The sequence below is a fragment of the Rousettus aegyptiacus genome, unplaced genomic scaffold, assembly GCF_014176215.1.
Source record: "Rousettus aegyptiacus isolate mRouAeg1 unplaced genomic scaffold, mRouAeg1.p scaffold_m13_p_11, whole genome shotgun sequence".
In the NCBI taxonomy this organism is placed as follows: Eukaryota; Metazoa; Chordata; class Mammalia; order Chiroptera; family Pteropodidae; genus Rousettus; species Rousettus aegyptiacus.
In genome coordinates, this window is record NW_023416286.1 from 92,205,811 (window position 1) to 92,277,899 (window position 72,089).

Sequence of the window (72,089 nt, forward strand, 5' to 3'; positions counted from 1 at the left end):
TATATAATACGCATTAGACATTATATGTGATACATAATAGGTATATATTTTATACATATATACATATATATCTGTGTATCTATATGTATATACATATATAGATACACACACACACACACACACACACACACACACACTCAACAGCCAATGTTCTCAAAGAAAAGGAAGACTTGAAATGCACTGACTAGGGATCATGCACCTTTAAAAACGTCTCTGTTAAGATTCTGAGTGTTGTATATGGAAGTTAATTGAGTTAGCAAAAAAGAAAACAAATGAAAAGAACACCCGTACGCTTTTACAGAGTAACCAATCTACCAACACAAAGTGGCCACCAGGCACTGGCCATATGTTCAGAACCAGCCACGTGCACCTGGCATAGGACAGGCTGTCTCCAGCTTGACACAGATGTGTGCCTAGGTTTGTTTGCAGATTTTGTTGTTGTTGCTGCCGTTGTTATACTCAGACAAATTTCTTACAGGCATAAATCTTCGTTTCCTAAAAGTTTAAAAGCCGTTGGTGGGTCAGCCTAGGGTGTAACCAGCATATGGTTGGTATGGGAAGTGTCACCCATGTTTCAGTCTATAGCTCAGTCACGGGGACTCACCATCGCGGCCCTTCCCCAGCCGCAGAGAGAGCCGAGGACTGCGGCGGGAGGGCAGGCTCAGCACCGTGGCTTCCAGGTCACCTTCCGTTACCTCCTCGTTCAGCTTCCCGCTCTTCCGCCACGTGACCCCTTCTTAGAAGAGAGCTGGCCACCTTTCGGTGTGGGCCCTCACGTGACCTCTGGCTTGGGACTCCCCCCTCCCGATTTAGACTGCGCTGGGGGCACTCCGCACGCCTGTCTAAGACTCTCGGACCCAAGTCCTCTCCACTGGCCCTTGAGGTGCAAGAGCTCCACGGGCTGGTCATGATCGGGACGGAGGTGACAGCAGGCCGTCAGGACAGAAGACAAGCTCGGCTGGCTCGGTGGTCTGGGCTGGGCGGTGTGCCCAGGGCCCCTTGAGATAAGGCAGTCGAGGTCAGGGAGCATTGTCTTCAGCTTCCCACATTCAAGTAGCGAACCCGGCTCTCGGCCCTTCAGGTGACTGACAGGGAGGCCCACGCAGCCAGCTGAGAATGAGAGGAGCGGTCCCATCGACCCGCTTTACCGACAACCGTCGACGTCCTCTTGGTCGGCACCCAACGTCCACTCCAAGGGCAAGTCCGGAGGCGCTTCCGGGGATGGAGCATTACTCCTGTCTTCACTGGGTGCTCTCCACTCTTCCTGCGTTTGCAGGGCCAGGATGAGGACGTGCTGATAACTCTGGGCAGGCCTTGTCGCACATTCTCCAACCACCCCGCCGTGAACAGGATCGCGCCCCTCAGGTGCAGATTCCCTTTGACTGACTGCTAAGCAGTGAGTTCTTCCTTCGCGGGTGGGGTGTAGGAACTGGCCACGTGGAGCATAAGGAAGCTCGTTCACAAGTGCATTCGAAGTCCCAATGTAAAATCAGGGCACCCGCGCCTCGGCGTAGAAATCCACAGATGAAACTGCTGTCATCACTCCCGAAAAATGGCGGAAGGGGAGGAAGGAGCTCAAGGAGGAGCCAGGGAAGACGCAGAAAGAAAGGCTAGTCCTGTTCGGGCTGGAGGAAGACAGGAGTCGGGGCTTCGAATTCAGTGTTCTGTCCAGGAGTGATTCAGAACGAGCCCCTGCCCAGTCCTGGCAATCGCCGAAGTCCGAAAGCTAACGGGAGTGGGGGGGGGGGGAGGGGAGGGGAGCGAGTCAGGGCAATGTTTAAGCTGCTTTGGGCAGTGAGAAATCCAGAATTTATCAGGGAGGAGTTAAGACATCAGAAAAGATTCCTTGAGAAGTTATGAGAAGCTTATCGTAGCCCTAGGCTTACAAGCTGATATCTATAACTTTTGATGCAGATCTTTTTTTTTAGAGATACTGGAAAAAAAAAAAAAAAAAGCAGGCCTCGACCTGACCGAAGGTCAGACTCGTCTGCTGGCTGGGTTCAGGTACGCTGCAGGGGGAACGGGGGACCTGGACTCTGAGGCCCCAGGCCCCAGGGCTGCCGGGCAGCTGGCCACAGGCAGGAAGGCGGGCGAGGGCCGGGCACTCCCGCGCCGCTGGCATCTGGGGCTCTGTGGCCGTGCACGCGAGCACGCGTCGTCGCGTGGCCACGGACTCTTCTTCATGGAGCCTCTCCTCTGCGGTAGGGAGCGGTCAGGGCCTCCTGTTATCTCCAGGGACTGAAACTCAACTCCAAAGTCTGAAGTGGGAAAGACGCCACGGGCCAGATAAGCACAAAGCGCAGGAGTAAATCTTCCGGAACGGATGGGCCCTCGCCAGACTCTGCTCTCCTCGGTGCCGGTTTCGGTAGCTGTGGTTGTTTTTGGTGTTCAGTCCACATGGGGATGACGGCCACGCGTGCTCCAGAGCTACCTCCTAACTTCCTCATTTCCTCCCGTAGAGCAAAAAGAGACCCTACCCGGGAGATTCCAGATCAAGTTCTCATTTGCCTGGCTTGACCTTGGACGCACTCCTGAACCCATCACTGTGTCCACAGGATTTGGGGACTCTGGCTGGCTACCCTTACACCACGTCGGGCAAATCCCGTCCAAGCCGCATGGATTAAGAAGCAGGAAAGGGATGGTTCTCCATGGAAAACTGTTGCCCTGTGGCCAGAAGCAGGAGATGGGGTTGGTGGAAGAGCAGATCAAAGCGTCCGCTACAGGAGTGACCTAAGACGCTACCCGCCAGGGCCACCCGGGCCCAGTGTGGGGCAGGGCTGAGCCTGCAGGTCACCAGAGACTATGGATGTGTGAGCGCTGTTCGCAGTCAGGGGCCGATGAGTCCCCGTGTGGCAAAATGCAACAGCAGGCCTTGTAAGACCTTATGTTTGTCGAACGCACGAGTTTATACTGAGTGCTTTTCTCAAATGTTATGTTATTAAATATTATTTAATTAAAGGAGCTACTTAATAATAAGAAGAAAACAATGACCTCTTCCATTACCGGGATGGCAAAATGGAGGCTTCGAAAGCTTCGTGACCGATAATCTGGGTTGCTGACAGAGTCGGGAAATAAACCCAGCCTCCAAATCCACTGTCCACCACAGTGACATCCCAGGGAATGGTTTTTTTTTTGTTTTGTTTTTTGTTTTTTTGCGAGGGGTGGCTTTTTTTTTTCTATGATGCCACAGGGATGACCATCCATGAGACAATGCCCTGAGGGCAGAGTTCAAGGATTACCTGCCTTCAGGAGACCCACGGGGGTTTGTAGTGCTACGGTGTTAAGCCTGTTTAAAACTGATAAAAAGCAATGCAGGTACTTTATGAACTCTTAGCGTTAGTACCTTTTACATCTGTGTGCATTTATAAGTTCCATAGAAGAATGCTTATTCGGTTAAAAAGCCTGAACGCTCCCTCACGAAATTATAGAAAGAGAAAAACAAACAAGCAAATAAACAAACACTTATAAAAAAAAAAAAAGTAGCTTTGAGGGAAATGGAGATTTTAAAGTCATCTTGTTAATTATTAATGTTATTGACCAAGACAGTAGATGATATTCTTATGTTATAATGGGATGTCAAGCAAAAAGACAACTTTGTGCACGTTTAAAACAAACCGGTTCCTGGGGGTTCTTGAGGTGGCCGTATCACCATGCTCGCGTACCTGCAGACAAGTGGTTCACATGCTTCTTACAACTAGAGAAGAGTTTCAGACAGTCACAGCTAAGACACCAAGGAAGAGAGTTTCCTGGCAGGGCCCAGCCTGTACCAAGCTGGCATCTCCTTTAAGAGCAGGGAGGATAGGTAGAGGCGGCAGCTTCTACTCCCCACTTCCCAGCGGGAAGGCACTGTGAGCACACCTTAGGCAGGCAGGTGTCGGCAGAGTCAGCTTCGAAACTGTGATGAAATGAACTACACCCTCCTGCTTTCATGACAGTCCTGAGTGCCTAATCTTTTCATCGAAATTCTACGACCATCTCAAAATTTTTGCAATCTAATATAACACAGCAGGTCCCCAGCTTACTGCTTACTTTCACATGGAAACACTGTCAAACTTAGAGACTGCAGCGTACATTATTAAGCGGGTCTTGACAATCCAACTCCACGCTGAATCTTCTTTAATGAATGTGTTTATTTTAGCTCTTTGGATGTGAGCCCCCATCAAACAAGGGGCTTAAGATGTTAGAACTGTCTAACATAGAGTTCTGCTAAGTGTTCTTCCAAGACTCAGATTAAATTATTCCTGAGGCGAACTGTTCACTGAGGCGCCTTAAACCACCTCTGAGGCCTTCCCTACCCACAATGCTCCTGCTCTGAACTCTGCTCTTACTGTGGATATTTCGAGTGCCCTGCCTTTTTAATGAGAGCAACTCCGCTTTCCTTACTTTCTACAGTGACAAGGCTTTCGGCACCGTGGAGATCGTCTCTGATTTCCTTTTTGGTAGAGGACGTTTCTGCATGATAACTGCCACCCAGGGGCTATGCTTTTTCCTAAGCTGCACCCTTCCATGTAATAGGGGTAGACTCTTATCTACAGCATCTAACTCTTCGGGGCTCTGAAAAAAAAGAAAAACCGTGAAACCTCCATTTCCCTCTCCCCCTTAAAAAAACCAGACCTATTGTTTTGCGATCTGATTCCTAAAATTCCAGCCTTGGCTTAAACCCCTGATGAATAGTTTTCCCATTAACCTCCAACCTTGGATCCTAAGACCAAACCCCGGTTTATTTAGCAGGAAAAATGCTGCTGGAAGGACATGGAACTACTCTGTGCACCCCGGGAGGAAAATCCTTCTGAACTGTGGGCAGTCGTGTGCGCCTTCCAGGGCGTGAAACTCTGAAAGTGGCTAGGAACTGGGGGGAGAGGCGATCAAAGGAAGGTGCAGACGCTGGGCGGGGTGGGGGAGGTAGGGGTCAGGTGCAGACGCTGGGCGGGGTGGGGGAGGTAGGGGTCAGGTGCAGACGCTGGGCGGGGTGGGGGAGGTAGGGGTCGTGGGGCACAGTGGTCGGGGTCAGAGACCTTCGCCATCGTGGCCATAGCAAAACGAAACACCATGTTTTCAGAATGGAAGTGTTAAAAACAGTGCTTCAAGACTGGATTTGAGGTTGCTGAGGGGAGATTACTGTCCGCGCGTGCTGACCGCGGCTCTCACTGCAGTGCGGGGATACAGTGCCGGCTCAGGGAGTGTCCGTGTTGTCGATGGGTCTTTTAGATGCATGGCTGGCTGTCTTTTACACAGTTAAGAAAAGTCTCTTTGCACTGACGAGAGACGAACCCCCCAACCGGTGATCTTAGGAATGCCCTCACCTGAATTGCAGGTGGGGACAAGTGACTGCCAGTTTCCTGTCCCGCCTTGGTGAGAGCCTGGGGCCCGAGCAGCCTCTCCTTGCGTGAGCGAGCAGGCGAGGCAGCGGCTGCTGCAGGTCATCTCAGAGTGTTTCCTCAGTGCGTCCGACTTTCAAAAGTTCACGATCGCTTCCCACGGTGCACGCTGAGACACAGGCTGCCAGGTGCATACACCGGTCTTCGGCGTCTCCCTTCCCTTAGCAAAGACACGGTCTCGGCTGGCGACCCGAGGCTAAGAAGGGCAAGGTGATGTGCCTCCATGGCCCCATCTCGATCACGGCGCTATTTCCCAAATGCAAGCCCAGGATTCCGCGTATTACCCAATACGCAAATAAGGAAACTCCACGGATGCCGCTCAGATACGAAATCTCACTCTGTCTAGGTTTCTGTACATCTCACAGTAGCAACAATGTTGGAGATGCTTAAAAAGAGAGATACTTCAATAGAGTGAGAGTGCACTTTACAGGGCTTGTGATTTACGGGGCGTGGCAGGAGGTCGGCGAGGATGGTGACCTGTCCACCTTGGTCGTCCTTTATTTCCATGCTGCATCTGCCTTCTGTTCGGTGACTGGGTCACGGTTGCTTCATCACCCAGGACCATCTTAAATTCCCTTTCATCTCGGAGGATTCTGCAGTTTCCACTAGGGACGGTGACATAATTAATTAGAGCCAGAATTTGGTACCCCCCTTCCCCACGATTGCTCTGTGGTCCTTTATCTATTAATACCAGGCTCTGGGAGGATACAAATAGATCCTTGGACTCTCCATGTTATTGAATATGGGGATCCACGTGAGGACTTCTCCAGGACCAAGAGGTACGAACCATGCATCAACAGATGCCAAGAACTAACAATAAGGCGGTTAAGTCACTGGCGAGGCCACCAAGGACAAACATCCCCTAACTGGTTATAAATGTGATATAAGCAGGTTTTCTCTTCTCATCTCTCTAGATTGGAGGTTAGCAAACTTTTTCTATAAAGGGCCAGATAGTAAGTATTTTGGCTTTGTGGGTCATACAATTTCAGTCACAGTCCCTAGAGTCTGCAGCTTAGATAACACATAAACAATTGGACATTAATGGATTTGGCCCTGAAGGCATAGTTTAGCAAACTCTCCTCCAAATAGTCATAATAAATAGCATTTTGATTGTTATATACTAGGTTCATTATTTTACTTAGGCTTCCTAGCAACTCTGTGAATGAGTACTACTATTTTTTCCCCCATTTTACAGACGTAACATTGAAGTCTTACGTAGATGAAAGGAAGGTGCTTCCGATCGTACTTAGAAACCAACATGGGCAGGACCTGAGCCTGGGCTGGTCACTCAGGGTCTGCTTCCATCCTGCTGAAGGCACAAGAGTTGATGAGCTACCCCGAGAGAGAAGTGAGAACGAGGCTAGCAGATGATGGTTCATGTTCATCATTCTTCTGAGCGGGACTTGACGTGTATCGTTACCTCCTCTGAGAATGGCGGATGCCGAAATTCTGTCAGCTGGTCAAGTGGCTTTTTCTCCAAATCACCGTGTTACCTTATTACCCGGAGAGGCTATGGCTACTGAGAAGGGTGGGTGGTGGCCCCAGCAGAGGTCACAATCAATATTTTATAACTGAAGAGTGCTTTACACGTTACAGACTCACTTGATTTTCATAGTGACCTTATCTCTGTGGCGAGCTCTTATTGTCCCTATACTTGGTAAGCATGTCTTTCTCCAAGTCGTCCTCCTTCGCGGTCTTGTTCAAATGCTACTGCGTCCGTGAAGCCCCCCCCCCCCAATGCGCCAGCCGGAAGTGGCCCTCCTTCTATGGGCGCGTGGGTCACCCCACACTCCTGTCACCCAGACCGTGCGGTCCTGTCCGCTGTGAATGCACACGTACAGGCCTTCCCGCCCATCCTGGTCCGTCAGCTCCGTGAAGGCGGGGAGCGTGCCTTGCCCTTCCTGGGCACCCACAAAATCTGACATGGTTTCGCGGACACTTAACATTGACTTAGTGGACTTCAATTTAATTATCCTCATAACAGCCTTGGGAAGTAAGTAGGGCAAATGGCATCCTCTTTGGCAGATAAGGAGTCTGAGGGTGAGAGAATTACTCTCACGGGCACCCACGAGAAGGTGTTTGCTAGAATTTTCACGCAGTCTTTATTTCATGGCTCCTCACAGCAATGAAACTGCTCTGAGGTTTTCGTGTTCCTGGTGGTAATGGACTTCCAATGGCTCGAATTACGTATGTAAAAATTATAAGGTAAAACTTAAACCCTTCTAACCTCTTTTAAAAATGGTCGCTTATGACATTCTCAGAACGAGTACTGTTCCCACATTACGATAGCTCCAGCTGAGATTCCTTTAGAAGCAGTGATGAATGCGAAAATCCACTCAAGAGATGCTTAAACTCTCCTAAAATTTACTGGAAATTTAACACAATTTAAAAACACAAAACTTTTTTTTTTTTTATTGAGCTATACTTTGCATATAGTAAAATATACAGATTTTCATTGTGCCGTGCTATGAGTTTTAGCGGCTGTACGTGCGCTTGGTAAATACATAACTTGTAGATCTGAATTTATGTTTGTGTGTAGGAGAGCGTAGCGTGCACTTGAGACAGAAGGGCACAGGGACAGATACAAAGAGATAGACCCAGAAAGAAAGACAGCATAAAGAGAGATATGTGAAAAGGACCAGAATTGCTCACCAATTCTGACATGGCGAGTGGTCAAACAAATAACAAAATAAATGCCAAACCCATAAAGAGTTTTCTTAGGGAAAAAAAGAGGTTACGGATTGCTGAGTGATTCAGGGATGCGTGGGCAGAAAGGAAAAGCTGAAGTTTCTAAAACCAAAAGCGAGTTCCTTTGTTAGGCAACTCCTCACACACACGCACAAAGGCAAAACCTTTTTTATCAAGGAAAAAGCAAACTAGTGACGACTACATTCCTGAACAATTGTCAGTCAGAAGGTAAAAACCGTCAAAATGGCCTCGGCAGCAAGTCTTCTGTTCCAGAGGCCGAAATAATTTCTGCCCAAAGTGATAAAGAGACACAGGTCTGGACTGAATTTGTTGCTAACGCCTGCACCTATGAGGTAGAGGACATTTTCATTTTCCTTACTCCAAGCTTGGCGTATTTGTAAACACACAAACAACAACTTTAAAATTTTTAATTCGATTAAACGAGTCGAAGGAGTAAATCACGTTTCCATACTTCATGCGCTTGGTAACCAGCCTGAGTTACTAAGATGTCCGCTCCAAGGAATATTCCAGGAATGCTGGCTACGGATTACGTTACAGGGTCGGAAACCATTGGATGACTCGGGACTGCTCTATCTTATCTGGATCGCGAGTTCCTGGGTCAGCACGAGTCTTCCTATAACCAAGCGAGTCCTGACATACCGCTCACTCAATGACCCCTGTCTCATAAAATGGGGAGTATCTGGAACTGTGATTCCAGATTGGGTTACTTCTCTGAGGTCTTGGAACAGAATGCCGTTTAAGCTCTCCCTCGAGTTGGAATACTCCCTCCGAAGCTGTTTCCATTTTTGCACATGCTCCTGCTGTACAAGGCTCTGGGGTCTGACTGCCTGGGTCTGGATCCTGATTCTACTACTCCATTGGCTGTGTGACCTTAGATAAGCTACTTAACTTCTCTGCGCCAATTTCGCCCTTTTGCAAGGGATCCTGCGAGGATTAAATGAATAACATCCATGCATTCATTTAACAAATATGTGTTTTTTGAGTACCGAGTACGTGCCAGGGAGCATTTTAAGTTCTGGGGAAAACAGCAGTACACAAAACAGGCAAAAGGACCTGCCCTCGTGGAGGTTACATCTCACCCAGAGACGGACGATGATAAGCAGGTAAACACGGATGTGTAAAGTAGAGAAACAAAAAACAGAATAAAGGAAATAGGAGTTGGGGGGGGCTGCTACTTAGAGACCCAGGGACAGCCTCTCTTCGACACTTACAGAAATATCTCACGCATAAGAATTCGATAAGGGTTAGTACCGTCATCATTATCATTATGAATTGAATCCATACTTACCAAATTTGCTTATGACGAACTACCAAGAGGAAATGAAGGATGTTACATTTCCGCCGGGGAGGTTATAGTCACTAGGAAGCGCAACCCTAATGGGCACCATTTGCTGTGGCAACCTGTACACGGTGCCTCCTCCCCCCCGCCCCACCTCTGCCGTCCCCCCCCCACTTCCCTGACGCGTCTCCACGTCATCTCCCCAGATGTTCCACACCAGCACGGCACCTTAGCTATGCCTTTTAGCTCCTAGCATTGATCTCTCATGTAATCATAGTCTGACACTATTTATTCTGATTTATCTAAGTCTGCCTCTCCACTAGACTGTACTTTCCGTGAGGACAGGGACAGTGTCTGCCCTGTTCACGTCTAGATTGCCGCCGTCCACGCCCGCATCGGAAACGGATGGGCGTGTGGCGAGCGCTCTCTGCTCAGCCGTGCCCACGATTAGGACAATGGAGCTGGCAGGGTACCTGCCTCGTGGGACTCTGCATCATGCACCTCTTCTGACTTCCGTTCTTTATGTTGTGAACTTCCTTATCATTTTAATTGTGGACAAAGATCAAGCCTAATCTACAAGACAAATAGTCTTCGAAGAAACAGACAACTCTGCGGTCCAAAGTAAAGAACCAGGTTTATTGTTCTGAGGAAGCAGAAGCCCCCACCCCACTCCGCCCCGTGGCTAGTAGCAGCCTCGTTTGTGTAGCCTGGCGTTTAGATCATGTTGGCACAGTCTTATTTGTAGCCGTTATTCTGAACCAGCCATAAGCATCCTGACAAGACAGACCATCACAAAATCCTTACAGAGACAAGAGATCGTCACGCTCAGATCTTAAGTGATTACCCGTCAGATGCGCAGAGATGACAGGTTGGCTCGGTGCGTGTCCACAGGCGCAGACGGGAGAGGGCTCTGGGGGGGCCAGAGTGAGGGGCAAAACGTGTGCGTTCTGACTTTTCTCTACAAAGCAGGGTTGCTAGGGAGCCATGATAACCATGTCATTACCTCCTAGGGTATCACAGCACATACATCACAGAAGTGATAAGAAGAGGAAATCTAATACCGAACAGAACACAGGCAGGGAACGATTTTCAGAACGAAGTCTGGCTTACTGTGAGCACAAGGCATCGATTCGGCAGGGCCGGGAAATGAGCAAAACAGTACAGCGAAGGCTGTCCGTCTGGTTTATAGATTATCCGCCCTTTTGCCTTTCTTCCCCCTTCTGCCTAGATATTCTTAGTATCAGCCTGACCAGTCCCCATCGGCGGATAAGCAGCACACAGAAGTGAACTACAACATTTCGTTGCCGACTGGTACACCAAGTAAACGATGGAATGTCATTAGCTCAGCTGTCGGTTTATTTATTTACTTAGGTACAGGTTTCGCTTTCCAGGCTATTTTTGCTTTATTCCTGGCCACGCCCTCTAATACAAGAGATTAGGAAGAACGAATTGGCAAAAGTATTCTATTTGCTCCCCCTGTGCTGTGGGGGAAAGGCCGGTGTTGCCCAAGGGGAGGCAAGCATGTGTCTGCATTAAGCCTGGGCCGTGCCCGGGAAAAGACGGCACCTCACGGGTGAAAAGGTGACGGGACCAGAAAATGGCCAGGGTTTAGAAACTGACTCGTACCGAGAAATTAACTGAAGAGAAAGTCGCGGGCTCTGTCTGAAGCAGAGGCCAAGGCCAAGGCCAAGGGACGGGTCGACACGCGGGAGGAGCGTGGACTCCTAGCAGTTTGGTCAGAGTTTCATTATACAGAGCAGATAAGCTTCGTAGAGCCAGTGGCCGGATCAGAAGAGGAAGCTCGCTGGAGAGGAGCCAGCTGGGGCGGGGGGCGGTGCGGAGAAGGAGAAGGAAGCAAGTCACTGGCTGTGTGTCTGGGGTAAGACGAGCTGTCTGTCTTCCCTAGCCACCGCACGATCGACTTCGCACCCTGTAAAGGACCATTTAAAAAGAAGCCTGGTTTTGAAATATGAGGCCATGGTGTGGCTGAGTTCATCTGTGGCTCTTTTGCTATAAGGCAATTATATTAAGCGTTTAACATGGATCCAGAAAGGAAAAACGAAGGCACCGTGTTTTTGGTGGAAAGTCTGAGAAAGGGTCCTAAACTATCTCTCTGCCAGCTACAAACATTTATGTATAGAAAATAAACCCTGTAGATCCTAAGTGCTGGCTACAGGGGGACATGCGAAAGCCCAAGAGCATGAGGAAATATTAGTTGTGTCAACAGTTGCATGTTACAAATGCTGAAGGTGAGTGAAACTTGCCAAGTATTAATGGAACTGCTGGAAATAGAGACAATTGGGCACCTGCCACAAGCCACCTGACCTGGCCCACCCCACCGGAGCTGGGGCCAAGCAAGCTGCCTCTCTTTCTTCTTTGCCATTGGGTCAAAAGATTGTTCCTAAGTGTTTGTTTATACCCTGGCCTGACCCCAGAGCCATCGACCGACGGCTGAAGGTCTGCTGGGCATCAGATGCCAGAAAAGAAATGCCACCTTCAGGTGCAAATGCCCGAGGGGTTTCCTGAGCTCTCACTCCAACCACAGAAGGGTCAGCAGAGCAACCACAGAAATGAGTCCCCAGAACATTTTGTGGAACCTGTGCCAAGGGCTGATGGTACAAGAAACACACAGAAAAACATCCTGCACTGTGGTTACTGTTAGTACACCCGAAAGCAAAAGACATTGCCTAACCCATAGGAAGCACTCAGCACAAACTGGCAAAACTGATTAAATAATTCTGCCCTTCGAGAAACATCAAATAATGGTGACAAAGCAAGGAGGAAATCACTCCGAATATTAATACAGAAAAATACATTCATTTTAAAAGGGTCCAAGGAAGGCGCATAATGGCACAGAATAATCCCTTTTTATTTTTCTAACATGTTCTATAGACATTTTCCAAACTATAGGAAAATAGAAAGAAGAGAATGAATCCCCATAGGCCCATCACTCAGATTCAAAGAAAAATCACATTTTATCATTTCACCCCTAAATATTTCAGAATGTAAAAAATGATTTCATTTGAATTTTTTAGAGAAATTTCTAGCAGAAGTATTGAGAACCTAAAGAGAAAAATAAGACTTTAGGGAGGCAATAGCTGAGAATTTGGGGCATTCATCTCTTCCTGCTTCACCCCGAAGTGCCACCAAAGTCCTAAAGGGATCGAGCGCATATTGTGCTAAATAAATGCTTTCGTGGGTGGCTTCCTCAGCACCCAGTGCTATCCTTTCCCTGGAAACTACCTCGGCACCCATAGATGGACCCCTAGAGGCGATATCTGCCCAGGTGCCCTAGGGCATTTCACGGGAAGAGACTTTGTATCAAGGTGGGCCAATTAGTTTCTCTCTGCCGGAGATTCGAACTTAGAAGCAGAAAAACATGATCAGGACCACCTTAGACTGAAAGAGAGGGTCCCGATTCTGCTGCTGAGTGCCTAGAAGCTTCCTTCCCGAGCTGGGGAACCCTGGAAGGTTCTTGGCCTTCCCGAAGTATAGGGTGGAACAATGCCTGCTTAGATTCCATGAGATGCCCATAATCTTTCTAACGTATTTTCCTCTCGCATGTTAGCTACCAGAACTGACTTTTACGGATGCAGCCAAAAGAACTTTAGTACAGCTCTCTCTGGAAGGATCCCACAGCCTAGGGATGCAAGCAGCAAACACCCAGTGTGCTGGGCTTCCGGGAACGATGGCGGAGTAGGTAAACGCTGCGCTCACCTCCTCTCACAACACCAAAATTGTCACTAAACTTCAGAACAGCCGTCACTGGGAATCGCCTGAAGTCTAGCTAAACAGAAGTCCCATCACTAGACACTCACAGAAGAGGCCACCTCGAGACTGGTAGGAGGGGCAGAGACGCGAAACAGGCCGGTCCCACGCCCGCCCTCGTGTGGCATTGGGAATCGGAAGAAACAGCTGTGGTGCGGAGGCTCCCCCAGAAGAGCGCGGGGTCCCGGCCCCACGCCGGGCTCCCCAGCCCAGGGTTCCACTGGCAGGAAGAGGAGTCCCCACAACCTCGGGCTGTGAAAACCAGCGGGGATGGTGGCCGAGCGACACGGAGGGCTGAGGGGGTCACAGCCTTTCCTCGTCCAGGGCCCGCGCGCGGACTCACCGCTGACGGACGCGCCCGCTCTGAGCCCGGGCGCCGGGGCGGCGGCTCGGAAGGCGTCAGGTGGGGAGGAACTGAGCTGTCCGGCTTCGGGGCGAGGGCTGGAGGGGCGGCTCTCTCCTGCACGGAGGTGCTGGCGGGGCCGCTGTCCCTCTGTGGAGCCCTCCCGGCCAGCGCCATCGCAGACAGCCGCCACGTCCAAGCTCCATCCGGGGACTGACGCAGTCGCCCCGCCCACGTGACGCCCCGAGGCCCCGCCCCTCCCAGCGTGCGGACCCACCCAGGCCACTCCAGGTGGCTTGTTTCTACACAAATGGCCTGTCCTGGCTCCTGCTGTGAACTTTCCTAAAATCTCTCCAAGGCTCACAAAACCCAAACAAATAGCACCTGGCCTTGCTGCGCCCCATACATCTTGCTAAGAAGCCCCAACCCCAGCACTCGGTTTATGGCTTGGCCTCTCGAGGCACTTCAGAGCCCAGCATGGGTGGCGGCCATCTGCGGATTGTTTGGTGGCTCATACCAGGTAGCTCTGGGCAGGGCACAGGTTGTAGCTCAACTTGGCCTGTAGCAGGGCCTCCCACAGGAGGCCCTGGCCTGCACACCTAGTGGCCGGCTTTCGTCTTGGCGAGAGCACAGCCGGGGTCACATCCGAAGGTGACGCATGCAAAGGGCAGGCACTAGAGCCCGACTCCACTGAATCCTGCTCTGGAGGCTCAATCCCTGCACAATGGCTCCGTCACAAATCACAGCCAGTCATCACGGCCAGTCAGCCTGGGGATCAATCCCTATCCCTGGTGAGCATACAGCAACCAAGACAACTACAACAGGAGGCCTACACGGTCCACACAAGGAACAAACCTGGAGCACCCGGTTCGGGTGACCAGGGAAGACTGTGCCACGGGGCCCCACAGCACACCTGCTATATAAAGCCACTCTACCAAGACCGAGAGACAGAGGAGGCCTAATACATAGAAACAAACACAGGGAAGTCGCCAAAATAGGAAGACAAAGAAACATGTCCCAAATGAAAGAACAGAACAAAGCTCCAGAAAAAGAGCTAAACAAAATGGAGACAAGCAATCTACCAGATGGAGAGTTCAAAACACTGGTTAAAAAGACGCTCAATGCACTCAGGGGAAGAGTAGATGAACTCAGTGAGAACTTTCACGAAGAGATAGAAAACATAAAGAACCAATCACCTGAAGAATACAATAACTGAAATGAAAAACATATTAGAGGGAACCAACAGTAACATGAAGGAGAGGATCAAATCAGAAATTTAGGAGATAAGGCAACAAAAACACCCAATCAGAATAGCAACAAGAAAAAAGAATCCCAAAAAGTGAGGATAGTTCAAGGGGTACCAACGTTCACATCATAGGGATACCAGAAGGAGAAGAGAAGGAACAAGTAATTGAAAACCTATTTCAAGAAAAAAATGACCGGAAACTTCTCTAGCCTGGCAAAGGAAATAGACCTACAACCCCAAGAGGCACAGAGGGTCCCAAAGAAAATGATTCCCAAACAGGCCCACACCAAGACACATCATAATTAAAATGCCAAAAGTTAAAGACAAAGAGAGAATCCTAAATGTAGCAAGAGAAAAGCAGTTAGTTGTTTATAAAGGAGCTCCCAAAAGACTGTCAGCTGATTTCTCAACAGAAATTTCCAGGCCAGAAGAGAATGGCACAAAATATTCGAAGTGGCGAAAAGCAGGGACCTACAGCCAAGATTACACTACCTAGCAAGGCTGTCACGCAGAATCGAAGGACAGATACAGAACTTCTCAGACCAAAAAAAGCTAAAGGAGTTCATCGCCACCAAGCCAGATTTACAGGAAATGTTAGAGGGACTTCTTTAAAAAGAAAAAAGGAAAAAACGATAAAACATATGAATAATGAAATGGCAGTAACTCCATATCTAGCAATAATTACTTTAAATGTAAATGGGTTAAATGCTCTAATCAAAAGATAGAGTGGCTGAATGAATAAGAAAAAACCTTTTATATGCTGCCAACAAGACACTTCAGATCAAATGACACACACAGACTAAAAGTAAAGGGATGAAAAAAGATGTTTCGTAAAAATAGAAACAAACAAAAAAAGTTGAGGTGGTAATACTTACACCAGATAAACTAGACTATAAAACAAAGGCTATAACGGGGGATAACGAAGGACCCAGTTATCCCCCTTAATGGATATTTATCGAAGAAACCCAAAACACTCCTCTGAAGGGACATGTGAATCCATATGTTCAATCCAGCATTATTTACAGTAGGGTAGCCAAGATATGGAAGCATCCTGGATGTTCAGTGGATGAATGGGTAAAGAAGAGGTGGTACACACACACACACACATACACACACACACGTACACACATGCACACACACGCACAATAGAATAAAACCTTGCCATCTGCAACAACACGGTTGGACCCAGAGGGTATTGTGCTAAGTAGAGTAAGTCAGACAGAGAAAGACAAATGCCATATGTGGAATCGAGAGCGTACACAAACAAACGAAAGAAGCAAGCTCACAGTTACAGGGAACATTTCGATGGTGGTCGGATTCGGGGAATGAGGGAACGGGGGGGGAGGGGATTAAGAAGAATATATTGGTAGTTACAAAACAGTTCGGGGGCTGTAGCGTATAGCATGGGGAATACAGTCGGTAGTATCATAATAACTATGCATGGTGTCAAAGGGGTACTGGACTCATTGGGGCGATCACTTCTTAAGTTATATAAATGTCCGATCACTGTGTTGTAACCTAAAACTAATATAATGTTGTATGTCGACTATCACTGAAAAAAATAAAAATATAAATATTAAAGAACACTTTTCTCACACATAAACTACAACTACTGCCATGATGGGAATGCCGGGGCACGAACCTTGTGAGCCGTGTTCACTGCTGCTCCCCGGCACAGAGCGGTCGGTCATGGCCCGGTACATCGTAACCTTCCCAGTGGAAACAAGACTGTGGGATCTGCCCATCCCCGAGCAAGTCCTAGAGTCTTACTACAAACAGGTGTGGCTCTGACTTGACAGCTTTCTTCCTGTTCAGATGAGTCACTTAACCTCTGGACCTCAGTTTCCTCATCTGTAAATTGGGGATAATAAATTCGGCCAACCCAACAGAGATACTGAGAGCCTCAAATGAGGTCACAGGATATGAAAGTGCTCTGTATACCATAAATTGTGTGCAAATGAAAGGTGTTATTATTTTTTCTAGCTATGAATTCCATTCTGCCTGTCTCAGCCTTTGGCCTGCGAAGACTTCAGGGCAAAAGTGGCTGAGGAACTTCCTCCTTTATAAATCTTTTTTCTGTTCCCATTCTAAGCACTTCCTTTAACCATGGTGTCTACTCTGAGGACACTGTTTTCAAGATTAATAATCTAGGAGAAGCCTCAGAACTAAAACGATTCTTTTTTCCAACACCTGTTTCTTCTCCATTCATCTCATTAAAGATTCAAGACGAGTCTTAACCACGTTGACCCGTCCACTTGTCCCTCTGATAAACAGTGGTGTGGAGGTAGCAGCTCGATCCACTCACATCGCCCGTCTTCGGAGACTCCTCTCACCTGGTGGAGGGAGGCTGGGGAACAGGAGAGGTAACTGGTAGTTCCCAGAAGGCTTCCAGCAGACAGCTGCCCTGCCTGGGGGCCACAGGGTTGGCAAGAAGCGAGTGGGTTGTCCTGATGCCTGAGTCATGAAGCAGCTGGGACACTCCCGTCACCGGCCCAGCCCAGCACTTAGGCGAGCTGGGAGCACCATTCTGTGCCCTCAGGTGTGCGGTGGGCCGGGCCAGCGAGCACCTGGCTGTGACGATCTGTCTGCACCCATGGCCTGGCCCCGTCACTCATCTAATCGAGTGCCCCGGGGTATCCTCTCATCCTGTGATGACCCAGGGAAACAGGGCCGTGGGGGACGGGGATGACATCATCATTATGATTGTTGTTCACTTATCAGATGATTATTAATTAGACCTCAATGAAAGGCTTGCTCTCTTTACAAGCATGAGGTCATCAGCCTTCACAATGCCCAAAGGAGGTCGAGAACCAGGAGATGCCGGTTTGCTCATGAATGCAGCTGACATGAGTTTCAGAAATCCTGGGATCCTTTTTTTTCCCCCTTCTACCTGGTAGCTGGCCACTTCCTTTTGGGGACCCTCAATTTCCTCCATGTATAGCAGACAGAAATGTTGTCCACACCGATGCTGGATGCAATCTAAGTGGCAAGGGTTGAATTTTCCTTTCTCAGCCTTTACGATGGTTTTTTTAAAAAAAGAAAAAACGAAAGAAGAAACAGTTAAATAACCAGGCGCTCTGAAGCAGCCAGCTCACACTCAGGATAAATCAGCCCAGGGCAGCCTCTCGGAGTTCTTGGTTGGTGTCTTGGGGCGAGGTGTGGGCTTCGGTAATCAGGAAGTCATTTTGTTTCTGGTCAAAAACAGCTGCAGCACAGACGGACGATGATTGGCGAGCCGGGGCCAGAGCCTTTCAGAAGGGCCTGACTGCAAAGAGGTGCCAAGTGGAGGGCCAGATGTCCACAGCCCTGTCTGTCACCTTTACAGGATGCAGGTCTCATCCCCCGTGACGGCATCCCTGGGGCTCCCACCTTTCCACCTCAAGACTCCTACAGCCATGGAGCGTGGTCATCACTCAGACAAACCGTAGGCCAGACAGGTTTCCTTTAAATCAGCAGCGTAGAGAACAACTGCAGAGTTTTTGTTGTTTCGTTTTGTTTTGTTTGGAGGGAGAGGTTGTTTCTTTTTCTTTTTTCTTTTTCTTTTTTCTTTTTTTTTTTTTGCAAGAAGCAGATGGAAGGGTGAGGTCCAAAGTGCAATTAATCTCTGGCAGCCAGGGGGAGGTACCAAATTCCTTAGTGGGCCAGAGGCCCCATCCGGCAGCCCTCACCCCCAACCTGGCCACAGAGTTAATAAAACCTGAAGGAAATGAAAGAGAAGTAGAAACCCAGGCCCAAAGCACCTTATCTTGAAAGAGATCGGCATTCGAGTTAGGGAAAAGGTTTACGAATTAAAAGGCCCTTGAAAGAAGTAAATAAATAAACCTCCAGCTAGTTATCCTGGCTGGGAAGGGGCATCCTGGGTTTTGGTTCTATAAAAGGCATGCGCTTTGCAGAGCGTTTTGAGGACAGGCAGTCAGACCAGGGCTTTACTGTCCCCACCCCTCCAGCCACTTGCCTCACCCACTGAGGCTTATAGTCATCTACTCTGGAAGAGATAAAGCCCAATTTCCTCAGCTTTGGGGCTGATAAACACCAAGCCAACACCGGCTCTGTTCACAGGGCGATAATCAAAGCTCTCAGGGATCCAACCAGCATGGTGGTCAAAAGGACAAGGACAAACTCATATTTCTCTGCACCACTCTGGGCAGCTGTAAGCACCTGTCCCCTCGGTGGAATTTAACCTCGGGAATTAGCATCACCGTCGGCCATGTCTTTATGGGTTCGGCTAGGCGGTGTCAGCTTGTGAGGAGTCAGGCCAGCATCTAACTCGCAGATCACAAGCACCAAACATGCCATTAATTTAGCACTCTCTTGGGAGGCAAGATTCAATGAAAATAAATACTAACGTATTTTCTTACTGGTCAAGGCAGGGTCTCACGTTCTAGAAAGTCTATAATCCCGCATTGAGGGATGGTGCCCTCCTTAGTGGAAAAACACAAGGCAAGAGGTTTTCTGACACTTTTGAGGTGTGTTCGTTCTGCAGAGCAAGCTCCCTGGTTCGGAGCGTTTGGAAATGGTTCACTAATCTGCGAGTCTAATGAGATGTGGACTGAGGAAAAACAGCCACAGGCAGGGCTGTGGGTGGCTCTGCTGTCGACTCCCAGAGGCTTCTCAGGTAGAACTGGTGAGAAGCAGGGGTGGAAAATGGGGCAGAGATGGGGGGACATCCCACCGGGAAGTCAGCCGTATCTCAGTATGCTCCCCTGAGAACTCGCGTGCCCACCGGAAACAGACAGTTTTCCACGTGGATCAGAGCTGATCCTGGCTAGAACAGAAAACGTAGCTGTGAGCGTCTGGAGTCTCTTTTCTTTTCTGCATTAGAAGAACAAATTGTAGATGCTTTCATGGGGTCCAGAAGGAGATAGAGCCCGTGCTGGGACCTCAATGGCTCTCACATTTTTTTGTTTTTGTGCCCTGAAACCTGACTTTTTAAATGAAGTTATTCTTGGGTCTCGATCATATAAAATAAATACAATATTTTACAAATATGAATTTATTTTGAACATTTATATTTTAATATTTACTTATCGATCAATACGAATAGCAAGATAACTTTGATGAACATAAGTATCTGAAATTAGGAGTTAGGCTTTGCTTCTCTAATCAGTCTCTGTACCCAAATTATTTCAATTTGTCTTTGGTTATGTGTTGGCCTTTACAAATTTTTTTATGTATTTCAAAGTAACTAGAAAATCTTAATTCACACAAAGAAATAGATGCAGATGGAAGATATGATTTTTTAACAGTTCTCCCTTCAGAGTATACCCTTCAAATGAACTAATCCAAACACTTGGGCAAGAAGTTGAAGAAATTTTAGTTTCAAAATTTAATCACAATGGTATTTAACAATGGCTTGCATTTCTCCTCACAAAAGTCAGCAACAAACACCCTCACCTTAAGGAAGTGTTGAAATGTCTCTAGTGAAATATGATGCTTTCACACGTCGTGACATGTGTTCCAAAACTGGGGGCCTTAGCCTGGTCTCTTATTTAACTGAGCTCTGTAGTAATGCTGCACAATTTTCACTTGAGCGAATCAGCACTGGCCTAGTTAAAAAAAAACGAAAACAAAACAAAACAAAACAAAGTGCAAAACTACTGACTTTTCAAATCAATGACACATTTACAAGAACTTCAGGTATATGCATAAAAAAAAGCAGGAGTTTCATACTGAAGAATTAACTTGATAGTCCAAATTAATGTATCGATGGTCATCAATATTTAGACCTCCGATATATCTAACATATTTAAATAAATGCTTTTTATTGTAGTTTTAAAAATATATTTAAAACGCAAATTTGAATTGAACATTTGTAGAAACCCTAATGAGCCTTCCAAGAAATGTGTCCAGTGTGGGTGGAGTTTGGACCAGGGATGGCGAAAGCTGACGAGGAGAGAGAGAGGAACTGTCAAGGAGAGAGACGGTCGGGTTCACGTCAGGTTATGCGTGACATGAGAGTCTGAACAAGATTCAGAGAATCATGAGCAAGAGAGTGACATCGTCAGGTCTGCGTTTTAGTAGGGAAGATGGATTTGGGTGGGGGTGAAATTGGGGGGGGGGGGGCAAGAAGGGAGACAGACTGGTCAGGTAGGAGGTGCTGGGGTAATCCAGCGAAGGACGGTGGTGGCCAGAGCTGAAGTCACAACACTGTGGCAGGGAAGAACAAGGCTGTGAATGTGAGAGTTATTAAGCAGGCAGAGGGGGCAGGACTCAGTTCCCGATTGGACAGAGATCGCAGGATTGAGGAGCTGAGCGATGCTAAGTCCTCTGGCATGGGCGGGGAGGTGGGCGGGGGCTTCCATCCCCATGCGCGGGAGGGGAATTAGAAGCGGGGGAGGGTGTTGGAGTGGGTACAGAGGAAAGAGGTGCTGGGCTCAGGCATGTCGGGGTTGAGATTCGGGTCGGTAAGTCGTCACCGTCACCGAGACCCTATGCTAAACGGAACCCAGTGCGCAAAGACAAATAAGCAACGATCTCTCCTGCGAGGAGCTCCAAACAAATGTGAACGAGTGATTCGACTCTAAGGCAGAGGGGACAGAGGGAGGCACATACCCGTCAGAAGGAGAGAGAGAGACAGAGAGACAGAGAGAGAGAGGGTATCTGAGCGAGGTTCACAAACCTAGAAGGTAGATACGATCTGGTTTTCTGGAGCTGGGAAAGGAGACGACCGAGCAACGACAGCCACGTGAGCCAGAGTCGGAAGCGGCAAACGCGGCTCCTAACAATGAGGATGTGACGTGGGCAACTGGAACGACTGCGCTCGGCTCGTGGCCCGGAATGGTGACAGAGAAGGCCGGACAGGGGGCCCGACCGTCAGCCTTGATCACAGGATCCGGTCTGCACGCGTGGGGAGTCCCCGAAAGGCTTCGACGCGGAAAAGCACGAGGCCACGGGTCGCCGTCCCCCGAGGCACGGCTCGCGCCCCTCGCTTCCCAGGCCCAGGACCCTGAGCGCAGGGGCCGCTGGGAAAGTGACGTCATCTCTTCCGCGTCGGCCTCCCCAGGCAAAGGTCGCCGTTAGAACAAAGGGAAGCACCGGCGATGTCACCCTCTGGAAACCGCGCGGGCGACGTCGCTCCCTCTGAGTCACCGGCGCTGCTCCCCGACTTACTCGGGAATCTCTGGGCCGCAGTGCGGGGGCGGGTTACTTGGCAGAGGTTGCAGAAGTAGCTCTCACTCCATCTTGATTTGGGGAGCTCGTACAGAGATTTAAGAAGCTCTTACTGTGCTTTTGGGTCTGTGCCTCATTCATATATTTAAAAAAGAAAGAAAGAAAAAAAAAGAGTCCAATATAATAAAGTGAAGTTCACATCCTACGTCCTTGCTCTCAAGAATGCCTGTGAGCTGATTTTGTCATCAGAATACAAAACTCGAACGTCCCTCCAATAAGAAGCAGATTGTGGTTTGGTAAATACTGTAAATGGAGAACACGGAAAAAGAAAAAAATAAGAAATTCGGGACAGGACGCCACGAACGCCATCTCAGTTCTAACCACGGCCAGTGGAAAAACCATGAGAAACGAGCCTGAAAAGGCCAAGTTTTTCCAAATCAAGGAAGTTTCTCCAGGCCTCTCATTCTGTTTATTTTCTGTCTGGCTACATCAGACTATGACATACCTAGTACGCCTATCTGTGGTTAGTTGTACGTACAAACACGTATATACACACGGCGCGTCTGGAAGGGTAACAAGAAAACCCCCTGCACAGTTCTGTTTAGAAACTTCGGTTAAAGGTGCTTTAAAATTTTTCAGGTGAGAAAAGGTCCCATCCCATTTGAGATGTCTCCTAAAACACCTGGAAACTTGCATGGTGGATTCCTACTAATCCTAAATTGGGAGTCCCGACCCCCCATGGATATATATCTATATCTATAAATATAGATATAGATATATAGATATATGAAGGAAGCTGAGAAGAAAATGGGTTAGAGTTGTCATCAAAGGCACCCCAGTGAAAGTGACCTCTGTCGAGAGAACTGGCACGGAGAGGCAGATGGCACCATGGCCTCTCTCAAGCTGAGCCAGGTGGGACGAAGCAGTAGACGGTGTTTTCCTCTAAGAAGTTAAAGGGGTGTGTGTCGGGGGAGGCAGGAGTAAATAGCAACACCCCAAATGTAATTAGGAATGTTGGGAAGCTCACTGCATTCGTTTCCTCCAAGAAAGTTACAAATCATGAGCCAGTTTTTAACCTGATATGGAGGAACCAAAGCTTTAATTTCTCTAGAATTCCGAAGTGCTCGAGACCAAGATCAATGTTTATGTCCAAAGATTTTTGACCCCTACGAGGTTGAGGTAAGCTAACCAGCTGCGTCTCATAGAGAGCCATGGTTAGATTAAGCAATAGTAATTAACTATAAATGCTAAATGCGAAAAGTAGCAAAACGCAATTAGATGTTTTGTTTTTTTTTTTTATATCTTGCATAAAGTTGCTTTCTTCTTTCGTCCATGGTTAGCAATTAGCGAATCCATGGTGGCAGCTCTCTGAATCGCAGACACGGTTTTAGAGAAGTAAATAACATCTGAAGGATACTTTTTAAACCTGAAACTCATAAATTCACCACAAATATCAGCTAGGTATTTGGGACTTTTTGCTTGAATGACACAGTTTGATCCTGACTTTCAGTGAGTGAAATGAGATGTTTTATTTATCCATAAACATAAAAATCAGTCATCGACTACTTTCTTAACCAATTGTTTTGTTTCTTTTGCAGCCTCACATTATCAAGGATTTTTGGAGTTTCTCTGTTAATTTTTCAAGTCAGACATTCTCATTTTTAAAAATCCCAATAATTCAGATAAATCGGAAGTTATCTGATTTGACCAACTCCTATCCTCAATTAAAGGCCCCTTCCATTATTACCGGCCTTTCATTAAAGATCTTTTTCTAATACGTTTGCAAAATATACATCTGCATATATGTGCATACAGTCATTTTATACATTTTTACATAAATGTTGTGATACTATGTATTTTTTTCTATAATTTGGGGTTGTTTCTTTTTTACTTTTCGAATGTCTTGGACATTGTTCCATACCAGTGTGTAGAGATTAATTTTATTTATTTTTTTTCTTTTTCATTTTTAACTCTTCTGGGAGAATTGCAGATTCACAAGAAATTGCAACAAACGGTGCTCAGGGCGGTCGGGTGCCCCCTTCGGCCAGCCTCGCCTGGAGGTCACATTTTACACAACTGCCACAGAAATCGAAACCAGGAAACTGACACCTGCGCGATCTGCAGGGTTCGCGCCTCGCTCCCCAGCTCGCGCGAGCTCGTTTTGTGTATTCGTAGGGAGTCCGTGCAATTTTATCGCAGGTATAGCTTTGCGATAAAGTCAGCTGACTTTATCTTTAAACCTTTCTATTCTTGTTCAAATACGTTCCTTTTGTGTAAATTTCTGAAGGAAGGATTTTCGAGCATTTTTTTAAAATGATCTTAGAAATGTACTGTGTTAAAAAGGATCGGTTTGCGTGATTCTCGAGATTAAAGATTTAGAATCTCAGTCGCAGCGTGCTGTTCAGATACTCTCTTCTGCTGCTGCGTGTTACGCGTGCGCAGATGCACACATGGAGAGGTGGATATCTGGATGCTTAGAGCGCTATGGCTCGTCTTTCTGGGTAGCCTAAAACCCCTCGGGAACAAGGACCACAGTCTCAGAGGTCGTAGTAAAACACACCGTGTCTGTGTATGTCTAATGCACGCTTAGTGTGTGCCCAAGAAATGCCAGAGTTACCGCACCCTGTCAGAGGTGCCTCTGAGTGATGATGTTTTCAGGGCATCGGCAGTACCAGCTGGATGAGCCAAGTTACATGTCTCCATGTAAAACTCTGCTCCTGAAAAAACTGGAAACAAATAGAAACGGGGCTGAGGGCGCCCTCAGTGTAATACGCCTCAGCAAAACATTCTCAGAAACACAGACACGTTACAAAAGCACCAAGATGCCGCAGTGTTAAGTTTCATAGAATCCGCTCAGAGCATCGGGAGCTAGATATTTGCACTCCAGTTCCATCCAAGACAGTGGTGATTTCCTACGTGACTTCTGGCAAATGCGCTGTGCATATTAATAAAGCAAAGGGCCGGGGACTCCCTGCCGCTTGGCAGTTGTCTCAGGATGCAAAGAGCAAGGTTCAACCAAGGCCGCATGATTCTACTTTTGTTCCTTTTCAGAGCATTATTGTTGTACTACATATTTTAATTTCACCGAGGTGAAGTCAGCCAGAAAAAGAAACCAGAATATTAGATATTCAATTTTAAAGGACATTGCAATCATTTTCTTACCAAGAAAAAAAAAATTAAAAAATATATATATATGGAGAGAGATAGAGAACAATGTGGCATAGTAAAATCTATCTTTACCAATCCTATTTTTTCCTTTAACATGGAGCTCAAATCCGACTACCTTCTTGAAAGCTTCTCTCGCTAAAATCCGATTCTTGTGGAATAGCCAAGAATGTAGAATTTGCCATCAAAAATACCTGTCTGAGTCAAGTCCTGCCTCTACCACGTATAGTTCTATGACCTCGGATGAGTTACCGGTCCACTCTGACCCTTAGTTTCCTTATCAGTAATAATGAGTAATAAGAGTCCCTTGTTTGCTTTAAGAATTAAAAATAATAATTAGCGCAAACTCTGACATATAGTAACCACTAGATACATGTTAATCATTTCTTAGTAGTGGTATCTTGTGCAACTGTTTTTTTAGCCTGCTTAAAGTATATTATAAACTGAAAACTCTCTATACCAAGGATGGCGACCAGTGACCTGTAGGTCAGATTGCATTTATCCAACACGGTGCTCTTGCGCGTATGAGTCTGGTTCGTACATTTCGGCCTGGCATTTCTTTGTGTAGCTACCACACCCTTTCGTTACTTCTTGCCGCCTCACACATTTGCATAATTGCCTGGTCTGTGAAGGCGTTTGGGTTTGTGACTCCTCATCTAAACTTTTGGTTTCGTCTTCTGAAAATTACGAAAGAGAAGAGAAAGAAAGATCGGCCAGACTTCAGTGGCTGTCAGAACGAAAGGGAGCAGGCGAGACAGTGGTCAAGAGACGGTAAAAATCTGCTTCTCTGATCAACGCCCCAGGACTGGAAAATTTCTGTGTATTTTATTGTTGATTAAGCACGTAACCATAGACCAACTTTTATTATCTAATTATTAATGTTTGTTTCATCTTCCAAAGAAACCTACGATCTTCTTGAGGGCAAGAATCATGTTACATACAGTAAAAAACTATATATATATCTCAGAACACCTAGCTCAGTTCCTTCCCATGGCAATTTTTCAGTAAATAATTGTCAAAATAGCACCACATTGCATTCACTAGCTTCCAATACACTACCTACTAAATGATTTGCTGCATTTATCCCATTTAATCTTTACAATAACCAAATGAGGAAGGCACTATTATTAGAGCTACTCGTTATTAGATGAGGAAATTGAAACTTACAAAGGTTGTGAAACTCGCCCCAAATCACACAGCTGGTAAAAGGCAAAGCCCGGCCTGAAACCTGGCCTGTCTGAGCCCAAGGACCAGGCCTCTGGCCACTGTCAGGTGTCGCCTTCCAAATAAACAAACCCACACACATTTCTTGATTAATTAGATGCTGAATGGCCGGACATGAATGGGCTCTTGAAGCTCACTCGTGATATCTAGGTCATTTGGCAATAACTAGATAACCAGATATTTACTGTTGTAGATGTTGGAATTTGGGTTTTATTCGGTCAGCAGGAACGTTTTGCTAGGCATGTGCCCCGAAGGATAGATGAATGAGACAACGTCACAGAAACAAATAATTATAAAACAAGGCAATGGGGCTTTAACGACCATTCAAAAAAGTACTGTGGAAACCTAGAAGACTAACTTATTTTAAAATACTTCGCCGTATTCGGTCAGTATTTCTAGAATTCCTGCTATGTGCCCAGCACTCTGCCAAGGAATTTACCAATATTTATTTTTTCAACTATTACAACTGCACCAGGAAGTAGGTTTCGTTATCCACATTTACAAATAAGTAAACTGAGGCCTGACCCGAAGCAGGTAAGTGGCTTGGCCAAGGTGGGGCAGGGATGTGACCTCAGGTCTGCAAGACACCGAAGGTCACAGTTAGTCCAGCTTACCGTGCTGTGTGAACCATGTTTTCTTCTGGTCGCTGTCAGAAAACTCCAAGGAAAGCAGTGTGTATAAAGGAGGCTTCAGCTTTGTCCCTGTGAGGTACCTACGGCCAGCTGAGTGAGCCAGCAGGGAAGGTGGCTGAGTCGTTGTCTGACTCGGGGAATAGATGATGTTGAGATTTTGCTTCTCACTTTTATCAGCGAGGGTTTGTAACCCGTATTGTTCCTTAGGCTGACACCAGTTGTTATACTTGCTGATCCTCATGATTTCTTGTCTAGTCGCCTTATGTCTCATATTTAATGTCTCATATTTAATACAAATATGGTCCTTTTAGTTTCTGTATTTCTCCCTATCCTCTATCACATCCAACAAGAGAGTCTTCATAAATGGTTACTAGACTTAGTGTGGTGATTACATCGTAAGGCATATAAACGTCAAAGCACTGTGAAACTCACGTAACATTGCATGCCAATGATACTTTAATAAAACAATAAATTTAAAAGAAAAGCATCTTGTCATGTAGTTGCTTGTGTGATTTACCGTTCTCGTGATAGAGGTTCTAGATCAAAGCCGAAGCGTGGTCAATAATATTGACCACATATTTTAGGAAGAGAAAAAAAATCAAGCAAATGTGGAACATTTTCAGTGGACCCTCGGGAGGTGTTCCCGGACTGTCCTTCAGCGGGACAGACCCTAGCGTGTGGCCCATACGTCCTCCGTGTCTAATGGAAATGCGAGGGAAGGGCAGGTGGGCTTCAGGGCATGTGACCACGGGAGAGAGAAGGCGGGTCGTGACTGACGGGGATGTTCTGGCAACGCGGAACCAACGCCTTGGATACGAGCCTCCCTCTGGGCCCAGCGGTTTCACTTCTAGGAATCCACGGTGACAAAACAGGGATGTGTGCGGCGAGTTACGTCTCTTTCACAGCGAAGCTGTGGAAACCACCTAACAGTTGGAAAAGGGGAAAACTGAGTCTATGAACAATGATACATTCACACAATGGAACGGCACATTGAAAACTTCATGTTATAGAAGAATACTTAATGGCGTGGAAAAACGTTTTCTAGATAATCTTTTTCTAAGAGAATGTTTCAAGCGTATGCTAATTAGCCAGACTATTCTGTCAAACCCATGGTCCAGCCTCAACGATGATCTACTCACATTCGCTCTCCTTCTAACGGCAATCACATTTTTGTTACACTCACACTGTTTCTCTGCGCCTCCCTCCTTCCTTCCGCCACACCAAAGCGAGTCCCAGAGCTATTACTGCATTCATAAATATTTTAGCAACTCTCTCTCAAAGATAAGGATCTTTTAAAAGACAAAACCACAACAGTATTAACACACCTAAAAACTGACAATGATGCCTTAATGTCATTAACGATCTAGAGTGTTTAAATTTCTTCAGTTGTCTCAGGATGTTTTGGGCTCTTCTTTTTTTTTTTAAGTTGGGTGGTTCCAATTAAGATCCAAACACAGTCCACGCTTGCATTTGGCAGTGGGTCTTTTAACTTTCCTTTAGTCTTTGGGTCCCACCTCTCTTTCTTTTTCCTTGCTATTACCATTATTTGTTGAAGAAACCAGGGTTTTTGTTTTTGTTTGTTTGTTTGTTTTTTTGTGGTGTTGTTTGTTTGTTTATCTTAGAGAGTTTCTCATTTCCTGGATTTTGCTAATAACGTCACTGTGGTATTTTAAACATTTTTCTGCGTCCTGTGTTTCCTTGACTTGATGTTTGATTTTTGGTAACGATACTTCATTGAATGCTATAGGCTGAATTGTGACCCTCCAAATTATGTCCCCCACCCCCGAATTAATTTATGATATAAATAGACATAAATTCATATGTTCAAGTCCTAACCCCTGATACCTCAGAATGTGATTACGATTGGAGACAGGGTCTTCAAGAGGTAATTAGGTTAAAATGCAGTCACGTGGGTGGGCCCTCATCCAATACGACTGGTGTCTTTATAAGAAGAGATTTGGACTGAGACTCGGTGCAGAAGGGAGACCGTGAGAAGACACAGACGAGCCGAGGAAAGAGGCCTCTGAGGAAACCAGCTCTGCCGACCCTTGAGCTTGAACTTCTGGCCTTCGGGACTGTGAGAAAATAAATCTTAATATTTAAGCCATTCAGCCTGTGGTACTTTGTTACCGCAGTCCTAGAAAACTAACACAGATAACACAAACTATCATCGAAGGCACAAAAGCTGTTCTTGAGGAGGGAATTATGTAGTGAAAAGGAAAAAAAACAACACATTATCAACAGTAATTTTTTTAAAAATCCATGCATAAAATGGCTACCATTTCAGAACACAGTGTGTGCCAGGCACTGTGCTAAATATTTTATAGTCATTATATTACTTGACCCTCATAACGACCAGCAAGGTGGGTATTATTGTCGCCATTAACAGATAACGAGACAAATTCAGAGAGATTCCAGCACCGGCCCCAGAACACACGACTCGTGCAGCGGCACTGCGGGGCCTCGCAAGCAGCTGTCTGACTCTGCCCGCACATTCTGGGCCACTTCTGTCCCATGGATACGGTCACCGAGAATTTGGGTGACATCGGTCACAGCCGGGCACCAGCCAAACCTGCCAAGTTCAAACCGGAAGAAAAAGCAGAGAGAGAAGGGACAATTCTCCCAGCCAGAAGCAGAGGGCCACCTCTCTGGAGGACTAGGCATCTGAGGCCCTGACCTTGACTTCTGGAGTTCACTCTGCTGTCGCTGCAGCTCTCTGGCGGTGACTGTTACGGTGAGTGTGAGGGTGGCTCCTCTGAGGCATCGGGGGACATCGCGGTGGCATTATCTTTTGCAGACGCCCCTGCCTCTTCCGTCGCTTCCTTGAGCCCACCGACGACCCCGCACCTCTCGCTCACGTCCACAGCTGTTCTGCTCCATTTTCATTGACTTGGGGTCAGGGTTTTTTTTTTTTCAATTTGGAATCAAGAATCAGTTTGCAGGAGGCCGTGTAATGTTGAGGTTGAAAGCGCAGGTTTCAGAATAAAATGGATGTGGGTCGAAGTCCCTGCTCCGCCCCTTTGCCCGGGCTACTTTGGGTGAACAGTTTATTCTCTCTAAGCCTCGGTTTCCTTGTCTTTAAACTGTATTATTTACCTCAATTAAATGAGATAATGCAGCTAAAGCATGCCTTGTGGGAGCTGGAAGTCCATAAGGTAGCTGTGAAATGTTAGCCTTGAGAGGAGGAGGAGGAGGAGGAGGAGGAGGAGGAGGAGGAGGAGGAGGAGGAGGAGGAGGAGGAGAAGAAGAAGAAGAAAAAAGAAGATGCTAGAGAGACGTGACGGACGTCAGCACTCTGCACAGCTCCCTCCCCACGTGTGCAGCAAACGCCGCCACGGAAAAGCAGGTCGGATGGCTCTGGTGACATCGTCATCAGCCACGTTTGACCAGAAAGTTTCGGGCATGCCTGACTTTCCCACACTGGCCCCAAGATCACATTTACTGCTCTTTCGGTGACTTTTTAGCCATCTTATCCCTCAATCAACAAATGACGTTGACTTCGAAAATTACAGTCTAGGTACAGTTAACTAAACAGCAGTCATTCTACAAAGAGCGCCCAGAGCCGGTTTCCTCCTGCGATGTCTGGCCACCGGCTTTGACCAGCAGCGGGAGATTGCGGGTCCGTCAAGCGTGTTAAGCTTTAGCTACGGTCATCTACGTTGGTGTTAACCCCCATGTCCCCAGTGGGAAAAATGCCTTCTGTTTACGCCCAGCCAGTTATGTGATATCAGCCTTAGGCACCTCCTCCGTGGCCGGGGACTGTGATGCCGGCCCGGTGACCCAGTACGGCAGGGATGCCCTGCCAGGAGCATCTCGGCCCTGAGATGCTGAGGACTCGCTGGGCCGCGGAGCAGCCTCTGGAGCGTGTTCCTGAGAGGTGGGGACAGTTTGGGCAGACAGTCCCCACCTATCGGGGGGAGGGAGGGAGGCAAAAGCTGGTGCAGGGGGAGAAGCGGCGGCTTCCTTTGCTATTTCCGCAGCCTCTCGGTGACGAAGGACTGAAGTCATATATTTGAGGTCCCACAATCCCAGAAAAGGGAACCAAGCTGTGTTATCTGCTGCCCTCAAAATGCCGTCAAAACCTACGGTTTCTGGTAATCGCTGCGGTGTGGAGCTTGGGGAGGTCAAGGAAGATTCGAAAAGGAAGTCAGCAGTTTTCTTCCCTGAGTGTGTTTTTTTTTTTTTATTTTTGCCGTAATTTCTGCTTCTTCTATGTTTTAACTACCCAAAGAGAGCAATTTATTTATTTGTTTGTTTGTTTAGGGTTGGTAGGTTGGAGGACTGTCTTTCAAGCAAAACGTTAAACTTAGAGTGACAGTCACAGTGACATAATATTTTATCCTATGAAAATAATCCTCAAGAAATTTGCATGAAGTTTCTTGTTATAGTCACCAGAAATGCCCTCAGTGGCTTTTTGCGGGGCGGGGGGGAGCGATGAGGAGCATTGGAGGTTTTAATGTTTGATTTACTTCCGTCGACAACCATATTTCAGATGTACTCAGTCTTCCATCCAAGAATCCCTAGGCGCATGGCCTCGACCGCCCAGCAAAACAAAATAAATCGCTCACCCCCCCATTTGGGAAGCTAAGTCAAGAAAAATGAAGTAACTTGTCTGGTTACTCCGCCAGCTCAGTGAGACCTAGAGTGGAGAAAGTAAAAAATATATATATAGTTTCCAACTTTCAGTCCTCAGTAATGAAGTTACTTTTTTCTCCCCTCATTTTGATAAACTTCTACATTTTTCTGGAGAGATGAACTATGATTCCAATTTTATTCTTTCTTGGTAATATTAGCTAACATTGTTATGACTAGACCTTAATTTGAGATCACACATTTTCAAGGTACGGGTTCACAACATGGCATCTAATTCTACCCAGAGACCAATGGTTCTATTATCCTTGCTTGAGTCTCGGGTGGTGTTTGAAAACCCTTCGCGCAGGAAAGGACAGGGGAGGCAATGGCCTTGGGCACCAGCATGTGCCAGGCAGCCCAGCGGACACTCAGAAACATGACTTCGGCGAATCCTCCTCACCATCTTCAAAGAAGATATTTATTCTTGTTACATAAGAAGAGATAGGGACTCAGAGAAATTAACTTGTCCAAGATAATACAGCCAATAGGATAATGGGATTTGGATTTTGGACCCCAGGATTCTCTGACCCCAAAGTCCCTGCTGCTTTTAAAAAGAAATGTGTCATATTCCTAACTTTCTTATTCTCCCAAAGAAAGGAAACCTGTACGCAATGAACCTCATATCGAAAGTTCAAGGAGATATACGGGCTCTCTGAGATGCTGGCTCTTTTTCATAGAAGATTCCAAAACAGACTGGAACCCTTGCAGAAAACGATTTTGAATTCTCTGTCACGTGCCAGATGAGGGCTAAGTTTTCATTATTGTCTAGAAATGTTAACGGGGAATAATATTGTTGGGTTTAAGAATTTTTATTTCTTAAGCACTATCGTAAGTGATATCATTTCCGAATTTCTATCTATTTTATCATGACCTCTGACAAAAGAAACATGATGATACCGAGAATGGGTACTCTCATTCTAGAAGTGTGACCAAAAATAAGTAAGTAAATAAATACACGAAATAGTTACCAAAACGCTGAGTTGGCGACAGGCACAAACTAAATTGAAAAGCAGATTGCGCCGGAATCGAAATCTCCCAACTCCTGGTCCCTGACACTTTGTTTTTGACAGTGTAGTCTCTTTCTACGTCATTTTATGAACATAAATTGTAGCAGAGGGACTTCCTGTTTTGAGAAGGTAACTTTCCATAAGATTTAATCATTGGACCAAGAAATACTTAGGTACTATCTTGCCCTAGAATGGCACGGCTAACATTCAGATTCTTCAGGATCGGGATAATGTCTACACATTGGGGCGTTATTGTCCTATTAAAATGTGCTTTTATCTGCTCCAGTGGTCTCTCTTCTGATTATAATGTTCCTGTTTACTTGGTATAGTTTTTCCCACAGAGACTTCTGGGCCTGGGGCTCCGGGTGGGGGCCGGAGGCCCGTGTGCACCACAGAACGGTGGTTTGTCCACACGGGCGAGAGGTGGAGAAGTTCAGGACCTGCCCGGAGCACCTGCAGAGGCAGCTCACCTGCTCCAGGCAGCAGCTGAGACAGGGCACCAGGGGCCCAGAGCACGTCACTCGGCATCCAGATGGCTAGATTGCACCATCGCGACCAAGGGAAGAGCATGCGGGCCACAGAGGGAGTGGTGCGGGCCAGAGCACAGGTGCGGGGCACAGCGCCGAGGGGCTGCGAGAACTCAAACCAGCAAGCGGGGAGCGCGTTCGGACAGCTGGTTTCTTTCTCCTCTCGCCATCGTGCACAGATTCAGAACACTAAAAAAAGTCTAGGACAAGATAAGAGAAGATGCTAATCTTGGTCTGCTGCCCAGTATTATGAGGCCTAATAAATATTCAAGTAGGAAGGCTTCACAGTATTAGGAAGAAGAAATTCATTTTAGAAACTGCTGAGAAATCTGCCCTGTGTGAGTGTGTGTCTACATGTGTGGGAGACGTAGCCACATGCCACATCTCCACCAATGTCTGTCTTATCCAGCAGATTATAAGCTCCGTGGAACAGGACCAAGGACCAAGAATATGCTGCTGGACATCAGTCCCCTGATACATAGTAAGCCCTTATTGTTGAAGGAGTAAATGAATGAATGATAAATGTGTCGAGAAAGACATATAGAACTAAAATAGTCAGGTCGTTTATACATTTTTTGTGTGATTGTTTCTAAATTTTTCTGTTTACAGTAAGTGTGTGTTATTTTTTTCAAAGCATTAAAAGATTCATTTCAAAAAGAAGAGATATAAATGTACACGATCCTTTAGGACCAAAGGAGAAAACATGTCCGGTCAAACAGCCCAACCCTCAGGCAGCCGCCTGCAGAAAGATGGCCCACCACACGTCATCCATGAAGAAGAGAGAGACAGAGACAGAGAAAGGATGACCACTCGCCAGGTCAGGACAGCCACCCTGCCTGTACCCCAAGTGGACCGGCCCTCACTAGAGGGAAGGTCGCAATCTGGAATTTCATACCCTACCCACCAGAGGGTCCCTCTAGGTTGGACTGCCAGGTCCTCATGCTAGCCCAGTAAGAGCTGCACCAGTCAGTGTTATCCAGAGGAATTGGCTCCCGTGATTACGGAGCCTGGCAGGTCCCGAGGTTTGCAGGGTGAGTTGACGAGCTGGAAACCCAGAGAGCCAACAGCTAAGTTCCAGTCTGAGTCTGAAGGCCTAAGAACCAGGAGAGCCGATGGTGCAGTTTGAGTCCAAAGGCAGGAAAAAACAGCCAGTGTCCCAGTCTGGAAGCTGTCAGGCAGGAACATCTCCTTTTACTCAAGGGAGAGTCAACCTTTTTGTTTGAGTCAGGCCTTCACCTGATTGGACGAGGCCCACTCACGATAGTGAAGACAATCTGCTTTATTCGGTCTACTAATTTAAAAATTAATCTCATTCGAAAACATCGTCACAAATACCCAAAATCATGTTTGACCGAATATTCTAGCGCTGCATGATCCACCAAGTCGACACATAAGATTAACCCTCGCAAGAGTCATTTGAAGACCGGGGCCTCCATTTCAGCTCAGGCTGCCTGGGAAAGGCGATTCGAAGGGCCGAGAGCCCGTCTTTCTTAGTTCCCCGTATTGCTCAGGGTTCCTAACGGCAAGCAACAGAAAGCGAATCTGGTTACGTCCCACAAAAAGGTAGCTGCGGGAAGGATATCAGGTCCCTGACAGCGCAGATAGGAGAGCAGGCGAAACATGACTGAAAAACGGAAGGTGTTCGGGGCGCCCGGCAGGGAACCGGCGAGCCGGGGCTCTGCCGCTCCCCGACCATCCGTGGTCCCCACCGCTGCACGCCAATGTCACACCACCGCCACCGCAAAACCGTCACTGCCGTGGCCATGCACGGAATCACACTTACCTGTCTCTGCCGCTCGCCCAAGGCCGATGTCCCCGTTGGAAGTGTCTGGCGCAAGCAGGTCACATGCCTTCATCCTGCTGCAAAGGGGTGGGGAGGAAACACCATCTTTCCGCCTGGCTTGCTTAGTGGCAGGTGCGGGACACCTTCCACCTGTGTGAGCACAATAGGGGATTCCCTACAAGGGGGATATGGAGTCCGAACGCCACAAAGCAGTGATTGTGCACTGCAATCTCGTTAGAATTAACCTGCTAGCCACGCGATTGGTCAGCACTCGATACGAAGTGGACTCAAGATAAACGAGCCGATTCGTCAGCTTGGCACAAGCAATTATCATCAGAAGCAGAAAGCGAAATCTGAGAAGGGCGGTTTGCTAGTTTGTAGATGGCCTCGGTGTCTGAGTCCCAAGCAGAAATCCTGGAACAAGCTTCCTAATCAATTAGCCTCCTGGAAAGTCCTAAGTGCACACCGGTTGTACACCCCGTGTGGTGTGTACAAAAGAACAACCCTTGCACAATGAGCAGGCCTCGGCCTCTCCCCCTCCAAGGAGAGGGACTACGTGCATACTATTTCCACCATCAGGGAAGAAAGAGGAAGAAAGTCTCCGAAGCTGGCTTCTTACTCTGTCTGGAGTCTGTTTCCCATTGCCTGCCATCCCAGCCCCTGAATCAGCACTCAAACGTAGGACGGAGCCAGTGATCACACCCTGTGATCTCTCTCTACGGGAAAGATTCTCCACCCGCCTGGGAACCAGATCCCTTTGAAAATCTGATGCAAGCTGGAGTCCTTCCCCCAGAAAAAAATCCATGTCTTCACAAAACAACAAAAATTTCACAAAAATTTTAGAAACTTAAGAGAGTTTCTGAAATTCAAAGGAATTTAAGAAACTCAGATTAAGAACTTACATTCTAAGGTTCAGGGGGAAATACCCTCCATGAATATTTCTTCCTCCCATTCCCATCAGGGCCCATCTCAAAACGTGGGGGAAAAGCCAGCCTTCCTCAGGGGACCTCTGGACCCAGCCACCTTCGACTAGACGAGAGGCCTCGGCAACCAAATTCACGCCAATTCGGTGGAATTTCCCACTTCCTCTTTACCCACACGTCAAGAAGTCATTCACTTCGTCGCTGCCCTGCAGTTTCAAACTGTTCAAGGGTTCCGAACTTTTTAAACTCTCAGATACTCTCATGCACTGCGACAGGGTAGGATGGCTCGTCTGCCGGAGTGGAAGGGAACAGCTTTGAACACGTGGTTTCCTTCCCAGGACCAGGTCCCCGCGGGCTCACTGCCCCCGAAGCATTCCGGATCCTCTCTTCACGCCCTTGCTCTGAGTTCAGCTGCCCGGCCAGCTCCATCATTCCTTCCTTTCAACTATTTCTAGAATCTACAGCTTACTTCCCACCTGGGCGAATCCCGGGCACACGAAAAGAAATCTCTTGGAAACAAAATGGGTTGAGGGCTGGGGAACAGACTTTGCTCCGGCTTCGGGGTAATTTCGCTCCCCTTCATTCTCTTCTTGGCTCCCCTCCCCTCCATTCCTTTCTTAAATTTTTCATTCTTCGGCCTTTGGTTTCTGATCTTGCTCCCCAGAACCCAAAACTGAGGGGACAGTGGCTGAACCACAGTAAGAACCAGACTTGAAACGCAACACATCCACATACCCTGAGCCAGGGTTTGGATTCTGCTGAAAATGTCTGTGTTAGATGTGACGCGGGTGGCCGGCCAGCGGGAGACGCCAGCGTGTGGAAGTCAGCGAACTGATAAATTAGCAGCACAAATGGGCCACCCCGGAGGACAAACCGGCCTTGGGGACGGGCGTTCCGGATCCATACGCACTGTTCCAGAGTTTCGCACGCGGCATTTTCATATGCTGACAATGCATGGCCACCTCATTTTCCAGGCCGCAATGAAACGATAAAAGAGCGGGAAGCGAGCTGCCCTGGGCCCTTCTTCGCACGAGGCCTCGAAACCTGAACTGGTGCAAGGCAACCGGACGTTACTCCACAGGAAGTTTAGTATCAGAGATGGGAACTAATCGGCAGTGAAAATGAGAAGGGATATGTTTTTATCAGCCCTTACAGGACCAACACCTGGGAGGCAGGAAGCTGCTGTCTCAGTCATTGATAGAAACTTCAACCTCCGTGTCTTTTTATCCTAACTTCTTTTTAAAGCCTATGTAAACATGTTCGTATTGAAGCAGAGACATTTTCTATAGTTTCTAGAAGAAAATCTGGATGTCAAACCCTCGTACCGGTCCGTTTCTGTTCCATTGACACGAGTATTTGCTGAACGTCAGGAACGTTCTAGGTCTTCTGGGTCAGCAGGCCAGAGGCGGCAGGTCGGAGGAGAGAAGCAGGTGCCGGGGAGGCGGCCAGGCCCACGCATGCATCCCGGAGCCGCCACAGCTGTGTGACCGTCCCTGTCCCATCTCGGCTTGCACGTGACCACGGCGGGGACAAAGCCCGCATCACAGCATTGTGCGGAGGATTAAACGCGGCACCGAGAACAGTCCTCGGCCTCGGCAGCCGGCAGGAGCTGGCGTGTGTGAGGGCTGCTGGCCGCAGCGCCTGGCCGCGCTGGGTGACCGGCCACGGCGGCCGCGGGGGCGGGTGCCCGCCGCTCTGACAAACGAAGGTCCTGGCTCTCACTGCGTGTGAGGCGGCCAAAGCAGAATGAGTCCTAAGAGCCCCCTTTGTCCCGACAGAGGCCTCATTTGTCCGACACAAATGCTGCCCTGGCAGTCTGGACGCCCGGCCACTGTGACAGATTTGTTTGGGCTGGAGCTGCACCAGGCCTCCGTGACGCGTCCCCGCCCCCGGGCTGCCCCAGCGCCGCTGGGACTCCGCTCGGTGGCGCTGCCCGGGCTCTCGCAACCTCCGGCTTCGAATTCTCGGGATCAGCAATTAATTTTGATGACCTCGCTCCAGTGTGGGTGGAGGGCTGCCAGGGGCGCCGGCCTGCCAGGCGACTTCGGGAGACACGGCCCGGGGTCCGGAGCAGGCCGTCCCGTGTCGGAGGCGAGGGTGCCGGGCGTGATTCCTGCTCGGTAGCGGCTCCTGGAGCCTGTGCATCGCACACGCGGCTGGCGAAGGCCACAGGGGCTTTTGCTCCGTCAGCTGGTAAAGCGGAAAGTAAAGGGGGCTTTTTGATAGAGGAATTCACGATGAGCAGTTTCTCGCTCGGGTGAACTGCACACCTGCAGACAAAGACGGCTAGACGCGAACTTCAGTGGCCGAGCGCCAAGCCTGACCCCCTTCCTGGGCTCTGTCTGGGGGGCCTCGCGCCCAGGCCCCCCGGCCACTCCTGTTTCCGCTCTCCCACCTGGGGACAGGGGAGTGTTGGACCCAGACAGAACCTTTGCTGCAAGAGAACTTTTTTTATTTCCTTGAATATATTTTTTAAATTATAATTTTTAGTTTTAAATGTGCTAAAATACACATAACAGAAAATTTACCATCTTAACCATTTCCAAGTGTACGGTTCAGTAGTATTCTCGTATCGCTGTGCGGCCATCTCCTGAACTGTTCTCATCTTGCAAAACTCAAGCTCTGTACCCATTAAACAGTAAGTCCCACTCTGCTTTGTCCCCCAGCCCTTGCCGACGACCATTCCGTGACTGCTGCACCCACCTCAGCTAGGCGGAGTCACACAGTGTGTCTTTTCGTGCCCGGCTTATTTCCCTCAGCCTGATCTCACGGTTCGTCCAGGCTGTGTGCAATGTCCGAACTTCCTTCCTTTTTAAGGCTGAATAGGACGACGCGTTGTCTTTTTAAATTGCGTTTCTATTAAGGAGCCTTCCAATGTGAGGAAGAGCTACATTGGGGGGACGGGCGGAGATTCTCTGGGGCTGGACGTTTTCGTCAAGCCCACGAAGCCGGAATCGTATCGTGGATGTGGTTCCTTCGCCCGCGGGCGCCACGGGCCACCGGTCACGCAGCGGATGCACCGGCCTCGCTGCCTGGCCCTCTGCACTGCGCTCTGGAGAAGACCAGACCATGCGTTCTGGGGAGGGCGGGGGGGAAGGGCCCAGCCACAGCTTGGACATTTGTTAGTGGGGAGGTCCTTGGGGAGGTACATCATCACCGTGAGTATGATACCTCTGGAATAAAGTAGAGATGATGTGATGAGCTCTCCCTAGGCTGGGTGGGGATTAAATAAGAAAATCTGTATTAAAACACCAAGTACGGTGCTGGGTACATTTTCAAAGAATAGATATTAAATCTTAACACAAAGCAAATTTAAAATGAGATCCTTTCCCCTCACCGAACATAGCGCCCAGACAGACCAGTGACTCTGCAACAGTTTTTTGAGTCAGGGGCCCCGCTGAGAGTCACATACACACACATGATTTGACATCGAATCTCCGGGGAGTTCACAGGTCTTACGATGCCCATCCATGGACCTTGGGCACGAGGTCCGGGGTGCAGGATCTGGGCCACAGAAGAAAAACATTCTCAGAAAACGCAGATCATGATGTGCAGCGTGGATAAATGAGGAGCCTCTAGAGTCCTGCAGAGCGCCAAAGAGATGCCAACGGAGGGCTGACGGGGTCGGTGGGCGCAGTCCCTCATGGGTAGTCAAAACCTCTCCAGGAAGTCGGCGCTGTCTTTTCATCATACTGGGTGGCTCACCCGTTAAGACCACTACCCTCTGAAAGCACTTACCCTCCTGGTGGCTACGCAGCGTAAATACTTTTCGGCGTTTGCCTGCTGGCTGGGTTGAGTCACCTCCTGGTTCGAACTTTCACGTTCGTCCTCACGTCGTGAGCCCTGGACAGACTGATGCGGAGGGCCTCGCCCAGGGCCCCACGATCGCAACCCTTGTGATGAGATCGTGAGTGAAAAAATCACGCTGGCAGGTGGTTTCCACTTCCAGATATAACCGCTGTCCCACCAGAGGCAATCAGCTCTCCGCCGACGGGAAGTCACTCCCTTCGCGTCTCCATGGATGCTCGGTACGGCACGGACAAACGTGGCCTTGTATCTCGTGGGGGATTTTTTTTAAGGGCTCAGATGGCTTAGCCCTAAAATCCAGCGACCGCCCTCTGCCTCGCAGAGTTATCCGTCCAAAACGAGAGACCAAGGGTAACAATGCAGAGAACCATCCTGTTCTGCCTGCCTTCCTGGACCACTCTCCAGCCAGCCCCGGTCATGGGCATCGAGTGAGCAGCTCTGCAAGTGTAGCTGTCATTTCAAGCCCATTTCCACGGGCACTGTTTCAACTGCTGTTACGGATACCATTTCTACCCCCTCCCTCTGTAGCCTCATGTGAGTAGTTTACTAAATTTCAGTATCCTTGTAATTGCTGTTTCGAATGTGGCAGTAAAGATTTATACGGTAACAAAAAGCCTCTTGTCTAAGCAAGTAGGAGAAAAACATATAGGGAGTCTAATCTTCTAAAAAACAAAAAAAAAAGCTCTCCAATTAGACAGGCTTTGATTTATGGAGCAAATCTATTAAATCTGATCCCTTAGAATGGTTTGAGTAGGCGTGTTGTTTTAAACTACTTTAAAAAGGCAGTAATCTGAAGAATCCAGGGGAAGATAAGAAACTAGTCTACTCACATGGCTAGAACAAATAACTCAACTGGCCCAAAATATGTTAAGGCTTCCAAACCCACAACCAGGGAGCAGATAGCACCCATCAAAGGGATTTCTACTCTCTTGCCTCCAAAAATCTCAATTCCAGCAAAGCCAGTTCTTCTCAGGGGCAAGAAAAATAAGTCGGGCTACACGTTTTGTTTGATTTTTGTTTTTAAAATAGCACTTTCCTCCCATTTACAAAATGTATTCGTGCTTCATGGGGAAAAAACACAGCAAATGGATGGTTAGGATCTCACCAGTAAAGACCACTTTAACCATTCTGATATGTCCTTTTCTTCTATTATATTTACATAGATAAATAATTTTTTAATTACATGCTGATATATAAGGTCTTTTGGTCTATCGATCTATTTTTTTCACTTAGCAACATATTAGAACATATTATTTCCATAATAATAGCAACATATTAGAACATATTATTTCCATAATAATAGATATTTTCCTTAATATGGTATAAATAGTTCCTGATGGTACGTATAGTTCTATCATTTGAATGCGCGGTCATCCCCTCTAGTCAGGCAGTAAGGGTATTACCACGTTTTTCAGTGGTAAATAACGTTTCGATGGACACGTTTATGGGAAAATCTTTAACTTCATCTCAGTTCTCAGGACAGCTCCTAGAACGTCACCTCTGTCATTAACACACGCCCATGCTTTTAATCGCAAGCAGTCTTCAGGGCCTTCCTTCAGTGCTATTTATTTAGGGGTAATTTCCACCTAACGATACCGCAACTATCGATGCAAAACACAGAGAAAGACTGTGCCTCCTGTAGATCCAGAAACATACCGGAAGTTGAAGCCGTTTATTGAGAAGATGCAAGGGCAGACCAGAAATGAGCTATTTCCTGAAAAGCCAAATAGGAAAAAAAAAAAAGAGCAACCAACTGATGTTAATGAAAAGATTCGAGAGAAATTACTAAAACTGAGTTTCCAACACATCCAAAAGCAAACGCCACCGAGGAAGGCAATGCAGTTAGAAAAGACACGGGACACGGGCGCTCTGTGCAAAAAAATGACGCAGTCGCATATAAAACGGCAATCTGTCTAAACTAAACTGTCGAATACAAAGCCGTGGGTGAGGTGAAAGCTACGTCGGTTTGGGTTTTGTTTCTGCTTCTTTTTTTTTTTTTGGTGGTGTGTGTGTGTTGGGCGGGGAGGTCGTTTCTTTCTATCCGCGTCACGTGTGCATACGTTTGAAGAGCGAAGTAGTCCCACAAGGTCTGTTACGGGAAATGACCTCAGCCGCGTCCTTCCCCACTTCCTTCTTGCAGGAGGAAACCCCGTTTTCTTGTTAGCTGATTCTCTTGCCATTTACCGCCATGTTCCTCATGGCTTATTTTTATACTTATTTTTTTACCTATTTTTTTCTGGCTTATTGTTAAATCAGGTTACTGAGACTACATCCTCATTTCTTTTGGATAAAATCATTGCACTTTGACTTTCCACCGCGGACAATGAGAATTTACCTCTCTCACTACTATCGACATGCTCATGCATCCTCCCAATCCTGTGTTATCCATCGATCTGTGTGTGTGAGAGATTTTGGTTAGGTCAATAATTACATTATTATAACATTTTTTCTGATTACTCGTCTGCACGATTTTGTTTTCCCTAGAGTTAATCATTGGTTTCTTCGCTCCGTCTGTATGTACTTACTTTAGAGTCAACCTCAACCTCTCCCCCACCTTAGCAGAGCATGGTCTAAAGACATCGAAGGGTCTGAATGAAGACCCTCAGATGCATCGAGAACCCCATCGCATTCACCTTGAAGGCCCCCTGCCTGGAAATCCCGCCCCCCCCCCACGCCGACCCGATTGTCCTCACACCTCACACCGGTGCCCTGCTCTCGTCCAGGGGGCCCTTGGTGCGACATCTCCTGCCCCCGAGCAATCACGTCTTCCTCTGTTGTTAACGAAACACTGCGTGAGCCAGACAATGTTTCTATGCTACCCTCTCATTTGACCGATACCGGACCGGCACAGAGCTCTAGTCTAGAACGAGCTGCCTCAGAATGTGGTGGCATCATCGGTCCATTACCGTCTAGAATCCCCAGACCCAAATCCACGACCACGGAGAAACCCAAGGCCATTCGGATTTCCAGCCCTTTGTACGCTGCTCGGTTTTCCGCTCCGGAAGCTGCTGGGGTCGTCTCTCGGTTTTAAGTGGTCTGAAAGCTCACGGCGACGTCCCCTCCTGCGGGAATACTTTCACCCATTGCACTGGGCGCTTTGTCAAATTTTCTTAAATTAGTGATGATTTCGTCCCTTCTATTTTTCTAGTCTTATCTTTTGCCACCCCCCCCCACCCCATGTCTGCCTTTTTGCTCTACTTTCTCAGATATCTGTGCAATTCTATCTTCCAACCCCTGTAGAGAGTTTCCCATTTCAGCTACAGCCTAATTTCCAAACGCTCTTTTTTGCCCTCGATTTTTTTTTACAGCATCCCGTTCTTATTTCATGGATGCTTTCTCTAAGGATATTGATTATACCATAAGCATTTTCTCACCTAGCACCTGTTTCTCCACCTTGGCTCATTCGATGGGATTTTTGCTGTTAGCTTTGGTCTCTGCTTTTATTTTTAATCGTCTAGTGACTCGTGGTCGTCTGCTCATATGTAAGAGCAAAGCACTGAAGCCCTCCCTGGAACCTCTGAGCACGTGAACGGGGCTTGCTGGATGGGGGCCTCAGGGTAAGGCGACCCGGCTGGGCCATTCCCTTAGGGAAACTGGTTCGAGTATCTTTGGGCCCTTCCTCTGAGCTGGTCAGACGCCCCACAGGAGGGTCATTCGCTCTCCTGCTTGGAAATGGTGGACTTGGCTGTCATATTCCAGACGCTGAGTGAGAGAACTGGGAGCCCGCCCCCTTTTTCTGTAACGTTGCCACCGTCGACCATGCCTGATGTTCCCCAGGTCGAAGACCCCCCTCTTTTAGCCTCTCTAGAAAATAACACTCACCTTCTGCTGAAACTGGTGAGGGGCAGTCCCTGGCTGCATAGGATGGGAGAAATCCCCGGAAATCAAATTACCTCTTAAATGGGATTTTAATTAATATTCAAACTCTGTTCCATAGATATTCATATCATGGATTCCTGAGCTTTTAAGTGTTTTCTATTAAAAAAAAAATAGCTGCTTTTCTTTTCTCCCCACTATCGGTCTAGGATTTTGCCCCCTCAGATTAGCTAAGTTGGTCAATATTCATCCACCCGCTCACCAGCACCCAAAATTTGTTCCTGTCGTCTTTCCTTCCTGTTGGGATTATGTCGTGTAAAAAAATCATGTCATTTTATTGGGGTTTCAAAGGGAGAAACGCAGATGTACGTATTCCTAGAAGCAGGGAATACTTTTAAGGAAGAGAAATCACAATAAGAACAGCTAATAACACAAAAAAATTCAAAGGGTGCTGTACCGAGGGACAGGGAGGGGTACAGGGAAAGACACCCCAAGTTTAGCTCCTTCTAAAGACCGAAGCACAATGTGACAGAACGACTGAATGACGGAGGGCGAGGGAACACCTCACGACAGAAAACCAGGTTTGCAGCAAACTCTCTCACGCTTGATCTGCCCCAACCACTAAAAACAGCTACCATCTTCAGACCGCTCAGCCCGCGTGCAGGGATAGACAATTCACCTGCAGGAACGCATTTGATCCTCCTGATGCCATCCTCATTTTTCACATGAGGAACCTAAAGCTTAAGAAGGTAAATTAGCATATCTAGGATTATACAGATAGTGAGTGCTAGAATCAAGATTTGAGATGCAGGCATTCCGACACTAAAACTTACGTCCCTGGCCGTCTTCATAATGTGACGCTCAGAGGCTGTATTTCTCATATGATATTTAAGACCGATTGGCATCCATCGTGCGCCCCGCCTCAGCCCGCCGCACGCCCCCTGACGCGTGCAGTCACGTGTTTTGTCTGTCGCGTTTTCCTCGCAGGACCGCTCGCTTTCTTCCCCTCGTTGGTATTGCTGGCTTGCTTCCTTCAGCTTCTCGTTCTCCAATGAGTCAAGATCCATCATCAGTGACCGGGTGCGGCTCTTAGTAATGTTTGTGAATGATGTAACAACTTGATCCGAGTGATAGTTTATGTTTACTCTGAAGTTTTTGGCAGATTAGAAGGGAAGAACCTTGACTTTCTCTTCGCCAAATGTCATGGATTAATAGCTAGGGACCCAAAAAAAAAAAATGATTTCTGTTGTGCCTTAGTTATAAAACAGAACATGAGTTTTTTCTCTCTGAGGTGGATGGATTAGCTTCCGGGATGAGCCAGGGATTAAGTTCACTGACACTCTGGTTTTTATACTTTTTCTTCAGTCCTTCCTTGTGGTTTTGGATTTCCCTACTTTGGTCTCGCTCTGCGAACGCCCCTTTCCAGAATCAATGCTTGAACCTGCGACGGGTGTGCTCCCTTCTCAGATGGATGAACCTTGCTGCTCCTGCCTCCAGTTCGGAAGGCCACCACTGAGTCTTCACAACGGCTCTGGGTATCATCATGTACCACACCAGGGCGAGGGTGGGGAGAAGGGGGAAGACAGATGTGGGAAGAAAAGATAAAGAGATGGAAGAAGGGAGGGCAAGAGGAAATGGGGGAAGGAGGAGAAACTCTCAGCGTAAGAATGTTCAAACCCGTAGAGACGTTCGTCAGAGTTTACTGGCGTTTACTTGAGCCAAACGGAGGATATGCTTGAAAGCAGGATCGCGACAGACTGAGGAACGTGCTTCCCAGAAGGACAGTTTGCAGTTTCTTTGATGCCGATGGAATTAAAGAGGGGACATAAGGAAGAATGTAAGGAGGCGGGAGAAGACGAGCCCGGGAGTGAACGGCAGGCGAGTTAAAACGATTCTGTGCTGTCCCGAAGGTGGTTACGCTTCCCCGGGGTCCGAAAAAGAGACATTTCGAAGGCGCGTTGGCCCGGATGCTCCGAAACGATGCGCAGGGCTGCTTAGGGCGAAGAGAGACTTTCACTAGAGAAGCGATAGGCCTGAGGCGTGACTACCCACCCCGACCCGCGGGTTAGGAATTTACCGTCAGCTCACCCTGCGAGGTTACTTTCAGTTAGATTTAGGACAACACCCCCCTTCTGGCCACAAGACAAATAACGTAAGGGGTGCGCCTGGGTAGGAGTGGCTAAACCTGCTGAAGGCGCAGAGGGGCTCCCCGTCTGGGCCGCCCCCCGGACGCCGGGCGGATCGCCCCAGGTCCGAAAAGCAGGGTCTCCACCTTTCATTTTGTCCTCACTTCTCTCGTTCCGGCCCATCCGAAACTCAGTGATTACACCAGCTTCCGGGCAGGACGCAGCCCTGAAATGCGACGGCGACAGCCCACAGGGCGTTTTCGAAGCCGAATCCGAATGCCCTTCGCCGGCCCCCGCCTCTCACGGCCCCGACTCCCGCCTTCCCTCCCGCATCCTCGGCTTCCCTGGCTGAAGCCGCCGACTTGGCTTTTGAGTGCATTTGAGTGTGCGGCGCCTGGCTTATCCCCCGTTCCTAACCTGCGCGCGCCCCTGTAAGTGCTGTTTCGGGGGCTCGTGTTCTCCCTCCACCGCCACACAGTGAGGTTGCCGAAGGCAGGAGCTCTCGATGCCCGAGGCCTCCGCGGCTCCGCCTCGCGCCACGACTGTACCGAGAACCGTGCGGGTTGTGACGGATTCCGCTGACTGAGTTCCTACTATACCCCGGGCCCGTTCTGGACACTTGGCGCAGGATAACTCACTGCATCCTAAAACATAACGAGGCGGAGACAGATGAGGACGCTGAGGCACGGAGTGGTCAGCTTGGCCAAACCCGCCGCATGGGGAACCCGGGACTCCGACCTGTTCTGACTTCGGAGCCCAGGCGCTCAGCCACCACCCCCGAGGTCAGGCCCTGCCATGGCCATGGCCATGGCCATGGCCATCTACAGAACCCACTGAATTGGAAAAGTCGCGGGAAGACCGAGCATCGAGGCCTCCGGGCTCCGACCTCTCCTCACTCGGTTCCCCAAGTTCCTTCCCCTCCGTGCGAGGGGCCATGTGCGGAAACGGCCGAGGGTCCGGCTCCGGGGTCCGGCCTCTGAGACGGGGCGGACAGGCCACGCATGCCCATCCTCCACCCAGGGGGCCTCTCGCTTATCGTGCATCTCTTCACCAAGAACCAGTCAGGGGGCGACTCTTCCAAAGAAAGGTTAGGGGAAAAGCACTGAGCGAGACCGAAGGACGAAGCCTTCGGAGCAAGGCAGTGGCCTGCAAAGGCTCGGGTGGTGATCCTGGTCTTAATCAATGAGGCCTTTGAGCATGGCGGAAACGCAATGTGCCAGGTGTGAGCTGTTTCCTTAGAGAGCCCAGACGTTTGCCGTACGAAAGCATCTGGAACTGCTTCTGAATGCCGGCTATTTAAAGTCTCCAACATAACGACTTATTAATAAAGTTCTCCGCTGCTCCTAAGTGAATGTTATTAACGAATCTTGTTTAATCTGTCAAAATAATCTGATTAACTGGAATAAAAGGCATCTAGATCCCCAGTAATTTGCTGACCTCGCACTACATCAAGGGACGTCTGTGCTGTAACCAAAGGAACAGCGTTTGCTGAATCTGTGTGTGAGTCTGACCCGTGCCCGGCACGGTTCCCAGGGGGCTGATGGCTTCTGGATTCGCCCAGACTCAGCAGCAGCCTCACCAGGGGCCCCGTCCCATCTAGCCGCCTCCTGCTGGCAGGATGGGGCCCATCCCTCTGCCTTCCGCTTCTGGGCCCCCAGAGGCTGTGATGGGAGGGCGTGGGTGGTGGAGCTGAGAGCAGCCTCCGTTTGAGTCACAAGGACAGAAGAGCAGAGACAGCCACCTGGGGTCACCACACAGGACCCACCATTCAGGGCCACCGCCTGAGGCCACCGCCCGGGGCTGCCACCAGGGCCCTGCCCGCAGCCTGAGCAGGTTGGATGCCCGCCGGAGCCCCCGGGGCTCGGGGTCAGCCGCCCAGGTTTCCCGCGCCCCTCCGCCGGCCTCCCGGGGCGTTGGAGTGGACCGCTGCCCCCCTCTCAGCCCCCCGTGTGGGCGGTCCCGCGGGGAAACGGAAATGCTCAAGCAAAACGACCCCCTGGCACCATTTAAAGCTCCTAGAACCCACGGCTCCAGTTCGCTTGTCTGGTGGCACCAACCTTGACCCCTTGTGCTTCCTTCTGGGTCGCAGCCAGCCCTGACTTCGGCCCACGGGAACCGACCGAGGACTTCTGGCCTCGAGGCGGTGTGTGTGGTGACGTTGCAGCCACTACAGGAAACTGATACAGTTCTTTCGAGATGAAATGGGCCGAACGAATAGATCCTGGAGGTTCGATATTCCTGGATATGGCGTCCGGCCCCCAGAGACCACTCTTGTTTGTCTGCCGTCAATCCTCTGAAAGTGCAGATGACCCGCAGGTGCCCAGGGGCAGGGTGGTGCGAGCCCCGTCAGGCGAGGAGTGTGTCGCACGGCGTGTGTCACACGCCACTCTGAAAACGCCTCCTGGTCGCCGGGCGCCTTCGTGGCTCCCTCCCCCAGAGCGTCAGCGAGGCCTCGGCGATGGCTTCTGAGGGACGGAATGCAGCAGAAGGGACGGAACGTGGTGCCTGAGATGAGGCCGTGGGAGACTTCGGCTCCGCGGACACCTTTCCTCTCCCCCTCCCCCTGCCCCGCAGGAGCCAGCTCCCGGAGGCAGCCAGGGGACCTCCGTGCCTGTGGCCGCATGCCTTGGATGTCAGACCAAGAAGGGTCCGCGTTTATTTGTCTTGGGCTGCTTTATCTGTGCGGGCCATTTTCCTGAGGTAACCCAAAGCCTCCCTCCAGGAGCCCGGTGGGGACGGGCGGGGCGAGCTCCGGTCCCGGGAAGAATGCTTTCGTTTGTGGGGAAGGCCTCCACAGGCCCGGCCTGGGATTGTTTGTTTACATTCGAGACACAAATATTGAAAAAACAGAAAACCAAAACCAGCAGGAATTGAGACAGCAAAATTCTGGGTGGTCGGGGAAAATGCGGTGATGACTTCACCAGGGGGTCCCAGGGAGGGCTCCGTCCTGACACTGAACATCCCCGGGAGGGGACGCTCCCGGCTCTCAGTCCTGCGGCGCCCCCTCAGCACTCGGGGCCCAGGGCCCCCCGTGTCCTCCTGCTGCGGCTCTGCTCCTGGCCTGCGGTGCTCGCCCCACGTTACGCTTCGTAGCACGTGCTCGACGTGCTCCCTTAATCCTCACGATCCGACGAGGCGGGCACGTGACTGCGGCCGGCATCTGGACGAGGAAACCGGCGCTTCGAGAAGTCCAGTCATTTGCTTAAGGTCACGGGACAGGGACGGAGACCCTGGAGCCCGGGTCACGCCCGTCTGACCATGCCTCCGGCCACTGCGCACTCCGCGGCCTCTCCGGGAGACAAACACGCCCTAGCTTCTGCCTTCTCCACTTCTAAATTGATCTCGTTTGTAAGCAGCACTCCGTGTAAACCAATGTCCTCCCACTCGTATTTGTGAAGAGATCGCTGGAGTGCTCCGGGTTTCTCAGCCTCGGCGCTGTCGACCTCTGGGGCTGGACGAGCCATGGCCGAGGGGCTGTCTCACTGCGGGTTCCGTGCCAGCACCCCTGATCTCTCTGCCCGCTCCATGCTTCCCCCCACGCCGCGACAGCCAAAAATGTCACCAGACATTGCCCAATGTCCTGGTGCGGGGCGACAAAATCGCCCCTGGTTGAGAACCCCTGGGCCAGCGGGATGCCCGGGAGCGCTTTCAAAGGGGCGATGGGGTCCATGTCGTCCTCTCAGCTCCCACCAGCTCATTCCAGAAGGTGCTTTCAGCCTTCCCTTATGTTCTCCCAGCAGCGAGGTCTTCAACGAACCCTCAAAAACGGAGCCCGAAGACGATCCGAAGAGAAAGGTCTATAATTTTAGTAGGCAGGACGACAGGTCTGGGGCCAGCACCAGGATGGCTGGTGCCTGACGAACAGAGGCCCCGGCAGTGGGGCGCGGGGACCGGCAGCCCCTCTCTTTTCGGCATCCACAGGACCCTCTGAGACCAGTCACACGGCCCCGGTATTTGATGACTGGGGAGTATCTAGATTCCAGACTCTCAAGCATATCTCGTGTGTGGTCGTCACTGTCACAAGGGCCAGGTCTCTCGGAATCCTGGAGACCGTGAGATTTCTAAAGAGACAGAAAGCTGTGCGCTGCCCGGGGGGTCCTGCCGCCGCCTACCCCCGTCTGAAGGCTGAATTTGCTGTTCTACGTCCTGAGGGGAACGTCTGGAAAATACCAGATGGAGGCTCTATCGGAGTTTGGTTTCCTCCTCAAATAGACCCTGAGGAAGGATCTGGAGACGAGTAGACGGTTTGGGCGGCGATCGCAGGGCGCTCTCACGAGCAGGACACCTCTGCAGGCAACTGCGCTCAGTGCCCCCTGGGACCTCTGAGCGGTGTGTGGAACACGCCTTAGGACTGTGCCCCAATGGCCAGGAGGCCGGAATGTCTATCAGTGACTCTGTACCTCACTGGCTGGCATCCCCTAGGGACAGGAACTTCAGGGTTCTTCTGGGCTGCCACTTACGTGGCCAAGCCTGCTCCTGAGGGCAGAGAAGGCGCCCTCGGAGAGAAGCAGGTTTGCGAGTGAGCTGCAGTAATTATCTCAGGCTGCATAACAACTTCCCCCAAAACTCAGTGAGTGGCTTAAAACAACGCACAGTCGTTACAGCCTCGTTTCCGTGGTGGGGATCCAGGTTCAGCTTAGCCAGGGGCTTCTGCTCGGGGTCCTTGTAAGGTGTAATCAAGGTTCGGCTTGGGGAGGATGGGCTTCCAGGCTCGCTCAGGGAGTTGATGGCAGGACTCAGCTCCTCACAGACTGAGGCTGCTGGTCAAAGGCGTCCCGCAGTTCCCTGCTGGTCGGGCCCTCCACGGGGTGGCTCAGACATGGCAGCAGCCTTTCCTCAGAGAGAGCAAGAGAGGGCGAGAATGACAGCAGCCGGTCTTCGACCTCACCTCAGAAGTGACACCTCATCGCTTTTGTTGGGAGTCTGTGCGTTAGAAACGAGTTGCTGAGTCCATCTCATACTCCAGAGGTGACTCTAGACGGGAATGCCAGGAGAACCCCGAGGGGCCGATGTTGGGGGTGCCCACCTGAGGGGTGTATGAAAATGGCCCACCAAACCTGTCAGTGACCTCTGGACTAAGACAAAGGGCTGAGCCAGAGTGCTGGGGCATCTGCCCCCCGAATGGGGCTTCATGGCTTCACGCTCGCCCCAGTCAACCGGAGACATCCTGTCTTCGAACTGAGAGGCCCTGGAACACCACGTGTTCGAAAGGTCAGCATCGCTATCCACGGAGACCTCTCAGGAACCTGAGGCAGACTGAAGGAGCCCTTCAGTGCCCAGACCAATCTGAAAGCGGCTGGACCCGGGTGACAGGCACCGGGCTAAGTCGCAGAGACACAGAGCTAAATCCAGAGCAGTCCTTACAGGGGCGGAGGGCGGGGGTGGAAGCCCAGGACGGCCGAGCAGGACCCTGCACGCCGCCCCGTGCTGGATGTGGGCGCGTCAGTGCCCCTTGGCCGGGGGCAGGGAAGGCGGCGGCTTGAGAGGTGGGTTGATGAGCGGGTGACATGTGCGAATCCTCCTCGTAGGCTCGCCGGCATTCCTACCACATGCCTGCGTCCGCTTCACCTTTCGAGAAGGTATACTCTCAGGCGCTTTCCAGGTGGCCATGCTTTGCGAGGGACACCTGCCCGAGCCCTGACGACACCCAGGAAGGAAGGGGGTCAGGAATAAGAGTGGCAGACCAAACTAACACCCAATGCAGGCCTAAGTGCCCGCAAACAAGCAATTCGTGCCCAGCCCTCCACACCACCCCTAACCAGACCAACTACACCCCGCCCCCACTACCGCCTGGGGGCTCCCAGGTGTCACCCTCATCTACACCTGCCTGCCAGTAACAGTCAAGCCACAGAGGCCTGCAGAGCAAACAGCTCCCTGCCCTGCAAGCCTTTTCTTCCCTTTTATGGGCGAAGGTCCTTATCTCCAGGTAAATCCATCACCTTGGACACCGGAATGAAGTCCAGCAGCCCGCAGCAGCCCTGTGGCCTCATTCCTGCGTCCTGGCCATTCTCACTGCATGGAGGGAGGCCCCGGAGGTAAAGGGAAGGGCAAACTAAGTCACGGAGATTGATGACAGGCCCCTGCGAGGCGCTAAGTCACGGGGATTGATGACAGGCCCCTGCGAGGCGCTTCCTCGCGCAAAGTCACACCTGATTTCTCAGCACGGCTCCCCTTCCCCTCTCATGAACTTTCATCTCCTTGGATGCGGTTTTTCCGGTCTTTTTTTTTTTTTTAATCCTTTCCTTCTTATACTTTTTTGTTTTTTTTAAACGAACGTCCCATCAATCACCCTCTTCAGAGTGTTATTTAAGTAATCAATTAGTAACGACGCGTCATTAGTGTGAATAGTAATCGGACGCATTAAATGATTTAATAACCGTTGACGCGTTTTCGCTGCTGGGTGATGAGGACCTGGGGACCTGTTTCAGAAGGAATGGGGGTCGTCCAGCCGGGAAAGGACGCTGGGACCCCCGGGGGTGAGTGCCGGCCACCGCAGCCTGTCAGGCGTCAGGTGTGTCTTCTAAATGACACCTCACCCAGCCCCGGCAGAGAAGAAAGAGGCTGCCTTGTCTCACGGATGAACGAAATGCGGCTTGGTTAATTAAGCCTCTCCTCAGTGACTGAGCTGAAACGCTCAACTCACATCCCTAAACAAACAGGAGAGTGCGAGCATGCTCCACGTTTATATTTATTTTAAAATGGGCACCTATGTTTGGGTTTAAAACCCGTCGATCTCACCACTTCGCATCGTCCCGCACCCCCTCGCGTCCCCTTATCCCGCCGAACCTTCACGAAGCCCCGCAGCCACGCATGAGCGTCCAGGTGGGCCGAGTTCGCTCGCGCACGTGCCCCGTAATCTACCTTCCTCCTCTCTCACCTGCTCAGTCTCACTTGGCGAGTCTCCACTCCTGGTAAAACCCCACTCCGCACCTCCCCGAAAACTAAACTCTTCTCCGCGGCCGGAGAAAAGCGCACCCTGGGCCGACCGCGCTGCCCCAGGGCGCCCCGGGGTGCGTGACCCGGCCACCCTGCCACGCCCGCCCGGCCAGCCCTCCGCTCCACCCTCACCCCCTCCAAGCGGGGGCCCCGCGCGTCCAGTTCCACTGAGACCCGAAGCCTTGCAAAGAGCGCGCCCCGACCTCGCCTCCGCATCTGCCCCCCGCATAACCGAACCCCGCAGCGCGGCGGCTCAGGAAAGCAGAGGTTCGCTGCTCACGCTTCTGGAGGCCGGGAGTGGAGATCGGGGGGCCGGCGGGCTCGGGTTCTGGGGAGAGCGCTCTTCGAAGCTGCCCACTTCTCCTCGGACCCCGACATGGTGGAAAGAGCCAGAAGCTCGGTGGGGCTGGGGGGCGGGGGATGGGGGGTCTCTTTAAACAGCGCGCTAAGGCCACGGTCGCGGGCTCCGCCCCCCGCGGCCGAAGCCCCGCCCCGAGCCCCGCCTCCTGACGCTGCCACCTGCGCCTTGAGGTTCCCACGCAGGACTTTGCAGCTGGGGCGCGTTCACGGCCCGCCCCGCACACCTGGGTCCGCACACGGCGCGCCCCGCACACCTGGGTCCGCACACGGCGCGCCCCGCACACCTGGTCCAGCCGTGCTCCCCGTCTCCTGCGTCACGATCTCCCCCCACTGACCTCCTGCCTCTTACAAACCTCGACTCCGCTCGCCGCCCCGCGGTCACCCCGGGCCACGTCCCCTGACGTCATTAAACGTCTCGGTGGAATTGTCGGTATTCTTCACCCCTAATCCCCTACTTCTCGCTCGCTCATAGACCCACCGTACTACGGCTTTGGCCCCCACCTCTCACTAAACCCGATCTCGTCGCCGGGGGCCTCACATTGCACGTGCAGTGGTTGGTTCCCAGGCCTGCTCTTCCCGGGCCTGTCTGCGTTCGACGCAGCTAACTCTTCCCTCCCCCTGGAAACTTTCTTCTTGGCTTCTAGAACGTCACGCTCTCCAGGTTTTCCTGGCACTCGGTGGCCGCTCTGTCTCGGTCACCGCTTCTGGTTCCTCCATGCGTCCCCAAACTCCTAATGCCGCAGTACCCCGGAGCTATCCTTTGGCTTCTCTTCTTAACCAGCCATTAGTCCCTTGGTCTACATAGTTCATCTAGGAGCTTTAAATGAGTGTGTGTGTGTGCGTGTGTGTGCGCGTGCATGTGTGTGTGTGTGCTGTAGAGTCCCACATTTACACCTGCAGCCCAGACGTTTCTCCCCTAACTCCGGAGTCACAGATTCATCTGCTTACACGGTGCCTTTACACACCCGCCTACCGGACATCTCGAAGGTCGTGTGCCCCCCTGAGCTGCACCCGTGCGAGTCCCCGGCGCCCTGCTAAGCCTGCTGCGCCGTCCTCTTCACCCCAGTTCCCGGCCATGCCTAGTTGAGGTGGCCGGCCCCGCACCTTGCCGTCACTCTGGTCTCATGTTTTTTCCCCAAACCCCACATCCGATCCATCAACAAATTCTTTCCTCTTTTCCTTTAAAATATATCTGAATCCGATCACTCGCAGGTGCCCCCGCTGCTCCCATCCCACTCGGAGCCACTGTCACTTCTACCCCCAGCCTGCTGCTGCTGCCTGTGCTCCCCACGGTCCACACCCAACGCCGCAAAGAGCCTTTGAGAATCCAGGTCGGAGGACGCTCCTTTGCCGAGCATCTCCTGCCGATCGGTTTCTAAGCACAGAGGCAAAGGAGACGCGTTCGGCACGGAAGGACGCACCGTGGTGCTACTCGCCCCATTCCTGGGGGTCCTGGGGGGCTGGCGGGCGCCCTGGGCGTAAGACACCCTCAAGCCGAGTGAGAACGTGGCCGACGGGGAGAACCCGTTCGGGGGTGGGGTGGGAGGGTGGCCCTCCCAGGTCTGCAGTGTGGCGCTGCGGGACCTCGAGAAAAGAGGCTAAGAAGGGGGCAGAGTGACCGGGCGCGTGTGATTTCACCGCGAGAGAGGCGCCATCGCCGGGCGGGAACCGCTCTGGGGGTCGGGGCGAACACGCCTCACCCGCTGTTCAGCCGTGTAGACCCCTAAGCCATTCAGAAAGAGACGTGTGGCTGTGGAAAATCCAAGCCCAAGAGAAACACAACACAGTGTTTTCACACTGACGAGATTTTCCTGGTGGCCGGGCAAGAGCGCTCCTCGTGAAGCTGGATGGAATGTTCTGGGTTCAGGTCCTGAGTGCGATCCTTTAACAACGCCGGCTGGACCCGGCGATATCGCCGTTTCTGAAGAAAGATGCTCGTCAACGTTCAGGACTCATCCCTGTAGGCAAAACCCTTAGTACCTTTGGAATTTCCCCAAAAACGAGGTATGATTTTAAATATTTACATGCCCCAAACAGTCACGGGATCATTGGATTGAAATAGCCACGTCGCACAAAACGACTTCACACGCAGGTGGTGGAGCCTAACGTCAAACCGTGAAGCACATGTGGGGTCGGGGAGGGGTCCCCCTGCCCTCACGCTCCTGGGGTAACCAGGGTGAGTGGGCGTCCTCACACTGCCCACTTCCCTGGGTGACCTCCTCATCACTGGCGAGCCACGTTGCCGTAACTACCGTCTGAGCGTTAGTCCCCGTGCGAGGAAAGAGCTGACATCCTTCTGCACAAGTGGACTGTGTATCCGTTATCGGGTTTCAGCCTCACTCAACTCCGGAGAGATGCGGCCTCCGCACCACTCTTCTGGAGATCAGAGAAGCCGAGTCAGGGGCTGGAGGTTGCTCGGCGCTTGCGAGGTAGAGCAAGATTTCAGCAGGTGCGTCTGATGTCACGGGCTGCGTTTCTTTCCACTAAACCATCTTTTTAGATCCTAAACGGCAATGGGATTTGGGGCAATTAATGGAAGTTACGAAGGACGCTTCTGAGATTTTTATCTGGGGGCCCTCATTTAATTTTATAAACATTTTTAGAAGCCACTGATGGAAAAATAGACTCCCAGATTTTCCCCCCTGAACCTCAAACCGTAGGCCGGATTTGATGTCTCCCCGTGGATGTCTGACAGTTTGCCCAGATGTAACCCGCCTAAACCGGCATGCCTCCTGACCCCGTTCAAGGCCATCGCTCCGTGAGCTTCTGGACTCCGCTCAGCTCAAGCCCTGCCTTCGCGTGGCCCCCAACTCCTCGTCCACTCCTTCCCCTCCCCCCCACCCACCAGCAAGTCACGTCAGCTCCGCGTCCACAGAGCACCCAGGGTCCGGCCACTTCTCCCCACCCCACCACCGCCAGCATCCTCTCGCCTGAACCACCTGAATCACCTGTGTGTCAGAGTCCACCCTCGCCTCTGCTCCCCTAGGCTTCTTAACCCAGCGGCCCAGCGATTTGGCGAAAGTGAAAGTTTTGTTTCCCAGCTTGCTCCAGGGTAGAGCCAAACCCTCACCCTACCCTGCCCCGGGACCCTGTGCCGCTGTCCCCGGACCCTGTACCGCTGCCCCTCCAGGCCGCCCCCTGCCTTTCCCCCTTCCACCCTTCACCCCAGCCAGAGGGGACAGCCACAGCATTGAACACCGAACAGTTTCGCATTTCCCACCAATCTCGGTTTACGTGTGTGTGAGAGAGAGAGAGTGTGTGTGTTTGTCTGTGTGTGTATCTGTGTGTGCATGAGTGTATATTAGTCTGTGTCTATGTGAGTGTGAGTGTGTGTGTGTGAGTCTGAGTGCACGTGTCCATGTCCGTGTGCGTGAGTGTGTGAGTGTGCGTCCATGTGCATGTGAGTGTGTGTGCGTGTACTGTGTGAGTGTGTGTGTGTGTCTCTGTGTGTGAATGTGTCTGTGTGTGTCTGTGCACGTGTGTCTCTGTGTGTGAATGTGTCTGTGTGTGTCCGTGTGCATGTGTCTGTGTGTGTGAATGTGTCTATGTGTGAGTGTGTCTGTGTATGTGTGTCCATGTGCATGTAAGTGTCTGCGTGTGTCCGTGTGCATGTGTCTGTGTGTGTGAATGTGTCTGTGTGTGTCCGTGTGCATGTGTGTCCACTGAGTGACCGCCGGTACCACAGCTCGAGGGAGACGGAGCTGGGCGAGCGAGCAGGGACGGAGGGGGAGCCCTGCTTGGCGAGGAGTCAGTACGATGAGTGGGCCACGGCGGGGGTCGGTTAGAGGTGGGCGCGAGGGCTCCCGGCCCTGCACCGTCGCAGGCTCCCTCTGACCGTCTCCTGGCCGTGCCCTGCCCGCTGGGGTGAGAAGCCGGCGGGCCAGGTATGCGGCAACGCTGCCGGTGCCCGGTTCCTCGGAATCCTCTGCCCGAGCTGCCCCAAGGCTGCATCCCAGGCCTGCGTGGGGCTCTCCCCCGCGTCCACCCTCCTGAAGACGCACCTGCCGCCAGTGCGAAGACCTGCAGCACCCAGTGGTAAGCACGGGTCAGCCAGGAGATGAGGGGTGGGCTGTGCGCCCCCCGAGTGGCAGGCCTTCCGCAGGGCGAGACGGGTCCAGGCGCAGGAAGGAGGGGCCGGCAGCGGGAGGCGGGGGTGGAGAAGGCCCCGGACCACTGCCGCCCCTGGTGCAGAACCCCGAGGAGTCCCGGGCTTCCAGACCGAAACCCGGCCGTCCTCGTCACTATGAAGGAATCGCCATCGGCCCGACTTGGTGTCGCAAAAAGCTGGCTGGGCTCTCCCAGCTGGACCATTGTTCATGCCGGAGCAAAAACAATCTCACAGAACACCGGCATCAGATAAGGCCCCTTCGTGACCATGATGGAGCAAGGGAAACACAGGCTCTCTCTACACTCGTACGTGACACAGACCGAACCACAACGATGGCCGACGTCGCCTCTCCTTGCTAAGACGTGTGGCTGCTGCTTCGCCAGGCACGGCACGACCCCCACCTTGTCATAGGACCACCCCACTCCTGAGAACATCTGCTGAACCCTGAGCAAAGTATGCCTTCTTGAGCCCTCTCCCAAACCACTCACCGTGAGCCCAGACCCCCTAACCTGTCCCTGCTAACACCCTCTGCTCGAGATGTCCCCTGGCTCCCCGTGGGGTGCAGTTTGTCCCTCATGGCAATGAGTCAATCCGCCCAGCTTTGTCCCACCTCAGGTGTGTTCCTAGTGGTCTTTGCCTGGGGGGCACTTCAGGAGGTGTGTCTGTCAAGGTGGAAGGACAGAACGTAGCTTATTTAATGGTTCGTAAGCCTGCTTTATAACGCTCAAACCCTTCGTGTGATAGATGGCCTCCATTTGCCTGCATGTGGCAACCCCACAAATGTTAGCAAGCCAGACTCTAAGGCCGGACTTCTGACTGTACCTCTGGAAAGCAGAGCCACGCTGGAAAGCTCACCTGGGGAACGTAGTTTCTAAGGAGACAGTAAAAATTGGATGAAACAGACACAGGGTCCAAGGCAGACAAACTGAGAATAGATCTCCAGGGTCCAGGAAAACCGTCAGAAGGCTACGTGCAATCACGTCACGACTGACCCTGACACGTGCCCTGCTGAGCCCGCAGAGGGCCCGAGAGGAGCAGGTGTCCTGAGGCGCCCAGCAGGGAGAAGACTCTTCAGCATGTGGATGGAAGAGTCGCACCTGCGATGCCAGCCGGGTCGTGGCTGTGACTCCCTAGAGATGCCTAAGTGTCTGCAGGAAGTGTCTGGTTTGGTTCCAATGTCCCTGGGTGCGCCATCTGATTGCTCTGTAACTTAGAAGGTAGTAAATAGTTTTCGTTTGTTCTTAAGCCAGAGCAAAGGACAAGGGTAGCCCTGAAATGACAACCTCAAATGATTTCTTCAAGTGTCTATATGAACTTACTTCCTGGGTTTGGATATGAAAACCCACCTAGATAGGTTTTAATTGGATAGGAACTATTTCCCCCACTCCAAAATTTATTCCTGGCATGTTTTAAAAGTTTTTTTTTTAAATAGCTAATAATTTTATTTGTTAATTATGGATCAATAAAGCAGAAAAAAATAAATAAAAAGAATGTTTCCGCTTTAAAGATATCAGTCAAATTCAGAACTATACTTCATGTATGAACTAAATATTTACACTTGCCAATGAGAAATAATGCATCTCATGGTTGGCAAACAAATAAAATCTCAAAGTGGTCAAAGAAAATAAGGATTATTATTATTATTATTAACACTATCATTATTCTTTGCTGCCCCCACGATTTCTACATGTCCGGCGCTGTCCTAGTCACTTTACACATAATAACCTCCTTTATTCCTCGCCCAAACCTGTGAGGTAGGTACTACCATTACCCGATTTCACAGATGAGGAAACTGAGTCACACAAGACTCAAGGAAACGGCCCAAGGCCATGCAGAAAGGAGTGGTGTAACTGGACTTAGACCCAGACCGACCGCCTCCGGCCGTGCATGCCTCACATCTGGGCTCCCCTGGTCCGGACAGAGGTCGGGGCCACTTCCCCGAGGGTGTGGCGAGGTGAGCCGGGAGCGGAGGAAGGGCGTTCTATGCGGGCAGAACAGCGGGAGCAAAAGTTTGGTGAGTTGGAAGAACGGAGAGGAGGCCTGGGGGTTGGAGCAGAGTCGTGTGGGGACGGCAGTGGAAGGGGACTTGGGAGGTGACGGCAGGAGCTGCATCGCGCCGGGCCCCAAGGAGCCACAGTGGTTCCAGGCAAAGGAGGAGGGACTAATTCCCTCTCTCCAGCCTCTGGCCTCGCCTGGAACCGGCCAGAAATGGCAGAAGCAGGAGGCAGGAACTCACCCGGGGCGAGGGCTCCAGGCATCCCGGCCTGGCCCACGCCCGCTGCGTGGCCTCGGGCAGATCGCTCTACCTTTCTGTGCCTCCGTTTTCCTATCCGTGCAATGAGGATAATGAGAGAAACTATCTCAGAGGGCCGTTGAGAGAATTACACAGGCTAATACGTGTCCCGTGGTTAGAGCAAGGGTCTGGCCGGTGGTGAGGGCTCTGTGATGTCACGTGTCATTTTCTTCAGTAGCATAATAAATACGGACTCACATAACTGAAAGCCTGACAGCTTCAGGCGAGGTTTGAGCCAGGCGCTCACTCGCTACGACCAAGGCGCGGGAAGTTTCTGGGCGGTTTTGGAGCCCTGAGCCGGCCTCCCCCTTGCAGGGAAAACCCCAAGAGACACCTCACGGGGACAGCCCAGCTGCTTTCCACATCCTCGCCCCTGCTTGGGGCCCTTCTCCGGCGAGAACCTGACCCGGGCGGCCTGCAGTTCGGGGGCCAGGCTCTGAGAAGGCCGAGGGCGCACAGGCAGGCTGTGAGCAGGCAGGTGGCTCATGCACGGTCCACTGCAGCAGCCACAAAACAGGGGGACACTGTTCCTACCTACGCCAGAGGTCCCAGGAGGCCCAGGCCACGAGCACCAGGCAGAAAAGACCACGCCTCTCATGCTGGGGGATTCGGGAGGGGCGGGGGTGTCGGACCCGGAGGAAGAGGACAGGATCGGCCTGGGGATGGGCAGGGAAGCCGAAGGAGCAGACACAGGTGCGCTTCGTAGGTGGTGAGTAGCCAGCATGCAGCGGGGGCCTCACTCACCAGCCCCCCCAAATGCTCCCGCCTGGATCCCAGCCCCTGCCCTTGGGCCCTGTACCTGATGTGGCTGGCCCCTGTGGTAGAAGGCACATGGATGTCCCCAGGGCGCGGTGGCCCAAGGCAGTGCGCTCCTAGTATATGTTTTTTAATGCGGTGTTGATACTTTGAGATGCAATACTCGTTTCAAAGTATGGTCAGAGGGAAGTTTTAAAAAAATGAAAAGAAAAATAACATTCGATGTGTGCCTGCCCTGTGCCCAGAACTCCGCTAGTGGGCTTACATAAATTATCTCGTCTAAGTAGAGATAAAAATGGATGCTTAAGGAACTGAGCCTTTCAAAGAACACTAGTTTTGTATCTTTGGGTCCTGCCCTTAGCAGATCCTCAGCAAGGGACTCGGAAGTAATCTATCAAGGTCCACTGCACCAATACTCCAAATCAAAGCCATTTGAATGCGTCGGCCTGAATGATCGCCGTGGCAGGAAGCCCACAACTTACCTCATCTGAAAGCCTATCTTATTTTTCCTTTTTTTTTAAATCAAAACTAGAGAAAAGTTGAAAATAGAGTACAATGACTACTCTTCACCCAGATTCGTCACTTTTGCCGCTAAACTTGGCTTCTCTCCTTCTCTCTTTCTTAACACACGTACACTCTCTGTCATTTTTTGGCTAAATCACTGAAACCAAGTTGTATACATTCTAAATATTTCATTCCTGGGCAGGCATCGCCCAGGAATGAAAATGTTCTCCCGTATAACCAGAGCTCTGTTTATTATCGCAGAGATATCATTAACGCTGAGACATTTAAATTCTTAAGTCTAAGAAAGAAATCAACGTGAACCACGTAATGCCATCTAACACACAGCCTCTGTTTGAAACTCCGCAGTCGTCCTGAGAATAGCTTTTCCCGCCCCCTCCCCTCAGCCTAGGCCCTCGCCAGGGCTCACGCATCGCACTGGCTGGTTTCCCTCGCCCCTGAGTTCAGCCCCTCCCAGCGTGAGGTCAACATTGCCTCCTTGCACATTTCACCCCCTTGGCGTTCTCCAGTGGTTCTCGATAGATTTCTTCTAACCACCCATCTGTAAATCTGAGTGCGGTCTGTTTTCTGTGACAAGAGTGTGAAAAAACAGGGGCCAATGCTTAACTCATCGCAGATCTACATACGACTCTGAGACTGTCCTACAGCGAAGGACTCAGGCCCGTGGCCCACAGGCGTCCTCCAGACGACAGACATGTATTGTTCATTCCACTCGCGGTGTGTGTACACACATGCATATGTGTGTGTGTTTACCATGAACTCATTGCCAGGATTTAAACATTAGAAGATTTTTTTTTTTTTTTAAGATCTGGACTTCTGGTTCTTTAAAAATGAAATCAGAAGGATTGGTAGCCCAGCCCCTACGTTCCCCAAAGCGATAATTAACTAATATTGAGGAGCGGCTGCTGCCTCCCGCTGGGCCTGGGCCCCGCATGCCCATGGTCCCCGGGCTGAGCAGTGTCTCCCAGCATCAGCTGCCAGTTTTCACCGTCATGTTGCTGAGACTTCTGTTCTCACTCACATCACCTGCCTGGTCTCAGCAGGCACCTGTGTATCCCATGCCATGTGCTACATGACGACGTTCCAGGCACCTTCACGTCACCGCCCTGCGCTTGAACCGATCCCATGTGACGAGGAGAACTTTTAACGTTACCCCCATTTTCCTGATGACGAGACCAAGGCTAGTACACGCAGTTTCCCCGTAGGAAAGCATTATGTAGGAATCTGGGGAACAATGGAATTGCAGCTCTCGTGATGTAGAGGGAAAGATTCCTTGAGAGACAGTTATCAGAGGCATGGGGGATCTCACTCTGCTACGGAGAAGAAACAGCTATTTTAAGTGATGTCACATCATTTTCATTAAGGGTGTTGTACAGATGGGCTCGAATGGAGCCTTCCGTTGGTTGCCATGGAAACCATGAACTAGTGGAAGCTGTCTGGTAGCACGGGTCAAGAGAATTTAAAGAAAGAAACTTTTGAAAATACCCAACTAAAGAATTTCTGGAATGTGAAGAAGGGTAAATTATTCAAGGTGCTTATGAATTCCATCTGAGAAGCACATGCTAATCAGAAATCACGGCTGAAGGCCGAGGCCCAGCCGACAAACCCTCATTCCTTCCTGTTTAGCTCCAATGCCCGCTTGGGACAGAAATGAGGAGCTCAGAGCTCGGGCCTCCCGTCTTCCTAGGCTAAGTTATTGTAAAGAGATAAAGGAGCTTTTGTCTTCATCTCAGCAAAACACGATCCGGTTACAGGCTCGCTCCCTGGCCTCGTCCCCTGCTATACGGAACATCTGCTTATGCAAAAATATAATCAACAAAGAGTCACAAAGGCTTTCTTGTCTATCGAAGTGGAACAGAGACGGCAGGCTTCACCCCTGCACTCCACTTGGCTTACACGTTCTCGCTTAAACAATTAACTCTCCAATTAAACCCAGGCCTGGAAAACGGGGCCACAAAGTCCTCCGAAAGGTTGGAGCCAGAAACAAACGGGCACGGCTTAACAGTCAGAGAACAGACTATTCCGGGACAGTCAGCTACAGAAGCTTTCAAGGTCCCTCCCTAGCCGGTGAGTCTCAGAAGTCGAACTCTCTGTACAGTACCAATAATGAATGGTGAGTCAAACAGAGCGCATTTCTCAAACGCAGCCTCCAGGACCGATTCAGGCATGGAACTGATACACTGTATTAAAAATAGTAACAAATCTTCACAGCAATGACCGCGACAGAGAAGATCTTTGTGGCGGGCGAGAGTTCAGAGCGCACGGGATGCCAGAGGATAAGACTGAGCCCCGAGGATGTAGAGGAAACACTGAGATCCATGCCCAGCGCCGCCGGCCGCGGGGTCTTCAGGAACGACATCCCGTCATCCGCTGTGTGGTTTTACAGAAGGCAACAGCCGAGGTGATGCCGTAGTCCTTTCCCTCTACATGTTTATAAAGGTCAACGCGTAAAGCAAATGGAACGGTAACATCAGGGCGGCCCTCGGGACCTTCGGTCTGGGTTACCTCTCGCGTGGGCTACAGCTACAGTGGCAGGATTGTAATTTCATCTCCAGAGCAACATTTGGTAAAGATTCCCCTTTATTTGCCCACCAGGATGATAGAAAACGCCTAGGAGCTGGACTTCCACAAACGTGAGTTCAGATCCAGTTCTCTGTCCAGAACTGGGTGGGTTTCAATACATAGCTCAGGGCTCATCCGCTCCGCGCTCCAGGCACCTCGTCCATCAAATGCAAACCATGCAACACAGCCTGTCCGTCCTCACGAGGATGCTTAGAGAATCTGGGAGTGATAAATCCTTAGAGCTGGCAACTTAGGTGCCATCTTCCCTACCTCCACTCCATGGACAAGGCGGCCCACGGGTTGAGAGACCACCCATGGTGTGGCCAGAGAGCGCTCCGGCCACAACCAGAACCCACGACCTTCTGCGCTCTTTCCCTCATGCTGTGCTCTCCATTCGTGGAATAAGATGCTTACATACATGGGTCAAAGACGACTTCTGTGTATTGGTCCCTAGGTGGTTTATTAGACGGAAAGCCATTCACTCGAAAGCCCACGGGCACTGAACTCAAGTTTTTAAACATCTAGCAATTGAAACAGTAGCCCAACAAGCAGATGTTCAGTCATTTAGAACCCACCTGTTTTGCATACCCCTTGAAACCTCACTCAGCACCGGTTGGCCATTGATGAGCGAGGGCCTTGTAAATGCAAGACCTCAGGCTGCCACGGCTCTTCACGGCTCTCTGAGCGAGAGAGCCCCTGCCACACTGCCGAATCCTCTTCTGGGAGTTTCCTCAGCCTCCTCCCCTTCCGGAGTCCCTGGACGGTCTCACGCTCTAAGAGATTCATGAGTTACTGCCTCTCATGGCCGTACCTTTTTCCTTGATCAACTCCATACCCCTCAAACTTCCTACAGAAGATCCTCATGTACTTGGAACAAATGTCACAGAGATGTTTGGTGCCCTCACCAAGGCTAAGGATGAGGGGAGAATGGACCCCGAATGCCAGGTTCCTGCTCCCTGGGCATCTTCTCAACACCATGCAGCAGGTGGCAAGAATACTTGGCACCGTGTGGATAAGCTCCGATATCTCAGCCCAGTCAAGTCTTACACCTACCTATCTTATGCTCAAAGAAGAGACCAAGAGAAAATTCATATGACAAATTGGCCCCATAGCCACAAAGCAAATACTCCACTCCTTCGGTGCACGTCTGAGATCAGGGACAATGCCCTGGTCAGCCAGGACGCTAACGTCACGCAAAGGCAAAATCCCTCTGGAAAATAAGGCAAGCAATTCCAGTTTAACACCGAATGTTTTCTGATTGTAAAAGTTTCAGAATCTAAATTCTAGCCCTCAAAATCTAAAAGCACTTTTACGAACAGAGGCATCACACAGAAACCGTTCAGCTGCCTTCAATATTACCGACAAGGTGGAGAAAAAATGGACAGGTAACTAGTGGGATTATCCTTTTGCTCCCTTGTCATGGGTGCAGGGAAGAGGCCTTTTGACATTTTAAAGTTACTGGTTTGATGAAATCAAGAAAGAAGTATTTTGGGTATGTTTTCCTGGTTTGGGCTGAGCAATAATCGCCTTCTTCTCCCTCTCCCCCCAAAAAGGGCCTGAGCTCTAAATTCAACTCAGTTGCGCTTGGTTCAGAAGTACTGCATTTTGGAGAAAAACTAACACTTCCTCCCTGTGGGCTGTCACCAGAGCTAATGGTGATCGTTGGCAGGAATTGATCGAATATGCGCCAGGCACTGCAGAGAGGGCCTTAAATGGGTTCACACAGGTCGTCTTCACAACAAACCTACTAAGGCACGTGCTAGTACTGTTCTCATTTTACAGATGTGCAAACTGAGGCACAGGATACTTAGGGAACTCGCTCAAGGCCAGGCAGCTTCTAAGTCGATTTGATTTGAATCGAGATGGGCGGTCAGTGGAAAACACACACTACAGTGTAATGACATTATAAAGGAGAGAATGTAAAGCATCTCAATAATTTTTTTTTTTTTAATATTGACTACATGTTGAAATAATATTTTGGATACCCTGGACAAGGTAAAATGTTGTTAAAATTAGTTCAACCTGTCGGTGTTTACTTTTTTTTTTCGATGTGGCTGCTAGGAAGCTGGGCACCCGCCGTGCGGCCCACACTCGCGGTCCACGCTGCTCCTCCGTGGGTCCGCACTGCGCTGCAGCCTGCGCTCCCCAGAAAGGCCCAGCTCCGGACCGTAGGCAGAGCCCCTCCTCACACTGTGCCTGGCTTTCTTGCACTTCGCCGAGGTTGTGTTTTTTTTTTCTTTTTACAAACTGAAGGCGAAACCGTCCACCAGCAAAGGGATCACTGACTCGCTTTATTGTGACGCCCGCTTTACTTCAGTGGCCTGGAACCAAACCCGCAGTATCTCCGAGCCGTGCCCGAATTCACAGTAATGAAAAGGTGCCATCTTCCTTCGTCGAGAGACGAATTACATTTCGTGTACACGTGAGGAAACCGAGGCATAGGACAGTCAAGACCCGAAGTCAAACACGGACCCCGACACCCTCTTCGAAGAGCACTGAGAACAAGACAGCGCGCGCTCTGCTCTCGGCTTGACGTGCGCGACCCGCCCTCCAACCTGAAGCCACAGAGTTCTGAGGTTTCATGTCTCGTCGAAGCCAAACATGGCCTTTGCTTGTGTTTTTGGCTCTTGCTTTACACCTATGGAGCTATGGGCGAGGTTGAGGAGAATGCCAGTTTGCGTGGCTTTAACCAGGCAGGGGTCGTGGGATGGTTTTTATGGGGTTTATACTTCAGTTATTTAATGATAATCACTGGGCTTCCATTTGCAAGGAAAACGTGTAAAATACATACTCGTAAGCACATTCATTGGACAGCATAAGAACTCCTTGAGAAAGCCACAGCTCTTCGTGAGCCCTAACTGTGGCTCAAACACTGGACTGGTTCAGAGCCGAGGCTGGGTTTTCGTATTTTCCTCTGAAAGGTCCCTAAGCAGAAAATATTTCCTGAAATGTGAGCAGCTCCACAGGTGTCATCTTAATGGAACAGGACTTGGCAATTAAAACTAAAGAAGTTCTTGTACTTTCTGCTGAGTTCTTGGTCCAGCCCCACCCCCGCCCAGCTCTGAACCTTTGACGTCTGTGTTTATTTACTTAGCTCCCTGGAGCAGGGGGTAGCTTTTCTCTGTCGCTGCGTTCACCTGTGAGAGCTCTATTTAAAGAGCCATCGCACCGTTCCGAACGTTTACGTCTGCGCCAAGCCCTCAGCTTGACACTTCGGCACCTCCTCTCCCACTTTTTCTCAACATCTCCCTCCCTTGGTCCCTAATTCTTCTGTCCTCCCTGTGAACATGTCAAGGAAGAAGCAGTGACATCGAAAACCTTCCAAGGGTGGCGGTAGGACTGGCCTTCCACCCTGCGGCCCCCCCCCCTTAGTGGGGATTAAGTGTACCTCCCCTGTGTCCCAACACTGGGCAGCTGTCCCCGTGCCATTCAGGACCAACCGATGACACCCCAGAGGGCCGCGGTGGGGAGAGCAGAGGCCCCGGGCACGTTATTCATAGAATTTGTGTGTGCTTATTTGACCTCCTATCTATAGATAGACCCGACTCTTACGCTTCACAATGCCCCGTTCCACAATGCCTTATCCTTCCGGACTCATTATATATTTGATACTCGTAATGAGCAGCATTGCATGTGACATGGTGGGAGGTGTACAAAAACCTGGAGGCTCGTTCTAATTACTGCTCTGCTGCCGACGAGCTCTGCAACTTCGGACATGTCATTGCACTTCTCTGAGCCAATTCCTCAATGAACTGGATAATACCTTAAAGCCCTTTCTCTTCTACGAGTCCATGATCCATGACTTGATAGATCATATTTAGTCATCGGTATCTATTTCTTTAAAATCTTTATTTCTTGTGGCGCTAGACTCCAAGGAGTTCACACTTCTTAGAGATTTGTGGTTGCCCCAAGAGAAGAAAACTTACCAGGTCCCTTGACAAGGGGATCAGATAACTTCCCAGACCTCTATCAAGATGGCAGAGTAGGTCATTGCTGCCCTTGCCTTCTCCCACAACCACACCAAAAGTACAACTAAATTACAGGTCGACCATCATTAAGAACATCATTAAGATGAACAGAAGTTCTATAACTGAGGACATACAGATGAAGCCACGTAGAGACTGGTAGGAGAGACAAAGAAACAAAATGGGCAGTCCCCACGCCCTCGGTGTAGCGCTTAAGAAATTGGAGGGATATCTCTGTCTTGTTCTCAGCATTTGGGTTCCCTTGAGGAGGGAGCGGTCCCAACACCAACACCAACACTGGACTCTCCAGCCAAGGGCTCCAGTGCCAGGAAAAGAAGTCCTCATGACTCCTGGCTGTGAAAACCAGCAGGGTTTGCATCTGAGATCAAGGGCTGCTGGAGTCCCAGGCACTGTATGTCTTAAAGGGCCCGCACACAAACTTACCTGCTCACTTACTCTAAGCTCCAGTGCTTGGGTATCAGCTTGGAAAGTGCCAGGGACATACAGGGAATGGCTGAATTGACTAGCTTCAGGGCAAGGGCTGGAAGGGCAGAGGTCAGGGCAGCCCATTCTAGGGACAGAAGTGCTGGCAAAACCATCGTTACTTTGCTGAGAACTCCTCCCGCCCAGCCAGCATCACAGGCAGGCACCGGATCTGAATGCGCCGTTAACCACCTAACAATGTTTGCCTTGCCCTGGTGATTCCCTGAGACCCCGCCCCATCAAACCTCTTCCAGATGCTTTTCCACACAAACGGCCTGCCTTACTGTGAACTTGCCTAAAATCTCTCGAAGGTTCACAAACCCCAAACAAGCAATATCTGGCCTCAGCATGCCCCATACCTCTTGCTACACAGCCTCAGGCCCAGCACTAGTAGTAGCCAAGCTCAGTTCACAACTTAGCTTCTCTCAGGAGCCTCCAAGCCCAGCACAGGTGACAACCACCTGCCGATCACTTTGTAGTTCGTACCAGGTGGCCCTGGGCCAAGCACGGGCAGCAGCTGATCTTGGTCTGCAGGAGACCCCTTGCCAAGAGACCCCAGAACCAACAAACTGAGTGACCAGCTTCAGACCACACCAGAGCATCAATCAACCAGCTCCACATATAACACACCTATAGGGCAGACTCTGCGGGCACCAGAGCCCCACTAACACAAACCCTGCTCTGCGGTATCAATTTCTGCACGACAGCTTGTCCACTGCAATCACGGCAATTCCTCACAGCCAGTCGGGCTGAAAGTCAATCTCTCCCACTGACGTCGCAAAGTGATCAAGGCTCAACTACGACAGGGGGGCACAGACAACCCACACAAGGGACACCCCTGAAACATCTGGCTCAGGCGACTAAGGAGACTGCCGCGGAGCCCCACAGGACACCGAGTACGTAAGGCCACTCTGCCGAGACTGGAGGATATAGCGGATCTACCTAACACACAGGAACAAACACGAGAAGTAAACCGAAATGAGGAGACAAAGACATACGGCCCAAATTAAAGGACAAAACTCCAGGGAAAAGAACTAAATGAAATGGAGGAGAGGAATCCACCAGATGCAGAGTTCAAAACGCTGGTTACAAGGGTTCTCCAGGAACACAGGGGAAGAGCAGGTGAACTCAGCGAGAGAGTTCGACAAAGAGATGGAAAGCATAAAAATGGAGATGGAAACATAAAAAGAGCCAGTCGGAAATTAAGAATACAAGTGCTGAAATGAAGGCCACATTAGGGGGACCAAGAGTAGATTACATGAAGGACAGAATCAGCGATCCGGAAGACAAAATGGCAGAAAACATCGCATTGGAACGGCAAAAAAAAAAAAAAAAAAGGCGTTTTAAAGAATGAGGGTCGTTTCAGGGACTTCTGGGAAAACATCGATCATAACCACATTGGCATCATAGGGGGACCAAAAGGAGAAAAGAGAGAGCAAGGGATTGAGAACCTATTTGAAGAAGTAATGATGGAAAACTTCCCTAACCCGGTGAAGCAAATCGACAGACAAGTCCCGGAAGCACAGAAAGTACAAAGCAAGATGAACTCGAAGAGGCCCACACCAAGATACATCATAATTCCAATGGCAAAGGCTGAAGACATAGAGAGGATCTTAGATGCAGGAAGGGAAGAGCAATTAGTTACCTCCCAGAGAGCTCCCACAAGACTGCCAGCTCAACAGAAACTTTGCGGGTCAGAAAGGTCTGGCAAGAAATAGTCAAGTGATGAAAAGCAAGGACCTACAACCAAGCTCACTCTACTCAGCAAAGCTCTCATTTAGAATCAAAGGAGAGATAAAGAGCTTCCCAGACAAGAAAGAGCTAAAAGAGTTTATCACCACCAAACCAGTATTACAAAAAATGTTAAAGGGACTTCTTTAAGAAGAAAAAGTGGGAAAAAGATAAAAGGTACAAATAATAAGAGGGCAATAACTAAACCTATCATTAATTACTTTAAATATGAATGGACTAAATGCTCCAATCAAATATGTAGGGTAACTGAATAAATCAGAAAACAAGAACCATACATATGTTGCCTACAAGAGACCCACTTCAAATCAAAAGATATGCACACTAAAACAAAAGGTATTTTAAGCAAATGAAAACTAAATAAAACTAAACTAAATACTTATATCGGACAAAATATACTTTAGAACGAAAGCTATAGCAAGAGACAAAAAAAGGATATTTCGTAATGATAAAGAATCACTCCAATAAGAAGATATAACGCTTGTAAACATTTCCACACCCAACGTAGGAACACCTAAATACACAAAGCAAATATTGACAGACACAAAGTAAAAGACCGACAGTAATACAGTCACAGTACGGGAATTTAACAGCCCGTTGACATTAATGGTAGGTCATCCGAGCAGAAAATCAACAAGGAAACAGCAGTCTTAAATGGCACATTAGGCCAGATTAAAATAATTAGTATTTTTAGAACATTTCACCCTGAAGCAGCAGAAAACACATTCTTTCCGAGCACACGTGAAACTTTTCCAGGATAAACCACATTTTAGACCCCAAAACAAGTTCTAATACATTTAAGAAGATTGGAATTAAATCAGCATCTTCTCTGATCACACCGGTATGACACTAGGACCAATTGCGAGAAGAAAATTGAGAAACACACAAATAATGGAAGCTACGTAACATGCTACCGAACAATGAATGGGTTAACAATGAGATCGAGGAAGTCGAAAGATACCTCGACACAAATGAAAATGAAAACGCAATGCCACAAAAATCTATGAGACAGGCCAAGGCAGTTCTAAGAGAAAAACTCAGGGCAATACGGGCTGCCTCAAGAAGCAAACAGAAAAAAAGGCTCAAATAAACTGTTGAATCTTACATCTAAAGGAACTGGAAAAAGAACAGCAGACAAAGCCCAAATTGAGTAGAAGGAAGGAAACCATAAAGACAAGAGTGGAAATAAGCAAAATAGAGTCAAAAAAAAAAAAAAAACAAAACAAAAACAAAAGATCAATGAAACCAAAAGCTGGTTCTTTGGAAAGATAAATAAAATCTATAAGCCTTTAAGCAGACTCATCAAGAAAAGAGAGCCCAAATAACTAAAATCTAAAATCAGAAATGAAAGAGAGGTGACAACTGACACCACAGAAATACAAAAAATGATAAGGTGTATGACGAACAACTATATACCTACAAGCTGGACAACTTGGAAGAAATGGACAAATTCCTAAGAACTTACATTTTCCAAGACTAAATCAAGAAGAAACAGAAAATCTGAACAGACTAATAACTGCTAACAAAATCAAATCAGTAATTAAAAACTCTCAACAAACAAAAGTCCTGGACCAGATGGCTTCGCAGGTGAATTTTACCAAACATAAAAAGAAGAATTAACACCTATCCTCCAACTATTCCAAAAATTCAAGAGGCGGAAAGTCCCCCAAGCTCACTTTAAGAGGCCAGCATTACCCTGATTCCAAAACCAGACAATGACTCGACAAAAAAAGAAAATTATAGACCAATATCCATGATGAATATTGATGAAAAAAATCGTCAAAAGACATTATTAAATGAAATTCAGCAATACCTTAAAAAGATGATACACCAGGATCAAGTGGGATTTATTCCTGGGATGCAAGGTTGGCTCAATATCCACAAATCAATCACTGTAATATACCATATAAATAAAATTAAGAATACAAATCACAAGATCATATTAACAAATGCATAAAAAGCATTTGACAAAATCCAGCCTTCATTTATAATAAAAACTTTCAGCAAAGTGGGAATCTAGGGAACATATTTCATAAAGGTCATGAATGACAAACCTACAGGTAACATCATACTCAGTGGTCAAAAACTAAAAGCATTTTCCTTAAGCTCAGGAGTAAGACAAGGATATCCACTTTCACCACTTTTATTCAGCATAGTTTTGGAAGCCCTAGCCACAGACATCAGACAAGAAGAAGAAATAAAAGTTATCCGAACTGGAAAGGAAGAAGTAAAATTACCATTATTTGCAGATGACATGATACTGTATAAAGAGAACCCTAAAAATTCTACCAAAAAACTGTTAGAATTTATAAATTAATTTAGTAAAGTAGCAGGATATAAAATTAATATTCAGAATTGGTATTATTTTTATACACCAACGAGCTATCAGAAAAAGAAATTAAGAAAACAATCTCATTTACAATTGCATCAAAAAACAATACAATACCTAGGAATAAATTTAACCAAGCAGGAAAGACCTGTACTTGGAAAACTACAAGACATTGAAGAAGATACAAATAAATGGAAGCATATACTGTACTCACGGATAGGAAGAATTAACATCATTAAAATGTCCATATTACCCAAAGCAATCTACAGATTCAATGCACTCTCTATAAAAATACCAATGGAAGCTTTCATGGAACTGGAACAAATATTCCTAAAATGTATATGCAACCACAAAAGACCCCGAGAAGCCAGAGCAGCCTGGAAGAACAAAGTTGGAGGTATTACGTTATCTGATATCAAACTATACCACAAGTCTATAGTTATCAAAACAGCATGGTACTGACATAAAAACAGACACAAAAATCAATAGAACAAAACAGAGCACACAGAAATAAACCCACAGCTATATGGTTAATTAATCTATGACAAAGG